Below are 72,089 nucleotides of genomic sequence, written 5' to 3'. Positions count from 1 at the left end.
TGATAAATAAGAGGAGAGGTCAGGGAATCTCATTATCTGCCGTGTGATCATTTTATCGATAAACAGGATAATTAAGAAGTTTCTTATCTCTCTAATTATAGGTCTCTGATTAAACTGTTCCATACAGTGAATCCATTTGAAAAATTCCCTAGGCTTTCCAAATGACAACTTATGAAAAAAAAACTTGGGTTACCTTCAAAACATTATCCGAATGCTTTAAGCAAATATCTGCACACCTTTTGGGAAAATCTAGAGCGTTCGATGGAATCAAATCACGTCGAACATTCTTTTCGTCACAGAAATGGAATGCGAGATATTCATTCACCAACTTCTCAGTTTCATACACATTTTTACTTATTTGACGCCTCCGCTCAGATAGCCACTTATATGTAGAAAAAATCGCAAGCCCTGACGTTATTGACAGCGAACATGCTGCTATCCACCGATGGTCGACTCCCAAAAAGAACGGCATGACAAACCAAACTCGATCAGGAGCAGGGAAGTGAAACGTGCAGTATCGGCACCATACGTAGTCAAATCGTCACCTTTGTAAGGTTAAATTGGCATCCAGTATGGTTAAATCGCCCCCTTGTGTGTTTGTTATTAATCAGGACGTTTATTGTTAAAAAAGTATCATCGGAAGAACAAGCTTTAGGTATTTTTAGGGAAAGATAATAAGCATAAAGCATAAAAGATTTATTTAAAGTCGGTTTTACATATAACAATAACAAGCTCTGTAGAGCTTTTATCCGATATACATATATGACAAGCACAATACATAAAACATATAAAACAGTAAGCACATTATGCAAAGAATAAATTTGGGTTTTAAGCATAGCAGTTTGTAAGCAAAGTTAAAACATATAAAGGAAACTAACATTCATGCAATAGCTATTATATAAAGCACTAAAGAAAATTCAACCATTTAAAACACAAATAAAAAGTTATGCATCTAAATATAAAAGCCAGAGTAAACAAGATAAATAAATAATTTCCAAAGCTAGTATATGAATATAATTGAATCAATCTCATTTATTGCTTACAAATTAATGTATAGAAATATTTTCAGAATCTGTTTTAAATGTATGTATATTAAAAAAAAACTTATAAACTTTTAATGATTTTTTTAAATTTGTTTATCAATTAACTGTATTTAATTTTCAGTCTCTATCTTTTTTTCCCAATATTTCAACATTTTAAGTCTATCTTTTATTTATTTATTACCATGAAAAAAGTCATAAATTTGGCAAAAATAGCCCCACATTTCTCCAAAACACATTATAATTTTGGTAATAAAATGTTTAATCCAATGTTGAATCCCAAATTTACCTGTAAAATTAATTAGCCATAATTACTAAAACAACAAAACCTGCTAAAACAACATCCATTGTTCTCTGCATGTAGGAATATCCAGAATATTATATTTTTATCAATTTAGATCGATGACCAGAATTGATATAGCAGTCGCAAGAGCCTTTAGACTGGCAAAACATGTTAGCATCTGCAATTATTTTACACTACTGCAAGAAAATAGTCCCATTGGCATATCCGGTTCAAATGTAGATAATTAGGTCTACTTTATAGGTATTTCTAATACATCATATTTAATTCTATGCTATTTACGCCAATAAACAAACACAATAAACGACATTTACTGCGAATTTAATTTGGTTTGTATTAACAACGATTCCATTAAAAATAGTTGACCTCGAACCTCTTTTCAGTACCTGAATGTTTCTATGCATTTACCAGAATAAACCAATCGTTCATTATATTATATTGAATATGTCGATATATTCAAGTTGCCTACAAATGGTTTATTCTAATAGACGCATGATAAACCATTCGAAGTTTGGCTAGAAATGAAAACCCTACGAAATTAAAAAAAGTAAATGATCATAGCAATGAAAGCGTTGAATGCTGAGTACCAATTGGAATAGCTGTCTTCAGATATTTCATGCAGGGATTGGTGGATCTATTTATTCACAAAAAAGGGGGGGTGGTGGTTCCGGTCAAGAAACTTATATAAAGAAATAGGTCCCTGTTCCAGCCTATATTTGCCGCTCATTTTTCGCTAAACTTTTAACAAAGGGGTAGCATAACACCCGAAGCCATCCTGAAACCATCCTGAACTATCACCCACTATATCGTGTATTTGTATTACAGTTACTGCCTTGTGACATCAGAAGCCCGGAGATGAAAAATAAAAATGAAACTTTGCTTATAAACGATGACAGAGAAATAATATCGGTAATGCATTTCTCAGGAATTGTGTCCGTCTGTGGTCTGGTGATATTGCTCTTTTTTTTTTGGTAATTTGGCGATTTGTCTATTTGGCATTGTGTCATAATGATAGAGCTGTAGGTGCTTCCTGAACCAGACATAATTGTTGAAATTTTATTCTAAGACTTTGGCGTTTATGTTAATGTGCGTGTCTTGGAACAAGGTGCCCATGTAGAAACTAAGCGTTTTTTACATCACACATAGGTGTCTATGACTTGAGCTATATAGCTTATTAACTGAGAAATGTAGATAGTTGAGAGGGACATGTATCTAAGGACAAGCTTCATTTCAATGACTGTGGTTTAAGTTTGAATGATTTAACAGACAAATTCGAATTGGAGATCCGACTTGAAAATTCAGAAACTGAGAAAGGCCAACTTGTAGTTTGTACTTCAATTATGCAGTATGTTGGATAGTTTTGTGTTAATTCATCTAGGTGTTCCTTTTAAATCAACATCGAACCTGAATATTTCATAAACTCGCGAACTGCATGCTACCAGATATCACGAATTTTGTTGTGTGTTCATTCAATGTCCTTCGTAATAAAAATGGTGAATTAAAAAAAAATAAATCAAAGAGTTCAATACTGACCATTTACAACAATAACCTGTGTTTTGATACATTTGAATTCAATCCCTATGCTTTCTTCTAATGCCTGCTTTTATCCTATTTTTTTTGTAATTTGACGGTCGATTATTTGAGGCGTAAAAAATCAAACAATCGATATAAATTGATTCAGTACATGAGTACTTTGATTAAAATGTTGGAATAGCCAGAAGACACCTTGTTGACATGGTTTTAGTTTCATAGTCAATACATAATGTAATTATTCTAGTTTACTTTAATAGTAATTATTCCTTGATCTAGTGAAGCCATTCAAAAGAAAGTGTTACTAATAACAATGCTAACGACAGAATGGGCAGTGAATAACAGAACTTCGACAGGCTGAGAGAGACTTTAAATGATATTGATGTTACGTCCCATGAACAAGTGGACTTAATCGTCAATAATTTTTCTGATACATTCATTGACATTATACGGGGCGCCGAATGGGACTCTTGTGGTTTTGTACTCAAGTGAATTTTGTTCAACAAAAATGAGTTCAGATTAATAAAATTTATTACATACTACAAATTTTCAATTTTGTGAAACAATTCTTTTTTTTATATATGCTAGAGTAATCAAGGGAACCAAGGTTATAGCGGTACTACAGGGACCAGTCATGGGAAACCGACATACACAACAAAGAACATAAAGTAACTAAAATCATACATACAAAGTAACAAAAGCAAATGAGCAACTCGGACTACACTAAAAACTGGGAGCATGGACCAGGTGCACCGGTAGGGTAAGCGTCCTCTGCTTTTCTAGAAACACCCGTCGAGTTGCTCATAAAAAGTCAAGTCCGGGGTAGACGAAAGAGGAAAGGAAAACTATGACACATTGAACAAATCAGTTTTCATGGCGCAGATTAATTGATTGATTGATTGTTGGGGTTTCACGCCCGAGCATGCAGCAATATTTCAGCTATATTCAGGCGATGAACATGAAGTGGATGATACAGTAAACATGAATTGATGATGGAATGAATAATAGGATGGGACACAAAGATAAAGGGGTCGACAAATTTTGATTGCCATGGAAATAGGAAGATGTGGGTAGGGTCGGGCAATTTAGCCTCCTGTGGCGGAGCCCTATGGTTCCCACTCCGGTAGAATACCACAGTAGGGTTCTTTAACGTGCGTGGAACGTGGCATCTTTCCCAACACGGTGCACTACTATGGTTTGCGGTCAGGTTTTCCGTATTGTATCCTGACAACCCCAGCATGTTACACGCCAGAGATACCCCATTCTACCACCTGGGGCACACAACCCAATTGCTCTGTGGGCAGAGCGCCCTAGCCCCCGGCTAGGGTTCCGAGCACTGTTTAGTCGCCTCTTACGACAAGCTTAGCGCTGCTACGGGACTATTCTTTTGACACCCGGACCCGTACGGGACTCATGGCGCAGATGGATACAATTAGTTTACAGAATTTTTTGGACATAATAACCGCGGGTCTCGCAGACAAGAGAGAATTCATTTGCATATCCAAAGAATTCTGTAAACTACTTTGCATACAAAAATTGACTTTTGTGACACAGAATCGAATTTTGCGACACAAAATTGAAAATTCAATTTTGTCTCAAAAATTGAATTTCGTCATTACAAAATGAAGTGATCATAAAACAACTCTGTGTAACATAATTTCGTACGACAAAATAGATTTTGTTATGACGGAATTCAATTATGTGTACACAAAATCGATTTTGATTACAAAAAGATCAAGTCCCTCTCATTCGGCGCCCCGTACATTATGGCCCCGTTTTTTTAACAAGAAAAAAAACCAAAAACAAAGCATGAAAAAGATGAGTAAACATACCGATAAGCCATGGTTCGACAGCAATTGTAAAGAACTTTATTCTACTTACTATTCGCTATTGTTCAAATTCAACAGGGACAAAACTCGTATTAATCATGAAGCGTTAAACCGAACTAAATCAAAGTGCTGAGGCACTGAGTCAAAAACAAGAAAGACCTCAATGTAATCAAAAATATTCATGTAACCGATTGTAAGCTAAATAAACAGATCAAAACTTAGTCCTTTCAAAGAATAATCATTTGTTTTAACGCTGTTCTTTTATCAACATATATTTTTGGATCTTCTTTTTCATCATTGCTTTTGGTATTCCTGGCTGTACGCCTGAGTTGATGTCCTCAAATTTCCTAACACTTAAATCAGCATTTCTTACAAAGTATAAATTCCACCGAAAATCACTTAATATCAATATTCGATGACTTTTCAAAGTAAGAATGGATCCACACTTTGAAATTTGGTTTGGAGATGCATGAAGTAGAAATGAATCCTGCAGACTGGAGGAAGTTGAACAAAGGTCTAATCTCAAGGGAGAAAATTTAAATGCTCACTTTGATGCTGAATCTTTTTGTAATAAATCAAAACTAAAATTTGTCTTTGCCATTGTTGTCTATGGCTATGGTTTTAACTCGTATTACCTTTCTCTAGGAATTTTCCAGTTCAAACAAGGATAAACACTCTTGTAAAAATTAATATGCAGTTTAAAGACCATTAAACTAGAAATAACTTTGTAGCTCATAGATTTGAGCAATTTAAGATTCCAATTAAGTTGGAAATTCAGTGATGTAGAGATATGGTGAATACAGGGAATATGATGATGTCATCATCACAAATGTATTTTGAGTATAAATCCATCTTTTTTTCTCTCCAAAACAAAAAAAGCAGCTAGTGAACCCATACCTAATGAGTACCAATTTTTTATGATGAATCACTATTGCTGAGTGTTTTATACCTGTCTGCCTTCAATAATGTTTGTGCATTTCTTTCACTTTTTTCTGCATGATTGTTTCGCAAATATGGAAAAGATTACAATATAAGTAACTCTTATGTTTTGCAAATATATAAGTGCTAAGAAATCAGGCTTCATGTTTTTGTATATATTTTGACATACACATTTACAGCCACTTCATACTACACATACATGTACCAGCACTTGAGAATCATGAACTTTATTTTATGCTTAAATGGTGTCCCAGCACAGAAATGATCTGTTTTACATTTGCTTTCTTCTCACTTCATCTAGTGAAACTTCTAAGAAATAACTACTGAAAAGAAATCAAGGAAAAAAATCATAACAGTGTCTGATATATGCAAAATGTTACAATGTAAATTCATGAAAATATACATGTATTTTTAGCATATGATATGGAGAAACCTCCTCTTGTTGAGAAATATTGTTACATGTACATATAATTTCGTGTAAATCAGGCAAAAATAAAGTATGGGTGGTTATAACAATACCAGGTTTTTACTGGTTTTTAAACCACCAGGTCAATATTTCCACATTGATCAATACTGGTTGATCGAAAATTTGCAAACAATATTTCTGTCATTATTCAAGATTTCATAGTTTTTGTCCTACAAAATAAACTTAAAAAATGTTAATATGGTATATATCTACTATACTTCAGTGTTCTTAGGTTTTATTCCTTTAATATATCTATCAGCTGTATTAAGAAAAATAAACATTTCGTTCTCTAAAACAATTCAAATTTATTTGAAATAACAAAACAAACTTTACAAAAATGTACAATGTATTAATATCATGAGCACATCTTTGTTTCAATAACTATTAATAACAGGTAACATACATGTAAGAGAAGAACGGGTTACTATTCACCTGTCATTGTTAAAACAACATCCCCTCATAACCAGATAGATCATAAAAGGTGGTTTGAAGTGTTGAGTTTAAAACAATAAATTAAAGTAATTTCATTTACCAGGCAAAAACCTTCTAAATACATAAAATGAAAAGCTTGTTAAGGATGTTGCTTTAGGGCTTCTTCCATGTATGATTTTAGCAACCTGCTGATTTATAATGATGTTTAGACCCCCATTTCAAAATCTCTGGATCAATCCCTGAATGTTGATTTATCTATGAGCAATTAATGTCACATTGTAAAGTAGAAAACAAATTAGATACAAGTATTACTATCATAATTTCATGTATGAAATCTTTAATTGATACAGTACTGCATATGCCAGTAACCATATTTAGAGTACATACACACGTATTTTGGTAGTTTTTAGCGTAAATTTCTAGTTCAAAGACTTACACAGGGTGTGATATACAGAAGGCAATAAAGGTCTATTGGTGTGATACAAAATGCAATATAGGTCTAGGGCTGTGACATACAGTTTGAGATATGTCTAGGGCTGTGACATACAGTTTGAGATATGTCTAGGGTGTGACATACAGTATGAGATATGTCTAGGGTGTGATATACAGTATGTGATACAGGTCTATGTGTGTGATGTAGGGTATGCGATATAGGTCTATGGACATGATATAGGGTGTGAGATAAAGGTCTATGGTCGATACGGATACCCTTCCTTTTTGATAGTTCAAGATTACCTACTGAATGTGATGAATATGCCACATGACCTCCTTTCATCCTTACCTTTGAAACAGAGACATTTTTTATGTCTCTGCTTTGAAATCATAATAATTTAACAAGTCTGTTTATTTTCTTGCATTTTATGTACAGAAGCTAAATTCCTGGGATCAAATTAATCATACATGAATGTTTCCAATAAAAAGGAGGGGTGTCAACCCCATGCACTCTCCCCTGGATCCGCCACTGTAATCTATACTTACTACTCAAAAAGTGTAAACTGCAGCTCCGAAAATCCGTCATTAGAAGCTTCAGACATCTTCATTAAAAGGGTCATATCGACAGAAATAAATTGGCAAATCTCGATTGTGCTTTCCTCCCTGCGAGTGCGAATGTTCGGGTCAATTTGACAAAATAGTCCAGCTCTCTGCGTCAAAATTTAAATAGTTATTATTATATAATCATTGAAATCTTGCAGTTCTACACATATCCCGGGGCATATTAAATAGCCTTAATATTGTTAAACGCCCATATCGTACGTAAAGTAAACTTCCCATATTTGTCATGTAGTATGATCGGCGGCGGGGCGATATCTCAATTTAAACTTTGCAAGGAGAATAACCCGCGGAGTGTTATTTCAGTAGTTATATGTTGAAATGTCTACCCTGGTTACATAATTTGGTTGCCGACGATCTCTAAGTCAAGTCCAGTCTATAAATAGACTTCCTTGACAAAAAAAAAAGAGAAAACGAAATTTAAATTGAAATTTCAAATCATCAGATTTGTATGGATGTGTTGCTCTATTAGTGATGAAAGCGCTGATCCCATTGTAAATAATTAATCGCTTTTTGGAAATAAAGAAAAAAAAACCCACAAATTACCATTAGCGGATTTTAAAGTTTTTAAAATACCTATTAATGTCTCATGACTTCCGAGGTTCAACGCCATCGGCGCTTTGATTTTTTTGTTTTCATTTAAAAATCATTTTTTCTTGTCATTTCTTGTTTCATCTTTCTATTTTCAGATATAATGCTTTGGTATATAAAAATTATATATTTCATATGTAATACAAATAGGCTTCTGGAACAGGGTTATGTTGCTACAAGATTGAAGTCATCACCTGCACCATGAAAACTGATTTATTCAACGGGTCATAGTTTTCCTTTCCTCGTTTGTCTACCCCGGACTTGACTTTTTTATGAGCAACTCGACGGGTGTTTCTAGAAAAGCAGAGGACGCTTACCCTACCGGTGCACCTGGTCCATGCTCCCAGTTTTTAGTGTAGTCCGAGTTGTTCATTTGCTTTTGTTACTTTGTATGTATGATTTTAGTTACTTTATGTTCTTTGTTGTGTATGCCTGTTTTCCATGTCTGGTCTTTGTCCCTGGATTACATTCTTTTGATTACCGCTATAACCTTGGTTCCCTTGATTGCTCTTGCACCATTGTTATTTGTAATCTTTTTGTTTGTGTCCTGCAAATTTGTTTTGTTTTGGGTTTTTTTTTTGGTAAAGCACCATTTTTTTCAAACATTTATCAAGAACTCTTCAAAATACAATTAGAAAATGAGAAAACACAATCATGAAATATTAAACTGTAGCTATTGAGAGAAAAAAAAAACACTCATAAAAGTGTCTTTACTACGCTGCTGGTATATAAACAGTGGCACTCTCGTGTATATAATTTTTTATCATTCAAACACCATAATACCATGGTACAGACAACAAACACCATAATACTACGGTACAGAGAACAAATTCAATACAATTTACATAGATAATATGTATAAGAAGTTGATTCGTGTTAATGCATTGGAAGAAATGATATTGAGTCACATTCATGACGAATTTCTATATACATAAATTTCAGAACTACCCTTGAGACAACTTCTATGTAATTTGTCTCATAAATTTACATAAATTGTTGAGAACAAAAGGCGATGAGCTATTCACCAAAGCTTTAAATCTAATAATATTTAGGCTCTTAACATTTTTTTCTGCGAGAAGGATATTCTGTCACTATCAAACGATGTGCACTTAAACAACCAAACGATGTGCACTTAAACAACTAATGGAACTCATCCCCAATATCTCCTGAATTACAAAAATGACATTTTCTACTTTCTCTTCTTATATTTTACCAAGGTTCTAAATCTACAAAGAGTAACAATATTTTTGTCATCTAAAATTCTGAAATAGTTTTCAATTCCAAAATCTTTATACAATCTATAATTCAGAGATTTAGGTAAGTTTTTCACTTTTGAGTTCCACGACTGTTGAAATTGGTCTAAAAGGCTTTGCTTAATTGTAAAAAATATCCAAGATGCATTATGTTCGTGTTGTTCGTTCCAAACAGAAGACAAACCACACTCATCCAGTATTGATTTAACCTTTTTTACCCAGAATATTCTAGGACCTGACTGGCACTGACTTCGCGATCAATATACTGTTGCCAAAGATCGAGAACTTTCCGTCTTACCTGGACTTGACTTTTTATGAGCAAGTCGGCGGGTGTTTCTCGAATAGCAGAGGATGCTTACCCTACCGGTGCAACTGGTCCACGCTCCCAGTTTTTAATGGATTCCGAGTTGCTCATTTACTTTTGTTCCTTTGTATGCATTATTTTTGTTATTTTATGTTCTTTGTTGTGTGCATCTGTTTTCCATATCTGGTTTTTGTCCTTGGATTACATTGTTTTGATTTCCGCTGGAATATTGGTCCCCTTGATTAATCTTGTACAAGTTGGATCTTCTTTCGTTAGTACAGCTGGGATTTGCCCTCTGCCACAAGTTTGAGTTGAACAGGGATGTCACTTGCTTCAACTAATTCAAGGAAGCAAACAGACAAAACATATTTACGCATGAAAAGGTTCACACATATATTAAATCCAAAGTAAGGTCATATCATCATAAAATATTCAATACAACTAAGTGAAGTCGAATATACGACAGTATAAGGGGGATTAAAAATCACCATGAAGCTTATACATACAGGCAGCTGTGCGACACATCAACTCATTTAATAAGTTGACAGATAACGGTTTAATACTGTCCGTCGTTCCACCCAAGAGCACAATCAAAAGTTTGTCATCATCTTGCTCGAAATAACTGATGGCGTCTCTGATCGGTAAAATGTCGACAATTCCATAAAATATTTCAGTTCGAGTATTCAGAAAATGTTCACAACTTAGGACTAAGTGTTTAAGTATATCAAGTGAATAAATGTTGCACAAAGAACAGTTCGCTGCCTAAATCGGATAAAGAGCCTAGTTTTACAAGTATCAACAGTTGTTTGTTATTGTTTGGATATAAAACCGCCAGCCGTAATAGTCTATGTTCAGTAAGATTTGTGTGTATGTTCGCATATCGCACCAGGGTTGGTTGTTTCATAAGTGCGGATCGCCATTGATTTTCTTCATAAGTTTCCAAGGCTTGGTTTATAATTTTCTTCCAGAGTAGCTTGTTCGGGAAATAGCAATCAGTCAAAAACCCTTCAAGAAAAAGTATTTAAACCAACAGAATACAGTGTTGGCTATGACTTCAGTTCTAATTGATCAAAATTAAAGCGGGCTGCATATTTGATTGTGGAAGCAAGCCCCTGTGTTTCAAGTCTTTATAGAGATCACAATTAACAAGAAATTTAGTTTTAACGCGATTGGTGTTTTATTATAGTGGCTAGTTTCAACGGTACAATGTAAAGGCAAACTTAGCTACACAACAACATTATGTGTAGAAACATCCTGCAAAAATATTTTAGATATAGTTCAAAAACTACGTACAGAGATAGCCATACAAGCCATATAGCCCTATTTTTGCCATACAAGCCATATAGCCCTATTTTTAATGAAAATAAGTAAGTTTAACTTTCACCAATTTCTGTAATATTTCACGAAATCAAAAATCCTTTGACCCTGCACACCTTCATCATGTGTAGAAATATACTGTAAAATGTTTTAGATGTAGTTCAAAAACTGAATGAGGAGATAGCCGGACAAGCCATGATCATGTGTAATCCGGACGGGTGGTCGGACGGACAGGGGTAAATTAATATGCCCCCACTGACACTTTGTCGCGGGGGCATAAAAATAAGTGTGAAGTTTATATATCTTTTGATTCATAACAACCAAGTAGCATATATACAGTATATTGTTAAGTAGTTGTCTTTGTAAGAATCATGCAAAATCTGAAAAATGTGATACACCCCAAAAAAAAGGCTACATAATTTTATTTTTGTAATTAAGTTGTTTTATGGGTCTATATTGGGAGATGTGTAATTATTCATTCATATCTGCATGTTCTTAGGAGATCATCAACATTGAAAATCCAATGGATTCTATTGTATTTGAGTGTCATTTACAGAGTTATCTCCCTTAATTTTGAAATCTACAGTGCATTCTATATAATTTTTTTCTCTTATGAACATGGGTTATATGAAAACTACATGTTACTTTCTGTTAACTATGTTATTTTAAACAAAATATCAAAAATAAAAATATGTAGGCTTTACAACCACGAATCACATTTAGCATGATTCTTATGTGGAGCCCTACTTAATTACTTGTAATTAGGGCCGGCAAAATAGCCTATGAGACTATTTTACAGGGGCTATTTTGCCGAATCCGGAAAAACCGCCACGTCCAAATTTACCCATCAAATTTTGTAAAACTTAAAATTAGAAGTTGAAATTTGGTAGATATGTTGTTTAAATGTAGTTAAGCATTTATACATAGACTGATGTAATATATGTAATGATAAACAGGTGTAATTTAAGGGAAGAATGGTATCCGGAACGTTTCAGTCCCCTGCCATATTAGGTTCTCTCTACAGCATCAGCATGAATTGAACCTTCACACACCAATGATTTAAAAAAAGATGCACTTTTTATGACAAAACACTTGAAATTTATGCGCAGACTGCCTCAAAACTGCTTTATTTCAACAACATGAGACCCAGTTTTCAAAAACGACCTACCTGTATTATACTACCTAAGCATTGAAACAGACAAAAGGAGTCAAATTGAAATGGAAACACTGAAAGTACTACTTTTTTCAACATTTATATCTATAGAAATCAAATGGGTTATTGTCCAAGTATCCTTGAAGTTTGTGACACAAGTTACATCAGAGGTGAAGATTTGAGGAAAATGTTGATGGTGACAATTTGATGAACAATTAATGACGGAATCAATGAACTAATGATGATAGTACTATAAAAAACTTGTGTGAACTAACTATAATGATAATGGAAAGAATCTGGTAAATATTCTTTATTCACACTACTCTTTAATGTTGCTTCAAATTTTACTCAACTAATAAACAATGCAACGAAAAAGACAAAACAATATACATAATATAACATAAGACAAAGCGTGTTTAACACGATGTAGTCTTCAACAAAGTTGCTGATTCAGTAAGTTGACATAAATCATTTTATAAAAATATCAGACAAAGTATGATGTACAATGATACTCCCTGAGGGAGGACGGTACTGTACCTGAAGAAGAAGAATAAATCTTGACATGACAACATTTCTGCTGATAACGATCCAAACCGATTATTATAAATATTTTATTAATTATCTATCAAGAAAATTGAATAGTAATCTACAGAAGAGTATCATTTTTGTCTGCTGAAGACTAATAGCTTCTCATTCGAGTTCAAAATAGAGATTTTCCAATTTCTATATATAACAGGCCCGTATAACAGGAAAAGACTTAGGCCATCAACACCTAAGACTTCTATTGCAAACAAATGCATAACATACACCTGTAAATTTACTTCAAAAAACCATCTATGGTTATATTGTAATGTTCATTTGATTGGTAAAAATAGACATATGTAAAAATGAAACTAAAGGATCCAGCTTTATACGATCACAGAGGTCAAATGCTAAACAGTTGGTACCAGTATAGACAAACTATTCAACCCTGATAAAGCTCTAAAACTGGACTGCTACTTAACATTTGACACAGGATAACAATTTGAAAAGATGTTACAGTAGTGCATTTCAGGAAACTAATTTCAAAGGGAATAACTCCCACAAAATTTGAGGTATCACAATTCCCTAATAACATGCATAACTACTGATGTGCCCTTACAACATACTGAATTTTGTGCAATTCTGTTAGGTAGCTTGTATGCAGTTGTGATGACAAAAAGAGGATGATCAGATACAACATTGTACGCCAATTGTTGCATGTGGTATAATAAATCAGCTATAAAAGAAGCAGCATTCTATAGGAAGAACATATTACCAAAAAGTATGTGAACATACTGATCATTTTCAGTTAATCCATTTTAAATATCAAGAAATGTGTGCAAACTTCATGAACAAAGTAAGGATCTACAGAAAAGCTTTAAACAAAAAACACTTGAAATCATCCAAATGGTCAGATAGAATCTTCAGTTTTACTGAATAAACAGCAGCATAATTGACAAAAATAATATCATATATATTATAACAGCACTTACTCGTAACAAAGCACTTTTGATTTGAATCACATTATCTCTTTAAGATTTATCTGCACCACAAATACAACTGAGGACATAATAAACAGATTTACATTAAATAGAAATTACATGCACTTTTGGTACTTTGGGAGGTTAAAATAGAGATAATTAAGCTGAGCTGTCACCAACATCAATGTAATAACTGAAATGCGTTACTCCATGGTGACGCTTATCATGTGGTATGAACCCTCGATGCAGCAAGATCATTTAATAAACTAATCATTTGTAGTTAAAATCAACATGCATTAAAACATTGGTACATTTAGTTTGGTGAATATCTTGATGGGCTGTATTAGCAATAGATAGTGATATACTCCCCTACGATGCACACAATACCTGATGATTTAAGATGAGATCCACCATATTGCACTGCCAGTTATCCATCCAACTAATGGTAAATGAAGCAAAGATTTGTTTCCCCTGGATATAACCCATGTAATGCTAAGGTATGACGGTATGATGGGAGTATACAGACCAAAAACAACTTAATCATATATTCTGATTTCTACTTACAAAATCCAAAACATCTGTTTACCAATAGAAAATAAAATATATTCATCAGGACTACAGAAAAAACACATTAACATACACACTATACCAACCAGTATGTTGTGAGGTAGCTTGGTTTAAAAAAAGGTCTGAAAAATATACAAATCTGCCAGTATATACATTCAGAAAACAGCTGAACTGATAACATTTTATAATCATATCTGTTAAAATCAACATGTATGTAAACTTAAATAACAAATATGAAACCTGTAGTCAAGTTAGGGGACCTGAGTCATAACCTGAGGACCTGTCATAACCTGGGGACCTGAGTCATAACCTGAGGTAAGGAGTTCAACAATAGAATTTTCATATAAATCTAATCATATTGATAGGAATAAGTTTTGATAGTAGTTATACTAAGCTCTCAGTAAAGTTTTGATAATAGCCATCAGGAGTGTAAACTATTAAATAAAGATCTCTTCATGAAGATTTGATAACAGCCACAATAAGTGTGTCTGTGGTATGTCCATCTATTGAAGAACAGATAACAACAATAACAGATAACTTCAAGACAAGAGTCCATTTTTCGATTAACCTTTTTGGTCATCACAGTTGACCACCTGACACAATACAACTGACCAGACCATTATAATAGTGCCTGGATTTTCCAAGTCCTTTCAGCATACAGGTGTGCACCACATTAATATCAAAAACATTTAAAACTTCATGTTGCTGTATTTTCTACCTTAACTTCAGAATAGTCTTGTGAATCTAACATTTCTTTCAGTAAATCAGAGAAAGTCACTGATCCTTCAAGTTTCAGTTTTTGGAAGTAGGCTACAGCTCGCTCCCCAGCTTGTCGAATATGTGTTAACAGTAACAATATAGACGGAACATGTCGTAAATTATCTGGGTGATATTTCTGGGCAGTGTCCACCACTGCATCTAAAATTGACTGTCTCATACTATGGATTTTATCACAACTTGACAGTCGTCTCACTTCTGTAAAAAAAAAAAAGTTTCAGTAATTAACAAAAAAAGAGAATTTTCAAACAGAATCTGATGTTAAAGGACATAGGATTAAGTACCTACATAGACTAGGACAAAGAAGATAAAAAGTGTCTTTTCTGATCATTCTGTCCCTGCCTTTTCATTTTTTGCTAATCTTTTGACATATGTTTCGTTCCCATTCTTTTCATGACATATAAAGGTATAGGATTTTCCACAGGATGTTCAAGAATCTGCTATCATTTTAAGGATTTCATTCCTGTAAGTTTCAAGGACAGCAATATCTAAAAGAACATTGTTACACTGTTACAAGCGGATGGCATCAAGACTGCTATTTCTCTTGTCAAGTCATCCTTTGAACTTGTTCAAGAAATTAAAACATTAATCAGTTGGTTAAAATTTCAATGATCATCTTTTTTATATTTGAAATTCATATGTGTGTTCCCCAGTCATTTCCTAGTATGGAAAAGGCATTTATCTAACTTTGCCAGTCTTGTCCTAGTTCGGTTTTATGATGATTACCTATTAATTCACTACACATGTACTCATAGTTAGCCTTGATTTCACTTTATATGATGACAAAATTGTAATGTAACCCATGGTTATTCTTGGATTTCTATAAGATAACATTATGTCACCACGGTCACCATGGATTTACGAATAAATAAAGACAACATTATAATGTAACCAAGGTTACCTTTGACATATGAAAACACATATGCAGACATTATAATAATTACCTGCATTAACCAGAACGGTAGCTTGTAACAACAGACATTCATTCTTGTGTAGCTGGCACTGAACAAAACTCTCAGAGACAGCACTGACTTGTTCAAATATCTCATTCATACCCATAATCTCCCAATGGGAACTGAAAAAAAGTTAACAGTCCTTAGTGACTGACCATTCAAAGAAAACAAGAACTTTAACCATCATGAAAACTAATACATTTTATTCACTGCGGTAATTATACTGCAGTTAAACTTAAGTACCAAGACCTTAGTGTTGACCTACCTTTCTAAAATAAAATCTGGAGCAAACACTAGACGTTTGCCATGATATGGCATAGACCTAAAAGTACAGTTCAGTAACAATAACTCCATCCAGCAACACTCTATCAAATGAACCTGGTCACTCAGTGATAAATCTATGTAACCTGTAAAACAAATCACATAATCTTTATAAACTATTGTAACTATTAATAAATCAGGATAATAATCTCATATTTTGTTTTGTAGAATATTAATATTGCAAACGTTTCAAGGATTCAGAATCAATTAAATATTCTTAATCAATTACTGCAATTTTCTTAACTTTCCTCTTTTTAAAAAAAAAAATGTGTGCACTTGTCTATTTTACAGATACTATTTTATTTTATAGTTACATGTTGTATTAATTAGTTAAATTTTTTAATATGTTGAACTGGCTCTATTAAACCATGGAATGCTGAACAGAAAATAAAGAAATAGTTAAAGATTCCCTTACTCTGTGTACCTTACATCAATAGAAATAAACAATTCACCAAAGTTTCATGGAAACTGTCAGAAGTGGTGTTGAGTAATTGTCTGAGATTATAACCCAAAAAATCATTTGGAACTTACCAGGAACATTTTTTGCCCAGTTTATCAACTGTACAAGTTCCCTCTCTGCTAGTTTGACAAGAGAGTTTAACAGATGCACCCTTGATGGTGGGATATTGTGGTTATGACAGCTTTCTACAATTGGCATATCAGCTTTTGATAGAGCATCCAATATTGCTGCAGTTTCTGACCGCCTAGGACTCTACAAAGCAGGTGCCAAAGATTTTGTAAACTTTTCAATGTTCAAAGCAATAATCTAGTATTTGTTATTATAGTGTGGTCAGAACTCCTTTTTGTGCATGTAAAATGGAAAAAAAAACAATTGCAGGCCAAACGGGTAATATATCAGGGTGATATAACAGAGCAGTTCATCATTCATCAAATCATTGTGTAGGGGGTGAAGCAAGTAAGGCATAGACCAAAATACGTAATGATAGATTTTTGAATTAAGTTAAATATATTACAATAACCTTGTGATACACTATATAGCATTGTTCATTAAAATGATTCACAAGGTGCAGCTTGATAGACAGCAGAGGTTGAACAGTTTGGATAATTATGGACACACAATTCAAGCTTGCTACAGCTCTGAATATGGACAGCTATTTGACATAGACACAGAACCTTAGTGATCGCGCTCACATACCCCACGTGTCCCCATGTTGGATACTCAAGTAAATTTGTTTGTAAGAGAAAAACATGTAGAAGGACCCCAATAAAAAAGGAGTGAGAGTGTTTTTTAGGCTTCAGATCTTTTTCTTTTAACTAAATTCTATTACTCAGAATGGTAGTTTCAAACTCCAGACTGTGATTTCTTTGAGTTTTAGTTAATCCAAAGTAAATATCATCGTAGCAGGACAAAACGTACACTTGACCTGTAACTTATCATAGTGAACTTATATACCAAAAATCATAACATAATTTGCAAGCATTTAGAAAAAAAATTAATAAAAAAAAAACGGTTATTTCGGTGAATTTAGCTAAGATCAAGATCCATAATTTTGGCAAAAATCATTGGAGCGGAACCAACTATGAACTTGCCCTGTAACTTATCATGTTGAATTTCTGTACTAAAAATCATGTCAATATCTGCAAGTGTTTAGGCCTGTATACTTTCTGTAAATATCATCAGAGCGGAATGAAACATAAACTTGACCTGTAACATATGGTGAACTTATATACCAAAAATCATGTCAATATCTGCAAATGTTTAGAAAAAAAGTCAGGAAAACTGTTATTTTTGTGAATTTTGCTAAGTGTAAGGCCCGTAATTTCGGTAAAAATAATAAGAGCAAAACAAAACGTAAACAAGACCTGTAACTTATCATGTTGAATTTCTGTACTAAAAATCATGTCAATACCTGCAAGCGTTTAGAAAAAATGTCCAGAAAACTGATGATGGACTGACGGGTGAAAAACATTATACCCTTCGCAACTTCGTTACACTGGGTATAAAAATGACATGATTCCAGGTGGCCCCTTTTTAGCCCCCATTCCCAAATGTTTTCAGTCACAACCTCAAAAAGAGTCTTCCTTCAGTGATATGGCACCTTGTACAAATATTTCAGAGATAAATTCTAGTTTACAAAAGCCATCATCCAGATACATGTATTGTTTCTTGCCCCTCATTCATTATTGGTTCAACTCACAACTCCCAAATTCAATTCCTACTCACAACCCGCAAAATCAATCCCACTCACAACCCCCAAATTCAATCTGACTCACAACCCGCAAAATCAATCCCACCCACAACCCCTAAATTCAATCCACTCACAACCCACAAATTCAATCCCACTCACAACTCCCAAAATCAATCCCACTCACAACCACGCAAATTCAATCCCACTCACAACCTGCAAATTCAATCCTACTGACAACCCGCAAATTCAATCCCACTCTGACCTTTGTGGAAAAGAACATTTTGGAACAATATCAAAGACATCCATACACTTTTACTGCAGTATGAAGTTCAATTTTATGAAATCATATTTTATGGCTCCTTTTTTACCATTAACTCCAAAATACTTGAAGCCATAACCTTTATATCAATACCAACCTATCTTTTGTGGTTTGTAACCTGACTGTAAAATTTTATAAAGATAAACTGATATTCAAGTTAGGACACAAATGGACCAACACAGAGCCAAACTATCATACAACCATTAATAATGTGTATTTGATTACCCTGATACCACATAACATTATAATGCTAGTTTAAAATAGTATGAACAAAAGGATATATTTGATGAGTAAAGCTACCTTAACATGAATTGGACTACCATCTGTAGAATTGACTATACTATCAATAAATTAAGTAAAGTTACCTTGGCAGGATTTGGACTACCACTTGTAGAGTTGACTATATTATCAGTAGAATCAGCACGACTTCTTTTTGTTGTCACCTTAGAGTTAGCACTTGGTTTCCGCTCTTTTCTCTGTGTTCCTGTAATTATCAATGAAAAGCATAATATAAAATAAAGTTTCAAACTACCCTTAATACAAAAATAACCCTAAGAAATCTGAGAGTGATGGCTCACTAGTGATATCCCTGCTTTCAATCACGATGTAAGGAAAATAAACAATGTCCTGAGTAAACAGGAAATTGTTGTTGAATTTTTCCTATTGCATACCTACAGGAAGAATGTGTTAATTTCAAGCAACTGTGATGAGTAGTTGCTGAGAAAAATGTGACAGAAAATTATGGACGGAAACACGGGCAAGAGTAAAACAGTATACGGATGGAAACACGGGCAAGGGTAAAACAGTATATGTACATTACACCACAGACACTTGTACAGAAACATGACTACAATCATAGTCACTCATAAAATCATGACCATTGTCATGTCGGTCATCTATAAAATCTTTGACGTGTTCCATTAAATGTGCTAGGAACAGTTTGAGTAATTATTGGGAGAGGGTGATTTGAAATAACTTTGGTCCAATCCCTTTGCTCTTTATGCAATAAAATATGTTCAATTCAAATGTACGATATCTAAGGTTTATTAGCCATACAAGTCCCCAACTTAAAAAAATGCTTGGAGGTTTATTTTCATGGAGTAAAGCTTTCATCAATCAGAATCTCTGTCATTTTTTAATTTCAGCAAATGTGTTACATTTTTTTCCTGTCTCAAGTCACCTTTCAAGGGCCATTGATAAAAAGGTCACTATAGGCAGGGGGTCTTTATACAGAGGCAACTTGTTCAGATAATTCAAAAAGTTGTAAATAGACCACAATATGAAACTAGAGCAATGGTTGGTATGATGTAATTAGGAATTGCTACATGTTTAGTATAGCCTTTGTTGACTGCATCAGTAAATGTAAAGTTAGAATCATTAGATAGTAGACCAACTTGTACAATTCCTGAGTTCAACATGGACATAATAGGTGAAAATTTGTTTGGATACCTGAGCATTTGTCAAGCAAACATTACCTTTCAAATTAAAAATATTCATTTTTCTTAAATTTACCTCGATGATATCAAAATAATGACTATGCCTTAACTTTAATTAACATCTTACATTTAAGAACTACATAAGTGTGAAATTATTATTTATTTTAAAAAAATTACCTTAGTAAAACAGAAAACAGTCCAACTAGAATATCAACAAAACAATCCAAACATCTGAAGAGTTTCATTTAAATGTTACAAGACTATGATGTGAAGATATATATAGTGTAATTTATTCAGGACATAACCACTATTGAGGTTGATGTCCTGTGTAGGTATACAACCATACAGACTATTGATCCACCAGGTCAATGAACTTTGGTAACCTTCCAATAAACTGAACATTTTATTTTTTATTTAAAAAATCAAGAAATTCCTCCAATTTTTCCAAATGCATGTTAGACAAACAAAAGAAGGATAAAAAAATCCCTCAGCCAATGCCATACTGCCACAAAGAAATTGTACTTTTAATATCAAATCATTTTTAGTAAAAAGTAACATTGCTGTTATCAAATAAATTCAAACAAAAGAAACTATTTAACTTCTTATTCAAGCAGTAAATTCATAAAATACTTTGTCACCTAAAACCAGGTAAAGCTGACTTAATAGTCATTGATCCCACTGGCCTTAAGGTCATTCAACCATCTTTATTGATTACTATGAAACCCTTTTTATAATAAATTTGACCTAATTCTTAACAACCATGATGTCATGTCTGACACAGATTGGAGATAAGGCAATTTTGGTTTCAGTGTGAAAATCAACCAGTTACAATTTCCATTCCAGAATTTTCAACTGGAAGGTCACTAACCCTTTGACCAAAATTAAATGCCATTTACAAAAAAAATTAACAGTGAGACTAGGTTAGAAGTATGATGGTACTGTGTGTTACCCTTTAACTACAGTTTAGTGTATGAGCATGCTTACTTCTGCAAGGAAAATTCTTACCCTAAGCCATGGTGTGCAGGTTATGCATGGAAGTGACTATCCAGCATTTCCTGTTCACATTCCAGTATACTGGTATACAACATGTAAAACACTTATTACAAATTGGATATACTCCATTTACATGTATTAATAATTTTGTAATCCTACATGTAACTCTAAAATTCATTTGCAAGATACATCATCTGAACAGAATAAACAGGTGGGTGAACAAGATGATCAAGCAAAAGCTACAATCAACAAAGTTTACATTTGGCTCCTTGGAAAAAAATATCACCATAATAACAACTGAATACATCATTGAAGACTGTAGAAGTTTAATTGTTCATTACTTGGTTTTTAGTGGATGACTGTCTTATTGACATTTGTACCACATCTCCTGTTTTCATATATACACAATGTAGAGAATAACCGAATAAAATACAATCACATACTTGAATAAAAAGCTCCACTGAGCACAACATATTGAACTCTGTTCACTTTGGGCAAGTGTGGACACAATATATGTTTTAGATACACTTAAGCATAAGGACATGCAGCTCCTTCTGGACATAACAACTAAATACAGGGCCAGATCCAGGCACTTTGAAAAGGAGGGGTGCCAGCCAAGGCTCCTCAGAAAAGCGGGAGGCTAGGACATTATTTGCCATTTTTTGTCAATTTTACACATGAAAATGACAAATTTTCCAATAAAGAAGGGGCAATTCCCTGCACTTTGCACCATCCCTCTGGAGATGCCACTGGGTTATGACACAATATAACACATAATTTGAAATTCAATTAAAGGTGAAAAAAACGTCTGCTTTAAGGGTACTAATCAAAAACCTTTTTTTTTTTTATCCCTGTAACAAACAAAAAATCTGGCGTAAAAACACAGGCAAGGATTCACTAGGAATCTAATAAAACGATAATTTTCAAAATCCAACCAAAAATTTCAAAGGTTGATTATGGCCCCTAATAACTTGAAAACCATAAGAGATATCTGAAATCTGATTGAAAAAAAAAAAAACAGGGATATTCATGAGCAATTAAATAAAATGTATTCAATATTGAACCCTAATTCAAAAAGCAGATTTTAATGGGCATGGCCTCCTTTAATGTTGCTGATGAGAGGTAACTCCTTGAAACACAGGTACAGCAAATGATTAATTCAAATTTGCAATACATGTATATATGACTGGTATTTTTAAGTCGCTAATATTGTTAGCGACTTCTTGCACTCGTAATTTCAGTACTTAATATTAACATATGATTTATATAAATATGTAGTTATGTGCCACATAATGCTGCAGACCCTCGCCATGTTTACCGCCATGCCATCAGAGTTCTGCCTTCATACAAGATAAAAACATGTGTGTTCTACTCGTGTTTCTTGAATGTACAAGAACAGATCGTTTACATGAAATAATCGGTTAGCACTGAACATCACCCTGTTTCAGATTCAGGCACAGGAGCTGGTTACAAGACTATATAGGTCATTATACATTAGCACGCTCCCGATATTTCTGAATATTCATTACAAGTTGCTTAATCTGGTTCTCTGGTCAATATCATAAGTTACCCAAAGATCGCTACAACGTACCTATTTTAAGACATATCATACACATGTCTATGCGTGTTATCTATTTATTTTTTTTGCTAATATGAGAACAGAAAGTTTACGTTAAAAGATAAAATGATCGGTTAGTATTGAATTGATGTGATTTTACCCAGTTTCCGATTCAAACACAGGCGTTCATTACAAATGACTATATATTACCCCAATATCTATATATAGCCATTGCAAGTTGTTTAATCTTGTTCCAGGTGATTGAAAACATTTGGGTCAACACAGTTACGAAGGAGTACACAGTCATATCGTGGGAACCAAGGTTTTAGCGGAAGTCACCAGATTTTAGTGCATATTGCATTTGTGCCATTTGCACCAAATTACACCAAAAATTAATAAAAATGCTTCACTGGTCTCAGGTTGATATGATTGCAGAGGTCAAACCCTGAAATGTTGGGGTAAGTATGGATACACCTTTCAAGCTTGATACAGCTCTGAATTTGGATTGCAATTAAATATTTGACACAGGAAAAGAATTTAACAAGAATCACAGTGGTCCCTTATTCCTCAAAAGTACAACCCTAAAAATCAATCCCAGTATGACCATAGTGAAAAAGAATAATGTAGAACATACTGGAGTTAAATAGTTAAATTACTAGAAAAACTTGTTTTTGACTCATTTTGGCCCCCAATTCCAAAACAGAAAGGGCCATTACCTCAAAAATCAATACCAACCTTCTGGAACCTCATGGTATTTACTAAAGATAAACCAAATAATATCAAAGTTATCAACGAGAACCAAGTGTCTATGGACAAAATGACAACAAGGGTGCCAACAGCATCATACCATTATACAACTGCAATCTTTTTTTTGTATAAAAGGAAAACAAGACAAAACACAAATAAAACACTTAAATTTTACTTCGTAAAATGTTGTATAGTTCAGTAATGAGTATGGACACACCATTCAAACCTAATATAGCTTTGAATTTTGATATTAGACATTTGTTACAGTATTTGACAAGAATTGAAGTTTTTATTTTGGTTTTGTTGAGAATGTTCAGATTTAATTTCTTCAAATTTTAACTAACTTATTATGTATTATTTGCAATAAATTATATGACATCAGAGTCACAGAAATAATTAATATTTTACTAACATTAAGTCATCAGAAACAAGCCACGACTTTACAAAGCCACAAAAAGGTGGAAATTGAGAGGTAAATGTACAGTAAGAACGAAACCAAAACAAGAGGCTCCCAGGAGCGTGTATCGCTCACCTGGTTAAAGTTTGTCTTTCATAGGAAATAAATTTGACAAGTTGCTGTCCAACAATTTTGACTCAAGAAAACTTTGGTAGGACTATCAAAGGATCATTTCAATGATTGAAAGGTTCTTCCCATCTATTTTAGTTTTCAAGATATTGGCTGAAAACTGTAAAAAAGGAAGTCATTTTTCATCTTCAAAGGGCAATAACTCTTACACGCGGTCGCGGACAAGTTTGATTTCCCGAAGACTTTTGAAGGCCTTATAATAAGGGTCATTTCAGCAATTTAAATAATTTTGCTAAACCTAACAGTTTAGGAGATATATGCCAAAAACTCTGTCTTACTCCTTTATTCTATTTTTAGTAATAGTGGCCATGTTTTTCAACAGATCAAAAATCCCCACATCAGTTCTATGCAGGATATCCCAAGGAACATTCAAACCAAGTTTGGTTCCAACTTATTAGAAAGTCATAAGTCATTTATATGAAAAATAAATATTTATATATATATATATATATTATTGTCAAGTATTGTCAGAGGAGAAGAGTTATGAAAAATTGTTCACAACGGCGACAGATGGCAAAGCGGACGCCAAGTGATGGCAATAGCTCACATGGCCTTTGGTCAGGTGAGCTCAAAAACAAAATTTTGTTTTTAAGCTTCAGATCAAAATCATGTCTGAGTAATGTCATTTTCTTTTTCTGCAAGAACTCCAAGAAACGCTGATAAAATGAGCTGTTGACAAAGCAAATACTGTAAAAATACTATTGTCTGTGGGGAACCAATTTTTGTGGTTTTTGTTGGTGAGTCAGACCAAGAAATTTGGTTTCCAACGAAAAGGAGATCTCATTGATGTATTTACTGAAAACCTAAAAACCATGAATTAAAGATTCTGCGAAGTTGTCAATCATCCTTAATCCATGAAAATTGGTGTCCAAGAATTAAAGTACTTTCGTAGTAACTCAAATGCCTTTATACGTTATAGAGGTGCTTAATAAATTAACTCCAAGAAAACCTAATTTCCATTTGGTTTTAAGTACCAGTAACCCAATTTTAGGTTATCAGCAGTAGAAAAACACATTTTCGAAACAAATTTAAGTACTTTAAATGGTTAAGGTATAAAGAATCTTACCCTTATTCATTCCAACTTCGTAACACTTCCTCAGTCGACAAGCCTGACAGCTCTTCCTTCTATGTTTATCTATGGTACAACTGTTGGTAGCTGGACAGACATAGTCAACTGGTCCTAAAAGTAGAAGGACATGTACAATGTCTACTGGTGTAGTGGTACACAGAATAGCACAACAGAAATCTGATAATCAATGAAGATCTGCAGAGACATATCTAATTTTAGTAACTGGACATTCAGAAAATATTTTACAAAATCAATCAGGCCTCAGTTTTTAGTACGTAGTCAGTGTTGGATCATGGCAATGCCCCTCAAAAGTATATGTTCAAAAAAGGGTATCTAATGCATACATGCCAACTTCTGAAAATCACCATAAGGTTTTTTTTGTGTGACAGTGTTTGAACGGGCTTATTTTGCAAATATCATGAGTTTTACTGTTTACTGCCATTCTGCAAAAAGTGCATATGAAGCCCAACCTTCCTTTAAAAGTTCATAACAATTTGCTAAATAGTTAAGATTTGTGGACAGATGAATGGACAGACAGATAATGATTTATATACCTCTTCTTTCTTTGCATACTGCCATAGGGTATAATAAAATACTACTGGGTATGAGAACTAGAGGCTAAAGAGAGCATGAATTGCTCATCTGGTCAACCATTTGCTTATTTGAAAAACTTGAGGAATGAGACAGGCTAATTTAAAATTACTGAATTGTCAAATGCAGGAAATGCTTTTAATAGCGTTTTTATGACCTGAACCAGAATTCAGCCAAAGGCAACAGTATTTTAATTATTTTCAAAAACTATCTTCTAACCCCTATGTTCTGTTCTGATCAAGGCAGCTATGTCTATTCAGGGATTAAAAATTACAAGTCATTTCGAGCACAATACAAAGAACCAATATTCTTATTTTCATTAAATGACCTACGCAGACTTTTTGTACCACGCTCGACTTCTTACAGTTAGGCTTCTGGAACAGGCCTATGTTGCTACAAGTTTGAAGTCATCACTACAGAAGCTTACTGGTTGCCATCATGAACTCGTGGATCGTTACGATGTATCCATCTGCACAATGAAAACTGATTTGATCATCGTATCCTAGTTTTCCTTTCCTCTTTCGTTTAACCAGGACTTGACTTTTTATGAGCAACTTGGCGGGTGTTTCTAGAAAAGCAGAGGATGCTTACCCTACCAGATCACCTGGTCCATGCTCCCCAATTTTAATGGAGTCCGTGTTGCTCATTTGCTTTTGTTACTTTGTATGTATTATTTTAGTTACTTAATGTTCTTTGTTGTGTATGTCTGCTTTCCATGTTTGGTCTTTGTCCCTGGATTGCTTTCTTTTGATTTCCGCTAGAACTTTGATTCCCTTGATTATTCTGAAATGGTTTTAGAGACAAGATTTTCAAAGTTGTACATGTGAAAAAAAATTTTTTTTATGAAATATTTCAGGAGCCGAAACTCCTACATCAATAGACAAATCATTTTGAAAATTTCTGCATTGGTCAGTCTCATAATGCTTAACAATATTACCGCCACAAAAATTTTGCTTAAGCAACAGTTTTTAAGTTAATTGCAAAAACTGCTTTCTGACCCCTATGTTCCATTTTCAGTAACAGTGGCCATTTTTTTTTCATGAATTAAAAATCCCAATGGTCATTTTGTGTTGAATACCCTAAGAAACAAATATGCGAATTTTCATTGAATTCTGAACAATGGTTTTAGAGAAGAAAATTTTCAAAGTTGCAGATGAGAAAAATGCACAAAAAAACTGTTTCAGGGGCTCTAACTCCAACATCAAAAGATTAAATGTTTTGAAAATTTTGGCATAGGTTCGTCTCATGATGCAGAATAATATTACCCAGCCAGAATTTTGCTTAAGGCAACAACTTTTGAGTTATTTGCAAAAAACTGCCTTCTAACCCCTATGTTCTATTTTCAGTAACAGGAGCCATGTATTTTCATGGATCAAAATCACAAAGGTCATTTTGTGTGGGATACCCTAAGGAATAAATATGCCAACATTCAATAAATTTTGTAAAATGGTTTTGAGAAGCTTTTGCAAAGTAGTACATGCGAAAAATACCAAAAAGCTATTTCAGGGGCTGTAACTCCTACATCAGTTGACAAATTGTTTTGAAAATTTTGACATAGCTCTGTCTAATGATTCTGAACAATATTACCCTCTGCCAGAATTTTGCTAAAGGCAATGGTATCTGAGTTATTTGCAAACAAGAAGCTCCCAGGAGCCTGAATCACTCACCTGGTTAAATTTTGTCTTTCAAGGACAATAAATTTAACAAGGAGTTGTCCAAAGAAGACTTTGGTAGGACTTATCATAAGGAACATTTCAGCAAAAGAAAGTTTCTTTCTATTTATTTTAATTTTTAAGATATTGGCTGAAATCTGTAAAAAAAAAAGAAGTCATTTTTCATCTTTCAAGAGCAATAACTCTTACAAGAAATCACCTGACAATTTGATCCCTGAAGACTTTTAAAGGCCTTATAATACGGACCATTTCAGCAATTGAAAGAGTTTGGCTGAACCTAACAGTTTTGAAGATATATATACAATAAACTACTATCTGACCCCTATGTTCTATTTTTTGTAACAGTTGCCATGTTTTTCAACGGATCAAAAATCCCCACGCCAGTTCTATATAGGAACACTCACAACCAAGTTTGGTTTCAATTGATCCAGTAGTGTCAGAGGAAAAGATTTTTGAAAGAAATAACATTAAAAATAGCAAAAATATGTTGAAAAAGGGCAATAACTCCAACATGGCTAAACAGATTAACACGAAAATTTGACAAGTTGATAGGTCTCATCATGCTGAACACTTTAAACCCATGTCAGAATAACAGTTTTTGAAGATATATGCAAAACTACTGTCTGACCCCTATGTTCAATTTTTAGTAATGGTGGCCATGTTTATTTAATGAATAAAAAATCCCCACATCAGTTCTATGCAAGATACCCCAAGGAGCATTGATTCCAAGTTTGTTCAAGCTGGTCAAGTAGTGTCAGAGGAGAAGATTTTTCAAAGAAATAACATTGAAAAAGGACAATAACTCCAACATCTTATCAGATTAACAGGAAAATTCGACCACTGGTAGATCTCATTATGCTGAACACTTTAACCCACGTCAGAATTGGGCTCAACCTAACAGTTTTGGAGATATATGCGCAAAACTACTGTCTGACCCCTGTATTATATTTTCAGTTATGGCAGCCATATGATTTTGACGAATCAAAAATCCCCACTTCAGTTCTATGCAGGATACCCCAAGGAACATTCATATCAAGTTAAGCTCCAGTTGGTCAAGTGGTGTCAGGGGAGAAGAGTTTTGAAAAACTGTTCACGACAGACGCCAAGTGATGGCAATAGCTCACCTGGCCTTTGGCCAGGTGAGCTAAAAACTTAATTGTTGTTAAACAATACCCAACTTCACACACATTTACAAATTTTGTCCCGTTTTACCTTTTTTCAAATTTTTAAAATCGATCCAAAAGTTTATTTGCAATCACATACTAAACTATTTCAAATGAGTATTATCATTCACTGTAATCATAATGAAATGGAACCAATTTCAGCTTAAGATAAAAGATCTTGATCAAATAAGACTTTCAAAACTTTTTATCAATTTGAATTTTCCCTCCAATTTTACTTGATTAAAATCACTGCTCTTCACTTCATATTTATTAATAATGAAATACTGATGATAGGATGGGGATTTTGACTGAAAATTGTATTAAAGGAACATGCTTAGCACAATTATTACTAAACATCCAAAAAGGAGTCCCTCAAATGTTCAGTTCATTTGAAGACAAGATCTTACCATTAATTCTATTTGCAGAATTAATAGAATATTATAGAGCTGAATAATTGCCAGAAACATATTTACAGGTTATAAAAGATTTATTGAATGATATAAAAGGAATTACATTTGGACTCTATTTTTGTGAAATGTTCAGAAACAAGTAGGGAAGTTTCAGGCATGAACCAGCAACATAAGGTATTTTGATCCTTAAGGACCAAAGCCCCCCTAAAAAAAACAGAACAGTATGCCAATATCCTCAACCCCACTTCTATGAAAAAATAAGTTATGAAGGCATTATAACACTAACAATATTGTACAAGATTTTCTAAGTTCAAATGGTAACAACTCTTCATACAAGGCTTCACAGGGCACAGCTTGTTACCTCAGTGGTTGAACCTTGACCAGTTTTGGCAAGTATAACACAACATTCAAGCTTAGTACAGCTGAGATTTTGTACTGTGATTAAAGTTTGTGTGTGAGCTAAGTGAGCGAAAATTCCTTCTTGCACAGGGGAAAAGATTAACGGTCGCCCACTCGCCAATGGCGACCAGAAATGTGCCAGGGCGACCATTTTTTCTATTTTAATAGCCCAGCTGGCGATTCCAAAAAAAATTATTGGAAACAAAAGTTGTGGTCGGAGTTTTAACTGGTTACCATTCGATCGGAAATGTAGCGTCATTAGTTAAATTTTTATAGGTAACCAGTTCTAATAATACGGAAATCATTCATAACTGATGTCAGTATCTTATTTAGAATTGTTTCTTAATTTCCGCATCCGGTATTTCGTAAAATGTGGAATTTTATTTCTGGGGTTAAAAAACCCCAAGAAACCAACACCACAGCCAAGAGAAAGACATACCAAAAAGAATATTAATAAAAATAAATCAGTTGAAAACCTGTCTTTAGCACCTGCTAAGTCTATGGTCATTAATGATGATAAGGAAGGCAAGAGGTGAAGTCTGAAGAGTTGGCTACTGAGAGTGAGGAATGGGGACAGGGAGGAGAGAATTAGGCAGCAGACGAAGTCAGGTAAAAAAAGAGAAAGTCAGACAGAAGAAGAGATAGAGGTAGGAGAGAATCAGGAATAAAGGGTAGAAGTGAGTGAGAAGCTAGGATAAGAGCAATTATGAGTCAACAACAATCTTTATTCTTATAAACCAAATATTTGGTACAGAGACACATAACATATATAAAATACATGCTATACAAAACTATTTCCAGACAAGTTAGAAACATTACAGTATTGATAAGTCAGACATGTCAAATTGTGATAGTGATTTAGAAAAGAATTCTGTTTTTGCAAGACTGTTTGAATATTCTGGAGATTAATTTGTTCAGAATCTGAAAAAAAATTAATCCCTATGATATTCAAACAGTCTACTGTTTTATGTATTAAAGTTTTGAAATTATATGAATTGGCAGAGGATGCTTATCCTACCAGTGCATCTGGTCCATGCTCCCAGTTTTTAGTGGAGTCCGAGTTGCTCATTTGCTTTTGTTACTTTGTATGTATGATTTTAGTTACTTCATGTTCTTTGTTGTGTATGTCTGTTTTCCATGTCTGGTTTTTGTCCCTGGATTCCATTCTTTTGATTACCGCTATAACCTTGGTTCCCTTGATTACTCTTTAATTCATTGAAAGAGATATATCATCCAAAGCACATTTTTAACTTCCAACTGCACATTTTAGGGTTTCCATAATGCATACAAATAGGGAGGCTATGTAGTGAATGAGTGAATGTGTGTGTGACAATAAATCACACCATAGAGTAAAAAAATATCAAGGAACTGGGCTTTTATTCCTGTTCTGCATCTTGATGTTGCATGAGGGTCTTCAACCATGAACAAATGGTTCATACCCTCAAACAAGTATTTTTATGTACCAAAATTTTGTCCGAAAAAGTCTGGGCTACCAACTTTTTATCTGGGCTAATTGATTTTATATGTTAGTAGCCCAGGTGGCTACTGGCCTCAAAAAGTTAATCTTTACCCCTGTTGCAGCATTTAAAACATCAACATTGTAAGCAGAATTACATTAATTTACAAGTATACAGCAATAATATTCTGGTTTCTTATACAATGGCATTGATTTCAGTAAATTCTTTTTCCCAACAAGCACTCTTGCTTTCAACAAATTTTATATCATAATATGGATTACCTTGCTTTTACCACAGATATATTTGATATTGAACAACTATACCGAATGAGATCTAGTAAATTCTGTGTGTTGTGTTATTTCAACCAAATATTTTACTTTATCTTATTGACTAATTTTATAATATCATTAATCTATACTATTGTTACAGATTTGAACATTTTGTATAAAATCCAAAAATTAAATACAGGGTTAGATTTGGCTTCGAAGGACTCCCACTTGTTTTTCCTTTTACTAAGGAAATTATTTGTTTCTGGTCCATTTTTGTCCCTTAAATCCTGAACATATTGAGTTACAACCAAATCAATCAAATGTTTGTGGTTGTATGAAAATGCTTTCCAGGAATTTGATCAAAACTTGGCCCCTTTTTGGTTGTCCATTTATATGGTTCCATTCATAACCTCTAAAATCAATCCAAACTTCCTTTAAGGTATTGCACCTTGTGGTACAATTTAAATGAAATCCATTAACTAATAGTCAGGTTATTGCTGAGAAATCAGGAAAACGATTGTTTCTAGCCACTTTTTGATCCCTCATTCCTAATAGGTTCAAGTCCAAAACCTAAAAATCAATCCCAGTCTGGCATTTGTTATACAAAATATTGTGGAACATATCAAAGACAGCATATGCTTTTACTGGATTTACAATGTATAGTCAAATTCTACGAAATGCTTGTTTAAGGTCCCTTTTTGGCCCCTCATTACAGGACGATTGGGGCCATATCCCTCCCTCCAAACTTTCCTGTTGTGGTCTAGAACCCTGCTAAAAAAATTGTATAAAGATCAACCCTCAACAGTTGGGGCAGGTGTGTAAACACCATTTAACTTGACACAGTTTTAATAACAATTAAACATTTGACCACAACTGAAGTGGTCACTTTTTGGTCCTCATTCTTAATTGGTTCCAGTTAAAACCTGCAAAATCATTCCCAAACTTTCAGTGGGGATATGGCACCTTGTGGTTCAAGTTCAAAGTGATCCATTCCTTTTTACTCAATTTATTGTCCAGATATCTGAAAAAAACCTGTCTCTGACCCCTTATTCCTATTTGCCTCAAGTCATAATCCCATAAAATCAATTTCAGTCTTCCTTTTGTGGCACATTGAAGTAAAATTTTATGAGATCCATTCAATTCAACTCAAGTTATGATACAGACATAAGGAAAATGCTTGTTTCAGGCCCCTTTTGGGGCCCAAATTCCTACAATGATCAATTCTTAACCACAAAAATCAATCTCACTCTTAATTTGGTGGTGTGGCACCGTGTAATACAATTTCAAAGAGATGCATTCCCTAATAGTCCAGTTATTGTCTGGACAACATGAAAATGCATGAAATTTCCCTAATTTCCCAAGAGTTCAAGTCTTTACCCCAAAATCAATCTAAGTTTGATCATTGTGGTGTAGAATATTGTGGAACAATATCATAGACATTCCTAAATTTTTACTGGAGTTGTATAGCTACATTCTATATATCAGGGCCTTTCTGGCCCCTAATTCTCAAATACATGTAGTTGAGGGCATAACCACCAAAATCAATTCCAACCTTTTTTTGTGGTTTAGAACCTTGCTATAAAAATTTATAAAGATCAAGCAACTAATATTCAAATTAACCCTTGAAAACCAAGTATCTAACAGTAACGACAATGCCGTACCTATTTTGACCGAAACTTTGTGTGGTTGCATGAAAATAAATAATACATCAGATAATATACCTTGAATGCTTCTTTTGAAAAAGGCTTTGCATCCCTCACATGACCACACCCCATAATGAAATCCTGATGCATTATCACTACACACCTGGCATAACTTGTTGTGTCCAGAGCCTAAAAAAGGAAAAAAAAATCAGAACATCTTTATCAGACACATAATAACTACATATTATCTCTCTTTCAAATTACAGATGCAAATTTTAAAATCTCTTACAAACATTGTAAATTTTTACCTTCATGTGATTAAAGAGACTGAAATTGAACTTCATCATTTGACTAGTATAATTCATGGACATGAATTTGGAAAATTGAAAGGGCAATAACTCTAGGCATATCATGTTATTCTGATTTTATTAGCTTTTATATATGGTTGTAGACTTGATGCTTTAATTTGTGTACTCACCAGAAGACATAATTTCATGTTTGAGTTTATGAGTATTTGTGAATGGCAAGGGACCATCAAGCATTGATAGCATTCGGCCATCATGAGGAGATGTAGTAGAGGACGGAATTTGACTAGGCATCATATGAGGCATTAAATATCCGCCAGGATATCCTCCTGTGAGGTTGTCATCCTTCAAACTCAATTTATCAATAGAATCCCTGCAAAAAACATAAACATTTTCATTCTTCCATCAACATACAAGACTTTACAATTTAAAGGATACAGCTACTGCAGTTAACTGCAATAAGCAGGTGGCTGCCTTAATCCAGCAATAAGCAGGTGGCTGCCTTAATCCAGCAATAAGCAGGTGGCTGCCTTAATCCAGCAATAAGCAGGTGGCTGCCTTAATCCAGCAATCCCATCTTTTGGGTAAAGAAAACATTATACATGTAAGTGATTGGGAATGGTAGCTGTAGGGACCATAGGGCATAGGCCCATTGAAGCTGAAATTTTTATTTTATTTCAAACATCTATTCCGACTCCTTTTTGGCTCCTAATTCCTAAAGGTTTCAAGTCACAGTGTAGAACCCCCAAAACCATTCTTAACTTTATGTGGAATAGAACCTTAAGGTACAATATCATAGAGATCAGTATACCAATGTTTATTTACCCAATATTAGAGAGATAAGCATACCAATGTTTATTTACCCAATATCATAGAGATCAGTATACCAATGTTTATTTACAATATCATAGAGATCAGTATACCAATGTTTATTTACAATATCATAGAGATCAGTATACCAATGTTTATTTACAACAACAATTTGATACTCATATATGACTGCAATTTTTTCCGTTTATGTAAAATGTCTGTTCATTTCAAATCCAAATCATTGTCCAGAAACCATTACATGTATCATCAGTATACAGACAACATCATAATAAACCAATTATACAGTACATTTAATGGCAGGGGTTTGAAACAGAGTGGGTCCTAGCTCCTGGACTGGCAGGGGTTTGAAACAGAGTGGGTCCTAGCTCCTGGACTGGCAGGGGTTTAAAACAGAGTGGGTCCTAGCTCCTGGACTGGCAGGGGTTTAAAACAGAGTGGGTCCTAGCTCCTGGACTGGCAGGGGTTTGAAACAGAGTGGGTCCTAGCTCCTGGACTGGCAGGAGTTTAAAACAGAGTGGGTGCTAGCTCCTGGACTATCAAAATCTGACAGTTCCATTTACATACCAGTACATGTACAATGTAGTTCATGGACTTTCAACCCTTTTTAATTACTTTTATGAAGACATTTAGTTTTCCTCAAATGAACCATGAATTTAAAACTTAAAATCCTTAACTTTCCACTAGTGATAGTAAATCTGAACCTCTGTACAGTATTAGGTCAGAACTAAAATATATTACTAAACATCTTTCAAGGACAATCAAAGTGCCAATGGCACTGAACCTTGGAAGCAATGAGTTATTTGTCAGTTTTTTAAAAACCATTTAAAGACACCAATCATAATCCACCGATGGCAATTTGCTCTTTCTATATAATTTCCAAAAAGATTAATTATTTATAAGATCAGCACTTTCACCACTACTAAAACCCACATCCATATAATACTGATGATTCAAAATATCATTTAATTTCATTTCCATTGTTTTGCTTCGTTTCGTTTCATTTCATTTTTATTTTGTTTCTTAAAGTGCAATCTCTTTATCTCAGGTTTAAAGTTAGCCAATCACGTGGAATCCATATATGGATATCAAAGGCATTGATAAAATATAGTTCAAACTTCTATATATGTGTTTGAATTTTTCTTTGACAATCTATTATGGAAAATGTAATTTCAATTGTATACATGTACTGTAAAAACAGGCAATGTATTTATACAAAATAATCAATTTGATACATTTAATATTCATACACCAGATCTCTTTCGCAGTGAAAGTAATTTTTAGTCAATTTTCAAACAGATGTCCTTTTAATCGATATCAGAGGGTTATAAAACTCAGAAGTCACATGAGTCCCTCAATTTTCAGTTGATTTAAAGACTATCGTAGAAATGAATTTACTTGCAAGAATACCGGTATTAGAATTTTATTGAGCTGAATAATCGCCAAAAACATATTTACTAATATAAAAGCTATTCAAAAATAGTAGGAAAGTTCCTGGCATGAACCAGAGACATAAGGTAATTTGATCCTGAAGGATAAAAAAACCCAAGTAGTACCATCTACATAAAGTCATATACCGAATTGAAAAATCAATCTATCAATTGGGAGCCAATACACTTTTGACAATATTGATGGACAAACATGGTGATTCCAGAACATATAGTACCACCACTTGCAGAATGGGGGTATAAAAATCAGTACTCGACTGAAGATTCAAATCTATTGTGAAACTAGTATACTGTACATAAACCTTATATTTTTCAACTTCATTTAGTGGAATAGAACCTTATAATACAATTTCATAGAGATGTTTTTGTTTGGAAACAAATGCTTGTTTATAGCCTTATTTTCCCCCAGTTTGACCTTTTAGTCAGACCTTTTGTGGTTTTGCACCTTGTGGTATAATCTTATAGAGATCCATATGTTAATTAAGTGCAAGTATTTGTAAGACACAGGCAAAATGGGAAAAATAAAAAAACGAATGTCAACAACCCATTGACCTGACGATGCAATATCACTCAAGGATACTTTCTCTATTTGAAAATAACAATAATCTCTGCATCACTGGCTTTGCTCAGAATTTTTTTTTCAATAGAATGTTACAAAAATGGGGTTTTTGTTAAAGTTATCTGCTCTTGAAATGTTTGATTTCAGTGCATTTCAATGAAATTGTAACTCAACTAACACAACTTCAGAGGAAGTAAGCAATATCTTACGATAAAGTCGAACTCGGACCGCCAACGAAAGAAATCTGGAAATATACGAACTTCAATTTCTCGAACTCCCGATAACTCGAACTCATTTCAATGGTCCCTTGGAGTTCGAGCTACCAAGGTTTGACTGTAGTCAAATTACATTATCAAAATGATGGGTTTTTTTCATACCATGTTTGATTCTTACAGGGACTGACACTTAAGGAAAGACCTTATTGTTTTTAATCTTTTTTTGTTTGCTTCCAACATTTACTTTGACATGGCCCTGTTTCGTCATCTTCCAAGATATGACCAAATTTGAACAATCTATAGACCTCACTTGGGACTTTTACAGGACTTTTTCTACATGGTCCTCCCTTATTCATCTACTCATTTTTAATGGTATCATGATCATACTTTTTAATTAACATGTACACATCATCATGTTCTCTTAGCAGATGACCCTGCTAAGGATTCATCATCTTCTTTTAGAGTTATGTCTCTTGAAAACATTATCTTTCAATCGCTCATATCTTGATGATCTTTATAGATTGAATCAATCTGAAAACAGTTTCATCTACACAAATTGATGACCTAATGAATAATTCTGTTATCAAACCTTACATGAGTTATATCCCTTGAAATATCATACCAATATCAAAATTTAAATTTTCATATTTTAAAATGGTTTTGTATATAACATCAATACCTATTTAAAGATTTGATATTGCATATTTTTTCAACTTTGTTGAAGGGGATCATGTGGTATATCATTTTGAAGGTCTAAATGAGCACATTACAAAAATCAAAAGTTTCAACCCCGATATTTCATACATGTTTGAAGGGTTGGGTCATTAAGTGCAAATATTAAAAGTTCTTTGAAGGCAAGGTTGTTGCATATCAAATGAAAGGTCTTAAAGCATACTGATGTATTATATCAGCAATATTGATGTTTTTTCCCCCGAAAATGGGTTGGGTGGGGTCAATGAGTGCAAAAAATAAAATGTTTTATATGTTCAGATTGTCGCATATCAAATGAAAGGTCGTAACCTCAAGCAGTCCTTGCCTTCAACATTCTCAACAACTATCCCGAAAAATAGAGGACTGTATAGGATTCAACTAACCCGAAACAAGAAAAGTACACATTATTTCACTAGCCCAAATCAATTTTTACAAGCCCTGGGCTTCAGACTAGTGGCTAAAGGCGAGGACTGTACATCACAAATATGAATTCCATTTTAAGGAACGAAAATATGATTAATAAGTGCGAAATGCTAAAGTTCTTAGAGAATAGGGTTGTTGCATAAAAAGTTAAAGGTTATCAAGTATACATTACAAATAACATGATGAAAACATTGACAATTGCATTGGAAAAGGTCACCACCTGCAAAAAGAAAGTTGATGTAGAAGGTAAGCTTGTTATACAAAGTATGTCAAACAAAGGGTCTTAATGTGTATATTACAGGAAGATAACTTTCAATGGGGAAGACCTTTCAATCGTTTTACACAAGTATTTCATTTTTATTTTTTAATTTTATGAGATGCATCTAAAGAGATGTACTTTCTAATGATACATGTAGCATACATGTATACATCCTACTCTTGAAAAGAAGTTCAAAATGCTAATATTGCAGGAAAAAATAAATCAAATTTCTTAATTATATAAGGTGCACATCTTATGTAATAACATTGAAAACTGTGCAAAGTTTGAAAAATATTAATTCAATTTTTAGAGTTACATTTCACACTAAGTACATGTAGTGCCCCAAAGCCTGACAGATTAGAGGGATGAAGTTGAGTGGCTACATGTACTAGCCCTGCTTTCACAGTTGGTGACTCAGAAAATAAACAGCTGTGCCAGAAAGGCATGATATGCCTGTGGTCTTGTGAAAAAACATAGTGTTTTTGGAATAACATGGGGTTGTACAGGATGTCATGCTAAGAATATCCTGACACATTCCTTATTCCTACTCAAACAGAAGTTTATGTAAGAGACCAACAAAAATTGCTAACATGTTTCCTATGAAACCAAATTGAAGCAATAATTTTGATTAAGGGAGCAAAGATTTTTGTAATGAAAATTTTGCATGTCAATACATAACTTCAAAATTTCAAAGTTCCTGAAAACAGAAAGTTGATAAAATAGAGAAACAAAAATTAGTTACATGTTTCAGTGTTCATGGTATAATGTTTCTCCTGAAATAAATCCCCCATATTGGTTCTTTCTAAGGGCAAATCCATCAATGAATGTATGGGAAGGTGTTTAACCCAACGACCCATACATATTTTTAAGGATTAATGCACCTCCTGAATTCCCCTCACACAGCACGAAATGTGAAAAAAAACACCCCTTTTTATTAAAAAAAAAAAAAAACTCAATAAAAAATTCATTAACTCAAAAATAAAATAAAGAATCTTCATAAAAAGTATGCAGATCTCAAGATTTATATAACAAGTATGTCTTTAAGCAAGAATCATAAATAGTTTCTGAGATTCAATGTGTCTTGTGAAAAAAAAAACTTTTTTACAAAAGAAACTAAATAACTTGAATATAAAATATTGAATCATCATTAAAAAGTATACAGATCTTAAGATTTATATAACTAAAAATTGTGTAAAGTTTTAAGCAATAATCATAAATTGTCTTTGAGATGCAGCCTGACATGTGAAAAAAATACCCGAATAAACGAAGGGTTATCAGGATGGCAAAGTTGTAAATGTTAACTTCAGAAAATGAAGTTTAGCCCATGGAAAGAGTTGCATGCACTTGAAAGTTCAGCACATGGATTTTTGTTTCCAAGGAATTAGCTTTTAATTTATTCCAAACTTTCCCATGGAAAGCACATAAAATTCTGAAATTGAAAAGCACTGCTAAGAATGTGTCACTGTTGATCCTATCTGGACTATAAAAAAAGCATCACTGAAAGCAGATCCTTATTTCATAACAAATCTGTTCATTTCATCATTACTAACTTTAATGACCTATATTTTATGTATTGTTACCAGTATGTGTATTTATTTTTTGTATGAATCATGATTGTACTGTGAACCATGCCTCATGATTTAATTTGGAAATAAAATCATCATCTTCATCTATATCCCTTGGGCAAAAAAGATAATTAAAGCTGCATTAGCTGCCAAATTTCTTCAGTTCTGATTCCACTGAATTTTGCTCATTCAATGAAATAAGTTTGAAGTAATGCAATTGACCCAATAAATGTTGATAATACAGTGTACCTACAAATGTAGAGAATAATGTGAAAACAACGTTTTTTTAATCAAAGAAGACCGATAGCTCTGATTTAATTATTTTTCGCCATTACTTCTGAATATTGCCAAAAGGACATTCACCTGGGTTAAAAATACTTAAATCTTGTTAAAAGAAAAAAAAAAAACCATAACGGATACACATTTCATTTGATCTATTTCTTGATTAGTTTCCAAATAAATGATGACAATTACTGACCATATTTGAGCAACATTATATCAAAATACGTAAATTTCAAGAGGATCCTTGCATTATATTCGAACTTTTTTCTATTACGGCTTGAGTCTATTGGTCTTCCTAGCCATCGATTAACCACTTTCACTTTGCAATTTAAAAAAATTTTTTTTTAAGAAGCCACACTTACAGGACATGTGTGGATTAAGGTCACCAGAAGTTACATGCATACAAATTTAACTAGGTCAATTTTTTGTCTTGCAAGACAATAAATATAAAGACACCTATTTCTTGTATTTAATGCCTTTTATTTGTGATTATCAAATGAAATTATACAGGAAAAGAAGAAGTAATTCGAAGTTAAGGCATATTCCAACAGAAACAAAAAAATATGAAAATGACAGCAGTGTTGATCAAAAACTAAAACAATAACCCAGGTATGATTTTAAAGAAGATTATGATACAAGTACAAGTAGCTGCTATGGTTTACATTGAGTACACTATACTGTATGACACTATTTAAATGTATCTAATCAGTCATGGACTGAGGAGGGGGTCTAAGGGTTGGAAGCAACAAATTTTGTTAATTTTCTCAAAATTTAGGCATAATCTCTTCATCTGCCTGTGATAATATTCCAATACAATGGTTGCATATATCTATGATTATGACTTCAAATATTCTTTTAACTCAATCTGTATAACAAATTCTGTTTCATATACACAAATTTAATGATATCAATTTGAATGCAGACATGACAGTAGGAGATCAAATGTTAAATAGCATGTGTTGAATGGGTCAGCAATAAAAAGGTCAGGGTGACCTTGGGATTGATTACAGCTGCCTACTGAATGACCTTACATTTTCTAAAGCTTTATCAATATTACTATGGAAACTGTATTCCTATTTCATATCATTGTGAACTTCTATTGGTATTTTTCATATCTTAAATTAAACACCAAAAAAAACACTAAAATAATCTAATATAGTCTACAATGATCAAATAAATACACTGAACACTAAATGTATTAACTTGTACAATTTCATACATGTACATGTAAATGTTGACAGCCTATTGAAGATAATATTCTTAAGTATTTGTATTGAGCAGAAAATATCTTTGAAGATGTACTTGTATGTGCAAAACATATAGGTACATGTACATTCTCTTATTCAAATAAAATGTTCTTATAACTTAAAATTATAACCACAGATAATACATGTATTTCAAGAAATCTGGAAAGGGATGAGCAGACTTCTTGGAACTTGCTGACATGTTACAATGTTACCTTCTGCCAGACTGAAGCATACACAATTTGTTAGTCATGTCAGAGACATATCTTTTGGAAATCACTAAGAATTGGGGCAAGAAATAACATTTGTATTACAAATGTAATGTCAAATCAATGGGCTTCAATGTTCAATGACAACCTTGGAGATCTAGTACAGTGTGCTCCCTTTGATGTTCAATAACTGCCTTGGAGTTCTAGTACAGTGTGCTCCCTTTGATGTTCAATAACTGCCTTGGAGTTCTAGTACAGTGTTCTCCCTTTGATGTTCAATAACTGCCTTGGAGATCTAGTACAGTGTGCTCCCTTTGATGTTCAATAACTGCCTTGGAGTTCTAGTACAGTGTGCTCCCTTTGATGTTCAATAACTGCCTTGGAGTTCTAGTACAGTGTGCTCCCTTTGATGTTCAATGACCACCTTGGAGATCTAGTACAGTGTGCTCCCTTTGATGTTCAATAACTGCCTTGGAGTTCTAGTACAGTGTTCTCCCTTTGATGTTCAATTACTGCCTTGGAGTTCTAGTACAGTGTTCTCCTTCAATTGCAAGAGGTTGTGGGTTCAATCCTCAAAGACTCAATAAATTGGCCACTGCTCTGGAATAGGCTAATACGTCCGTTATTTTTGCAAACTAGCACTCAATGTTTCTGAATACTAATTGTAAAAAGTGGGGTCTACATAATTAATCAAACATTGTCTTAAAACACAACATACATGTACAACATACATATACATGTATATGTCAAAGAACATAAAAATATTATCAATCAACCAACCAAATTCAATGTGTTAAAGAACTTCTACAAAAAGTTTTACCTGAAAAAAAAGGACTACAATGTATATACATGAATATGTAAATTGGCACCTAAATGTTGCATGTCTTAATAGCTCTAAAATATGACATCATAAGAAGTGGGCCAGCTGCAGTCTACCCTGTGGTGTGAGGGTTTCCTTTTTGTTCACTGAAGAAGATTGGGTGGCCTTGAGTTGACATGTTTCATCCTGTTGGTGTTGTTGTCTCTTTGACATATTTATTCTCATTATATTTACTACCTAACACTAAAATATTCAATTCAAAGAAGTCAATGAGCTTAAAACTGAATGGGGATTCTCCTACATTTCGCAAATATAATGCTTCTCAGGGCATAGCTTGATAAGGCTGCTGAGGTCAAACCCTGAAGAGTTGGGACAGACACAACATTCTCTGAATAAGGATTGTGATTATTATTTATTGTCGATACAAAAATACATGTACATTTACATGCATTTTCTGTACTGTTTTCACTACTGATTTTGACTAATGGCAATTTTATGCTACATACAGTGTATACACGTGTATGTAAAAATTAGAGATGTGGTATGATTTCCAATGAGACAGTCATCCACCTAACAACAAACAACTTCTACAGGTCACCCTACAGTCTTCAACGATGGACAAAACCCATGCCATAAAGCAAGATATAAAAAGCTCCATATCAAATGAAGTGAAACTATTAATAAAATATTCATACTGTCATACATTTGTATACTAGAAATAACCAACCGTAATCATGATAGTGAAAGGTTTAGCAAGCTATAAAACCTTGTCTAACCCAAGGACAGGACCATTGCAATAGTTTCAGATAATCCAGTTTTGAACTTGTTATTGTCATTTGTTACAGACTTTCCCTTTGAATGTTGTCTAAAGTTTATCAGTTCGGTAATTTTGTTAATACCCTTTATGTTTGACACAAAATAAGATTCTCACCAGAATGAAAGTAGACGAAGAATTTCAGGTTTTAGTAGCCAATATGTATAGTTCTTTACAACAACAGTAGAAATTTTAGTAGCCACACAAAATTTTAGGGGCCATTGGCAAATGGGCCCCTGCTAATTCAAATCCTGGAATTTTATAATTTGCAATTAGACAAAAGAAACCACTTAAAGATAATGAGCAAATAATACTATTTGTACATGTAGCCTGGAATCCTACCCCCTCCCTTTCCCAAAATCTCTGGTACCCCACCTGATTATATTGTTAAATTTTTTGGAAAGCTTGTTTTTGGCCCAATTCTTTTGTAAATGGTTTGGACAATAAACCCCAAAATCAAATTACTTCAATTTTTCAGTATGAAATCTTGTAATAAAATTTTATCAAGATCAACAAACTGTTATCCAAAATCATGGCATGAAAGGTGAGAACAGTCAAAAATGGCCCCTAAACATTACAGGACCACAAATTTATTGCAGTTGTATAAATAAGAATTATAAGATTCTCTTAGAAACAGGAACACTTTGGCAGAATTGACACTGTACATCTCGTATGCCAATTTTTCGAAATTGTAAGTTGATACAGGTGCACTAAAATTTGTGTAGGACGATCTCTGCAAGTGCAGTGGCGGATCCCGAGTTTTAGGTAAGGAGCCCCCAAAAAAATTACTTGACCGGACTACTGCTGATGATCATGAAGCAAGTGTTTTTTCCATGATTTAACACACAATTTTTCAACAATTTTTTTTTTTGCTAAAGTTAAGACCCAAGTTAGAGCTAACTATACATTTGAAAATGCAACCATACAATGTACAAATGTACCTGTACATCTTTTGAAGATATCCAGGTGCTGCAAATTAACTGCAGAGTAAAGCAGTATTGGTCCCAAATTTAACAAAGACTAAGTGTTGCTACAATGTTAATGTACAAATTTCAGCAAGTCCCTCCAATATCAAGTCTGGGACTCAGTGAAAGAAATTAGCAGTAGATCTACGAACCGAGTCTATGTAAAATCAAGCAGGTCTATGATGAAATTGGCTCAGGCCGCTTTAAAATGTACAGTGATGTCTATGTAAAATTATGATGGGTCTATGTTGACAAAAAATTAGTTTCTAGCACTGTGGACATGCAGTCAGGCTACTATTTCCAACTCAGTATGAACACCTTGTAAATCATTTAAATGTATATTGTATAAATGTACATGTACATTTTCAATTTAATTCTATTGCACATGTTCATGTACAGATGCAAGTCATAAAACACTGGCAAGTTATCATCAAGTACATATATCTTCAGAACTTATCTAGCAGTAATATACATTAGTTAATAGTCTCTACATCAAAACCTAAATAAAGAATACAATGTACATCAAATCAGGGGGTCTTCTGGCAGATTATTGATTAATTTTAGTGAGTACAGCCAGGGACTTTACATTACATACATTGTACACACCCTCGTGTAGCTAGTATAAATGTACATGTTTTAAGTAAAACATGTTCATGTATCCTTACATGCATGTGTACCAAATCAGATATATGAACTCCTGAAGGCAAATACAGAGACAAGATTTAAACACTATTACATAACATACCCAGACATAGCACTTCCTCCGTCTGTTAAAAGTCTAATAATTGTCCCAAAATTATTGTCTGAAAGTCCTTTTAAAACTGTGAATGCATCATCATAATCCTCTTCAGGATAATTAAATTTTTCTGCCATAGCATGTCTTAATAACTAGAAAAGACTTCTTCCATGTGAGAAAACTCTAAAAAAAGTTTTAAAGAGTACTTTGTTTCGCTTGAAACCTGACTTTTTCAATCCACGCCATTATTTGATGTTAAACTAGAATATTTTGTAAATTATAGCAGTACAATAGATTGGTCATTCACCTGTGTACTACTTCTCCGGCCATTTCTACACAAATCGTTGGTCAGTGTGTAGTGACCCATATCGCTCTAATCAAATGACCTGGTCATTTGTACACGTCATCGAACTGGACCCTTTGCAGACGATACAACAACATACATTCATATCATTTTGGGGAATAAAAGAAGCATGACAGTCTTTCATATGCAGTCGGTGTGAACAGGGTCAGGAAAAAAACACTGAATAAAGAATTCGAGCGAAAACTGAGAACTTGCTTGAATATTCTGTACAAAGAGCCGCATGCATTTTGGACATTTGACGAAAGTTTTGACCAAAGTTAACCAAAACTTCCTCCAAGCGGAAGATCAAGAAACTAATCTAATGAGTACACTTCGAACTCATGCCTTTGTGTCCCAATGAACGTGATGACTGTATTTCTTTTTATTTCATTTTCTCAGTGCTTGGGCTTGGTTATACATGACTGTAAGTCGCATTACACTTATCTTACTTGTTTACTACTTTAAGAACGCAAAAAATGCGTCGTCGTCGTCGTTGGCATTCATTAAAACTTATCGGATCTTTTTTTTTTTTTTTAAATAGTTACACATTGTTCCTAGGGACACAACGAAGGACCCTTACGTCTTTGGCCACAGCCCTTTGAAAATGAGGGGCTAATTCAATTGGGAAAAAAGGTGTTGTAAATGGAATAAATAGAAATAGTGGTTAAGCTTCCTCCTTTTGAAATTATGTTAAAAGAGTTTTTTTTTTCAGAACTTCGACTTATAGACATATCTTTAACCGTTTCAAAGTATTGGACCACTCCCCTCCCAAAAAAACAAACTTTTATTTTGGTACAATTTCGATTTTTTAATAGATTCTTAATGAAAAATTTAAATCCCTGTCTGGTATGAGATCTAGTAAAAAAAACATCAAAATCGGACCAAAAATTAAAGAGTTTTGGGGCGTGGCCCACTTTGACACCGATTACTCATAACAATAAGAAATATATCTGAAATGTGATTGAAAAAGGGTGAAAAACACAAAATCTTTGTCCTATTAGGATTCAGGCTTCTAGAAAGAATGTGGTATATGGAGAAACGTAACAAATTCACGTACTAAATTTTGTAACGGTAAAAAAACTTAGTAATTCAGGATATGAACGGTTTTTTGTGATGTTTTGGTCAGAACGGTCATGTGATCGGTGTTAGTACACAACAAAGCAGCTGACTAACGATGTTCTTCAGTTACTTCACTCTCTATAGAATTTATGAATTTGAAGGTACTCGATGTAGTTTTTTCCTTGCGAAGTATTTCTACGGCATATAATAACTACATTATAAGCCGCTTTAAGTGCCGGCGCAAAAACAAATTTCTTTCCTAGTTCTTTTAATTTTTTTTCTTTTTCTTATTCTAGAAATTAGTAAATATATAGTTCAAGAGTAATGTATTATTTTCCGACGTGTTTATCCTTGCTGGTACTCCGTACAATTGTGGATAAGTGAACTCCGCCATCTGTATAAATTAAATAAGCGAGTTTATTTCCATTAAATACTTTTTGATATTACATGTACAATTCAAAATAACATTAGAGACATAGCGTTTATTTCTTTTTATATGTATAAAGAGAAATAACTCCAAGTTAATTTCTTACCTCGTAGTATCAAACCCATTTAAGTAGAAAGAGAATGCATCTCTATCATGAATTGCCGAGGGGATCCTAAGACCAACTGAATTCTGTCCATATCGTGACTCTGTTAATATCCCAACCAAATTTTTTCGGGAATCTAAAAATTCTTTCCTTTCCGGAGAAACTTGTCCGTATTGCCCAATCCCATAAGTCGACGGATCACGCCCGTATAGACTTTCACTTGTATTCGTATGTAACTTCGTGCTAAGATCTCTGGGTTCATTTGGCGATAAGTAAGGACTGACAGACATTGAACGAGAGTAAAGATACGGCGACAAGTAGCTAGAATGCAGACCCTGTGGCCTAGCTACTGTTGGCATTAACGTCGAAACTACGATACTGTTTAATATTTTCTCATTTTTACTAATACTCTCCTGGATCGATTGGGATAGAGACATTTTCTCCTCCCCTGATAGAAGAACTGGGCTCCCAGTCGACGAGTTACGGTTCACGTCTTTCTGATCTTCATTATTTAAGGATGTTTCACCTTGATCCTCAACAATACTGTCTCTTACTTCTGGGTCATTCTCTCTCGAGGCTTCTTGTTTCTTTAATATAAGATCTCGGAGAAGTTTTAGTCCTGGTGTTCGGTCATCCGAATGACTATTTTCCGCATCCTCACTACTAGCCACGGAAACTCTCCTAGACGGAACTGACAAGCTGATATCAGATTCACCGGAACAGGATTCCTTCCTATTTCGGGGACTATCCTCATCACTCAAGTCATCTCTCCCTAAAAATTGTTCCATCGTTATTGGGCCATTTTTAGGTTTTTTTGGAGGTGGCATTTTTATCACAGTTATTTAAGGCCTATTGATGACAATACACCATCACATCTGAAAATTAAAGAATAATCAAATAAGTACGACCAATGTAAGAATCAAGCTAAGTACCGTGGTGTACGTACCTTTCAGGAACAATCCCTATACCATGTTCAGTGGTGTACGTACCTTTCAGGAACAATTCCTATTTCATGTTCAGTGCAAGTGAAACAAAAGCTGCAGTTTTCAACTGGTTACAAATAACTGTACACATTGCTGCCTTTTTAAACTTGTTTTAAACTTGATGTTTTTTTCTACGAAGTGTAAGGAATCTCTACCAAGCACTACATATCTGTATCTAGGTGTACTGTCTTTTCTGGAGTAACTACGATATATAATATTTTGAGTCGGAACTATAGGGGAAAGTAGTATAAAGGGTTGAAAAATCATTGGTCTTGATGCTATTGTTCTCATAATAATATAGCATTTAGGGTTTCCAGAAGACTTTTCGAAATTTTCAGGATCCACATTACCACTACGGTCGTAACAAGTGCCGTGGTAAGACTGAAGACCCTCTTCGACTTAAATTTGTAAAATTAGAATCGGATTTCAATAAAAATAAACTATTTCCTAAAGTATATGCAATTTGACATGCATTTATGAGTTGTAGCCTTAACCCCCTTTTTATTATGAATAAAGTACTATACTCCAAATAAGAATTTCATAATAAATGAAATGAAGCTCACATCAATAGATTGAAACAATTGGCCAATTAACCACAGTTTCAAGGAAATTGAAGGAAGGATTTTAGGTTGTATAAATGAACGGCGTATGTGCGTACGTAAGGGTAACGGGATACCATGATATGCCTCAAGAAGAACCTTGTATATATCTAATCAATATATGTTGTATACTCTTTAATAAAAGGTATTGTGTTATATGGAGACCAAAGGTAAATGTAGAGGTAAATAACGTTGTTACCATTTTTCATTTAATTTGAAATGAATGAGTTTATAGATATCTGGAAGTATTATCATTTGACAAGGCGGTTTTTTTAAAGACAAAAAAGTACAATGCAAAACAAGTTAACGTTTCCTTGTAAGGTATACAAAAGAAAACCAGGTCCCACAACTTATCCGACAGATCACAGCTTGGTTTATTGGATAAGGTTATTCAGTCAATACTCTTATAAGGATGTGAAGGTAGGGGGCTTGAAATTGTGCATGCAGGGAATAGTACTGCAAAATTTTATAACACGCGAATAGAACTTCATGGTCTATGGTGAAGTGGAAAGATACTTGTTAGATTTTGTGTACTGAGCTTTGGGTTATACAGTACTGCGCTAAACTGATTTTAAGGTAACCGGTATGCTTCCTAAAGTTTTGTGTAATCTGTCTCTGAAGAAATGTCCTAACAATATTATTTGGTTCTGAAATCCGTTTTGGTCGAGTGTGGTTTGTCAAATGTATACGGGTTACTCAAAATGAAAATGTTCCTTGATTATACAGTTACGTGAAGCAAACGCTTATCTATCAAAATTGGAACTCCTGTCAAGTTTTTTTAACTACATAATTTACAAAGAAAAAAACGAATTTGAACAGTATTACATTTTTCGAAAAAAAAAAATTCCATTTATTTCGACTCATGCTAGTATCTGGACATCAGGAAAATGCTAGCTTCCGGTCCCTTTTTGTCCCTTTTTCCTAATCGGTCCAATATAAAACCCCTTAAATTATTCCAAGCTTTCCTTATATGGCATGGCACTTCGTGGTACAGTTTCATACATATGATTTATACTCATTTTATCGCCCGGGCATGGAATGTCTACTGACGACGACGGAAACAGCTTGATACCGTAACACAACCGCCAAATTTTATGAGGTCCTAAGAAATTAGAGGAATGTGTATCTGAGCAAGATCCACTACTTCTAAATTCAATGAATTGATGAATAGTTAAACATCATCCCGATCTCTATAATCTTTGTAAATTTATTCGCATTATAAAGTTGAACCCTCTACCCTCTTTGTCATAACTATATAGTAGATATACCTAATATGTATGTAACTATTTGATGTACCTCCATGAGATACATAAGACTGTTTAATGTTATGGCTTGTGACTAATGTAATCACTTTTTTATTGTAATACATTTTCTTGGTACTTTTATTGTGGGACATGGATTGCGATGACGTCTGGGTCAGGATATCAACTAGAACTGTGGCTATCCCGACTGTTGAGTGACATCACCAGGCACACGAAGTTAATACACGAGAAGAGTGCGTCATTATTCTGTCACTTCATAAATAGACCCTTAGTTGGTATTGACTAATATCGAAATTAACGTTGTCACAAAATGAGCACGTATTATTCCGAACTAAATACAAGAACTTATATTAGTATTTTTGCAAAAGTAATTTTTGCTCGTCATATTTAGTGATGTTGTTTGATGGAGCGTCAGTGATGGATCCAAAGGGGTGCAAGGGGTTGGCAACCCCCTTTTATTGGAAAATTTGTCATTGTCATGTGTAAAATTGACAAAAAAATGGCAAATAATGTCCTAGCACCCCTTTTTCTGGGAACATCGGCTTGCACCCCTCCTTTTCAAAGTGTCTGGATCCGACCCTGAGCGTCCTTTAGCTTTACTAAACAGTGTTTCATTACTAGCTAGTAAGATAATGCACTCCTTACAAATATCATACGTCTTCAGATCATCTGTTGGCCAAACTTATGAACTAGTTTACAGTATTATTGTTCCACTAGTCATCTATGTATCGGATGTTAATGTCGGGAATTGAGTGCATATATTTGTGCATTTTATAATAAGCACTGATCTGCGGATTAACTACCTTTTTCACGTGGATTAATTAACCGACAGTTATCCATCAGTTAATACATATAAATGATGTTTATACGTCCTTGATTTGATTTTAGATATTTTTTTACCTTTTTTACCTGCCACCGATATCAAGAACACGGAATTAAGCATTTAGAAAGGACTAAAATCTTCTTCGGGAGGGGAGGGTTCTTACTTTTCTTGACTCGAGTAATGAACTATGGATGTGCTTTAAGAAGATCCACCATTTATATACACAATTTTATTTATTTTTTCTTGTGCAATTCGAGATTTATCGCCGAGGTTATCATTTTGTCGAAGTTTAATACTTTAATAATTAGATAATTCGAGATCATATTAGGAGGTGTGTTATTCTCATTCATTGTGTCAAAATGTCTTATTCAAAGAAGTCCTTCAAAAACATGGACTTCATTACTGTCAATTAATGCCTACAACTTTACAGTTCCTCCAACAGTATTCACTTTCATGGACGTTTCATAGAAAAATCTTAGCCTCATGGTAAATCATTTCCGAAAAATGACTGATTTTACTATATGAATACTTTAATTATGTTCTAACATTCAGGGGCCAGAGTGTTCCCTTTAGTCCCTGATTTGGAGATAAAAGATGTGTTTTACTTAAAAATACTTTTAAGATATTTTTACCATATTTGCAAACACAATGCCAGACCTTTAATTTTCAAGACAGTACAAAACATACTAGAATGTCCGTTAAAATGAAACACATAAATATTACTTATATGATATAGGTACTCGACACATGTGTTCGCTCATTAACATTTTTTTCATTACACTGACCTCCTTACAAACTGAAGAACGAGAAAAAAAACCAACCTCTCTTAAATATATATTTCTTGTAGTTTATGTTTTAATGTTTCATTTTACATTTAATATGACTGGTTATATTGTTACATGTCAACCTAGTATGGTCTTAAAAGTTACGTCCATCCAAGTGTCTACGTCAGATGGGCGATATTATTCTATTTTATACTAGTGAAGATTTAAATATGTTAAAGGTTTATCAATATAAACATGAATCATTTTGGAAAACGTGACCAAATAAATTCAAACCAACACAATGACATCAAAATGTCAAAAATTATATTAAAAATAATAAGAAAATATATAAATATATAATTAGCTTAATAACTGAGAAAACAAATAGAGAATGTTTTTACTACAAAGTGATATTTGATGGATAATATTTAAATATATTGTAATAAAAATATAAGAAAGTGAATAGTTGCATTTATAAACATGAGACAGTTCTAATCTCAGTTGTAAAAGAAAAAAATAGGCAAAATAAAAATATCATGAACATAATAATAATATATGCCTTTATTGGTCAAATGGGGATGTTTTAACCCCTTTTAACTTCATTATTTTAAATCATTGCAAATAAGAATAGGAGCAAGAAATATTTTACCATCCTAATTTTAAAAGTAACAAAAAAAAAATACTTAAAAAAGTGGGAAAATACACATTCTGCTTTATACTCCTAATTGTGTTAAAGAATAAGAAAGTATGTGCTTACCTTACCAGTCTATATGATAATGCCACTAGAAATATTTACCTAACCCAGAGCACTGACCCTGTACAAGTCTGGTTCGCTCTGACCAAGCTTTCGACCTTTACGTAAAGTTGCATGCGATCCCATTTTCTTTACAATTATTAATTTATTGAATGTTTTGTATAAAGGTTAAGGGATTAATGTATTATTTTGCCCGGTTGAAGCCTTTGGAACAGTGTAAAGCATTGAATCCTGCAGGTCAACGCCAGGTCATAACTGTACAATGTACCTCCCATGCTTATATCGTTATAAAAATAGCAACTTGGCCGCTAGATGAACCCGACTGTTTACCTCAGATGAACTTATCCTCGTATGACCCTGCCATGCGCGTTAGGGTCATATTAGACGTTAAAATATCAATAATCAATATACTGAGTCTCGCCTTCAAATTAGAAAGAAGGCAATGAAATAGTACTTGCTTCTAAAACATAGTAAATGGCTTGGTTAATTTGAGAGAATATTGTTGAGAACTTCGACATTTAATTTATTTGATCTGTCTGGTTAAAAAGATGAAAGAAATGAAGGGGACCTCGGTGTATAATCGCACATTCTGACGTTAATGTTTATCCTCAATCCTGGTGAAGATGTGAGAAAATCACAAATACACTGACTTCCCTACTGACATCTAAAATTTATTGATGTTTCCTTTCACTATAAATCTATTTGTAATCAAATGAACGACTATGTTTTATATACCAAGGATGGGGGGGGGGGGGGGAACAATATACTGTTCAAACCCTGAACAGTAGGAACAAATATAAACACACAACCATTTGATTTGTATGGGACGAAAGGGGGGGCTAGAATCAAATTTTTAAATAAAAAGGCAGGATATGTATTTTTCTTTTAAAAATCTGCGCTTTACACTGAAGGAAATAAGACAAGACCTAAATTTCCTGAAAATAAAAAGGCTGGATAGAAAATTTGCTCCTAGCCCCCCCCCAATAAAAAAAGGAAATCAAATGGTTGCTACCCAAGATATTTTGCTCAAAGCTGGAGAAAATGGCTATATAATTATTTCTGAATCCCTTTAGGCTCTTTTCTCCTAAAAGGTAAGGCCTGTATATATTTAGCCCCTTTCATCAATCAAGACATTCGTTTTATGGTACGAAATCCACACACTTCTAGTCAGATTTGTGTTCGTAACTCAGATTTTTTTTGGCCCTGGCAGAACCTGATTACTTCAATGATATACAATAATCATCCCAAAACCAAACTCAGTCCGACTTTCTTTGATTGTATGGAACCTCGTTATTTTATAGAGATTCCTGCACATGTACTTAATTCATACAGTTAAGTTTTTAAATGCTTGCATTTGGCTCTCTTGATCTCTATTCGTTGACAAAAGGGGTTATCTCCCCTCAAAAAATTAATCAAAGCACTCACTTAAAGACAGTCATTTATACACCTTTACTTGAATGATATTGTTTGATAACTAGAAAAAAACGCTTGTTGGTCCAAAGCTCCATGTGAGTTTATGCCATCACTGGTCGTCCGTCGTCTGTTATTTTTTTTCTGAAATCTTAATTAGCTACAAACACAAGGGTGAATTGCTTTATGTTCACTATATCTTAAAAAAAACATGGAGAGATAGTGTGAATTTGAAAGCGCGCTCCAGATACTGAATCACAAAATCTACAGTTTTCTCAATTAAGTCAATTTTCATTGTGGACTCGTTGGTAGAATTAATTATTGCCCATAGTCAGGCTTCCCATCTATTATGAAATGATCCTTTAGAATTCCATTGCGCAATTCACAATGCGCAAAGATAACGAAATTTTTATTTGCAAGAATGTACACTTAAAAACAAATAAATCATAATAATTAAATGCTTTACTGAGCACTGCTTGATACGACCGTAGAGGGCGACCTCACAACAGTTGGGGCAAGTATTGAAACACCATTCTAGCGCGATGCAGCCCCAAAAAAGATCCCGATTTAACATTTGACGCAATATAAGAATTTTACCAGATTCAAAGATTCCTTTTTGGCTTTTTATTTACAAATAGTTCAAGTTACAACCCCCAAAATCAATCCCAGTTCTCCTCCCTCTGGAGGTATGACACTTTGTGGTAAAATTTACTTTTAGTCAAGTTAGAGTACGGATATCATGTAAATACTTGTGCTTAGCCCATTTATGGCGCGTAATAATATAATATAATATAATATAATATAATATAATATAATATAATATAATATAATATAATAAAGATCTATTCATTATAATCAATTTATTCTCCAAATATCATGATCTGGTCCCTTTTTGGCCCTAATATCTATACGGTTGAAGTCATAACTACCAAAAGCAACTCACGTCTTCTTTGGCACCAATCGGGTAAATAATTTCGACTCCAGTGCGACGTTTTACTTTAGGTTAGGGGTTAGTTGCAATGCGTTTAGATATATTATATTATAGTATAATAACACCTGCCTCTTGTGGTATGGAACCTATCCACACAATTTCATAGATTTTCCAAAAAAAACAGGAAACCTTTTTTTTTTGGCTCCTTTACATGTCTTTATTTTGCTATGATTAAGGTCACAAGAACCCAAGAAAAGTCTCACTTTTGTAGTATATGGAACCTTCTCGTACAATCATATATATATATCAATACATTAATAATAAAGTTATATACATTAATAATAAAGTTATATATTTTTTTTATTAACGGCTTGTTTTTCCTCCTATACTTTCAGGACCAAAACCCACCGAATCAAGCAAAATCTTCCTTTTGTGGTAAGAAATCTTGTAGCACAATTGTATAGAGATTCATTCACTTTATTCCGTGAATTGTCCACAAACCAGTAAAAAAATGTCGCATGTTTAAGCCCTTTTTGCCTTCAATTCCTAAACGATTAAATTAATTCACATTCACTATTCCCTAAAATAAATACCGCCTTTATTCAATATCCTTTTGAATGTACCCTGTCTTGGCAGTTCAGGGAAGCAATAAATTACTCAACGAGGAAAAGTCAGTGGACAGACGGGAAACAAATTTAAGACAGAAGTCAAATATTCTCGGTCACTGATTTTGGCTTACTTTCAACATCCGAAATGGCATGAATGCAGTATGCTCAAAAACCGGGTGACTTCCGATAAAAACTTGGTTGCGCACTCTTTCGTAACCGTGATGACCCGAATGTTTTCAATTACTCGGAACCAAATTAAACAACAGGCAATGGCTATATATAGATATCGGGGTACTGATTATATATATGACCTATATAAAGTCAACTGTTACGAGCCCCAGTGATAAAATCGGAAACTGGGTAACATAACATAAATTCAATGCTAACCGACCATTTCATCTTTTAATGTAAACTTCCCGTTCTCATACATGCAAAACAACATACAGAGACATGTGTATGATATTTTTTAATAGAGGTGCGTTGTAGCGATATCTTTGGGTAGCTTATAATTATATATTTATGATATTAACCAGGGAACGAGAGTAGGAACCAGATTAAACAACTGGCAATGAATATTCATAGATATCGGGGCCGCGCTATTGTGTATTGCCTGCATCGGAAACTGGGTAATATTGAATGCTAACCGATCATTTCATATAAACTTCCCGTTCGCATACGAGCAAGAAACACACGTAGAACACACGTTTGTGATATTTAAGAGGTACGTTTTTATCTCGTATGAAGCTAGAACTATGAAACTATGGCGGTAAACAAGGCGAAGATCTGCAGCATTACGTGGCGTATACCTATATATTTATGCAAATCATATGCGAATATTAAGTACTGAAATTATGAGTGCAGGAAGTCGCTAACAGTATTAGCGACTTAAAAAGACAGAAGACTAAAGGCAAGTCACATAACGCAACACCACAGAACTATGAAGCACACATTGAAACTAACAGCACGAACTGCCAGTAGTTCCTGCTTCTGGCAAGACACCGTCTAGTAAAAGAGGAAGGACATCTTATGTAGGTCACTTCATATCGATCAATCAGCTAATAAATATTGTAACAACCTAAGTACACCAACGTCTCAATACACCAACGTCTCAATACCTTTTATGTATGCGAGCATTATGCATATTATTATTTTCGCTGAAAATGTTAAGTATCATGGATATTTAATGATAATTAAATATTGTGCATAGCTGTAAACTAGTTTCAATAAACAAAATGTCCATGGTTAGCTAATGGTTAAGTATAAGTTTTTGTAAGAATCGAGCAAAATGGGAAAAATCAGAAACAAGCATGTCAAAACCCCTCCGATCTGACAATATAATCCACCCAAGAATGATTTCTCTACTTGAAAAGACAATTATTTGATCTCTGCATCACTGGATTTGCTCAGAAAGTTTTCAACAGAATGTAGAAAAATCAGGTTTTCAACGTATTTTTATACAAAATATCAAACTTCCTTTACTAATTTTAAGCCAGCATATAAGTCATTTAAAACTACATAATGATTAAAGTAATATTGGTGTTTTGACACTTTATAACATGCTTAATTTTATATGCGTCTTGATCTTACTGCCTAAAAACTGTCCAATATACAAAAAACAACAGCAAATAGAGTTATACTATATCCCGAGTAAAATAAGGAATATATTTATATCCCGAGTAAAACAAGGAATATATTTATATCCCGAGTACAACAAGGGATACATTTATATCCTGAGTACAACAAGGGATATATTAATATTCTGAGTACAACAAGGGATATATTTGAGTACAACAGGGATACATTTATATCCTGAGTACAAGGGATACATTTATATTCTGAGTACAACAGGGGATACATTTATATTCTGAGTACAACAGGAGATACATTTATGTTCTGAGTACAACAGGGAACACATTTAGCTGTTTCATAAAAACGTATCGTCAAAAGCAAATCAAAGCACTGAAAATTATTCAATAGTTGTGGAATGTTATGATCCAGAGAGAACCTAATGTAATGTAACTATCCACGGTACAATCGAGCCCCCATTTAAGACCTAGTTAATATTGGTTGGATTAGGTACAGAAACTGAAATGGTAAAGTTGTGTATTTATTTCATTATCGTGCATAAGCAAGAGGTGCTTGCTTAATTTCGGAGTCTCCCAGTAACCCCCCCTTTTTTTCACCCTAAAAAGCACGCAAAGCCTTGATATGAGCGGACGTGAATCATTGATAACAGACATACATGAACACTACCGGGCTGTTCAACACGAACAAATTGACCGTACCATCACTGAATTGTATGGCTTGGTACGAATTACAACATTTTGGATACATGACACCGGTATTCCACGCACAAACTTCGTCGTTTATATTTTTCCCGTAATTTAATAAATTCATAAACAAAATACATATAAATTATTCAAATTTCAAAATTAAGACCACAATTCTATGTTACAACCAGACAAGGATATAAATATAAGATTAAAATTAAATAGGATAAAATAAAGTTAGTATAAACAAGGATGGGATAAAATAAAGTTAGTATAAACAATGATAGATGGGTCATATGTAACAGTCACGGCAATAGAAATAAAAAAAAATATGCATGTAAGCAAAAAATAAAACCCAAGTTCTTACCTTGTTAAAGCCAAGACAAGATTTTCAAGTGTATTGAACTGGATTGAGCTAGCCATTAACATTGAAGGTGAGGTCGATGGCAGGTCACCGCGCTGTCCACTGACTTAACCTTATACAACTGCATGCAATGTCACTAATATTTGGACCAATCGTTGTCCAAGTTTAACTACACATCTGTGAAATTATCAATGGCAACTTATTTTTTTTAAAGGTTAATGGTTAAAACGACGAATAAATGAAGCAGAATGACCTGTTGTGACCTCTCACTTCACAGTGAACTGAAGAACATTCCATTGAAGCGTATGTTCAATGTAGATAATATTTTCTGGTAGTTGCATGTAATGCTGTAAAATAAGAGAAACTGGTAAACATTGAAACTTGTTAAAACGTGGTAATATCTGGATAACGGGTGGAAATATTTGGGTACCGTGCACGGATGGATAGTTGTACATGGTCTGTCAAGATGGTTGCTATCACTGACGACCACCAGTTAACCAGTCTGTGAGATGAATGAAATTATCGTGCCATTTGTAATGGAGGCCAGTTCGGTCTGTGGCATGCAAGACTACAAGGCTATTATTGACTGTTGGTTATATAAGTGGTGCACGGGCTGTGACATGTAAGACTATAAGTACATTATCGACGGTTGGTTATATAATTGATGCACGGTCTGTAATATGTAAGACTATAGATCATGGCTGGGAGTGTCTACCGTGCACCCCCCACTCATCAACTTCATGGTGATTTTTAGTAAACTTTATACCTCCCATTACCGAATCAATTTGTCGCCAAAGAATATTCTCGGTTCTTTTTCAGTATAAGCCTATATGTGTACACCACTGGATCAAAAAGTCAAGATTTTTTGACTCAATTGTCTGAGAGTCTAAGCCTTCCTGGTACAGCATGTGTGAACAAAGTAAACACATTTAGGTATGATGAAAAATGGCTTTGGTATTTTCTGTTTAGTTTTATCATAATTAATACTTATTGGGTTCTTTTGACGAATTTTGGCGATTTTCGTAGTCAGAATTTATCAAAAATGCAAAAAATGGGATTATCGACTTTTCCGTGAAAATTCACATAAATTCGACTCTTCAAATTGTTGCTCAACTGAAACATCTCAAATTTGGTATCATTCGATAGATAATTCAATATTTTACATAAATAAACCACGAAAAAACAAATTTTCAAGTAAGAAATTTAAAAAAATGTTAAAAATACTACCTCTACCCCTTGAAAACTGGTCTCAGTATCAAACAGAATTCTTATTCCCAGCATACTGACACCACAGCACTCACATTTTAGGCATTCATAATTTTTGGATAAATTTGGACTACGAAAATCGCCAAAATTCATCAAAAGAACTCCAGGAGTATTAATTGTGATAATACTAGTAAACAGAAAATACCAAGTAAGCTATTTTTACTGAAGCATAAAAGCTCTAGGGGGTTTTGACATGGAAAAATATGTCAATTTAAGCGATTTTTCGGTGGCGTAGGGGTACATTATTTTCATTTTACGCAAATCCTAGGTTTTACCGCAACTGTCTTGGTACCATTGTTAAGCTAAGACATTGGGCTACATGTTGATACCTACATATGTCAGTTTATTTCGTTTTGTAGAAAGAAGTTCGAATAATCAAAAAACGTAAAAAATAGAATTTTGCCACAACGAGGTATAAAAAGTAGTCAAAAAATTTTAAAAATGCTTCAGTTTATTTGCTGGCGACAAAAAAATTCGTAAATGGGGGGTATGAAGGTACATATTTCGGTTGATGAGTTGGGGTGCACGGAGGGTATTCTCAGCCCACGACATGTAAGACTATAAGGCCATTATCAACGGTTGGTTATAAAAGTGGTGCACGGTCTGTGACCACTACCCCAACGAAAAATTATTTAATGCCGAAACCCCTAGAGAATTGATACTTCAGTAAAAATGGTATTTTCCGTTTAGTACTATCACAGTTCATACTAGTGGGATTTTTTTAATGATCTGTGGCAATTTCCACAGTCAAAATTGATCAAAAATGGCTAAAAATTGAATTTTCGAATTCTCCATAAAAATCGACTCTTCAAGTTATATAAATTCGTATCATTCGGTAGATAATTTATTTTTATTTACATCATGAAGTCAAAAGTTTCCAAGAATATTAAAAATTTACCTCTAGCCCTAGAAAACAGGTTTCAGTATGAAATAAAATGCTGAACCATAACATACCGGCAGTGTAGAAATCACACTTTTTGGCATTTATATTTAAGATAACGATGCATCCAACATACCTACTCAGTTTAAGAAGCAATTTTTTTTCGTTTTTGGCGTTGCATTTATGATATACACCGTAATCTAACCATGTCTCGGGTATGACACTAGACACTGACCATGCCTCTGATCACGACACTGGTATCTAACATATCTCCGACTACGACACTAGTATGTTTGTTTTTGACCTTTTTAAGTCCATACTTTCTTAACGGTTCAAATCCCAGTTTGATCCTTGTGAAATAAATCATCGTGGTACAAGATCATTGAAATCCACTCTTATACTTGAGCTATAGCTAATTTTATAAAATTCTAGGTCCTAGTCCTTCTTTGTCCCTGATTCCTAAACAGTTGGACTATCACCCCGTAAATCAATACCAACCTTTCAAGCCCGGAAAATGGGGTTGGAAATAAACATGCCTCTAACTATTGACCAAGATAGTATGATGATAACAAACAATGTCCCTCGCTATGACACCGGACACTAACCATGTCTCTGACGATGACACCGGTATTTAACCATGTCTCTGACTATGACACTGGTATCTAACCGTCTCTGACAATGACACTGGTATCTAACCATGTCTCTGACAATGACACTGGACACTAACCATGTCCCTGACTATGACACTGGTATCTAACCATGTCTCTGACAATGACACTGGACACTAACCATGTCTCTGACTATGACACCGGTATCTAACCATGTCTCTGACGATGACACCGGTATCTAACCATGTCTCTGACCATGAAACTGTAGCTAACCATGTCTCTGACAATGGCACTGGACACTAACCATACCTCTGACAATGACACCGGACACTAACCATGTCTCTGACGATGACACTGGATACTAAACATGTCTCTGACGATGACTCTGGGCACCTACCATGTCTCTGACGATTACACTGGTATCTAGCCTTGTCTCTGACGATGACACCGGTATCTAACCATCTCTCTGACTATGACACCGGTATCTAACCATTTCTCTGACGATTACACCGGTATCTAACCATCTCTCTGACTTGACTATGACACCGGTATCTAACCATGTCTCTGACGATTACACCGGTATCTAACCATCTTTCTGACTATGACACCGGTATCTAACCATGTCTCTGACGATTACATTGGTATCTAACCATGTACTTGACTATGACACTGGAAACTGACCATGTCACTGATCTACCCATCTCTCTGATTATGACATTGGTATCTAACCATGTTTCTGACTATGACATTGGTATCTAACCATGTTTCTGATTATGACACTGGACAGTAACCATGTTTCTGATTATGACACTGGACAGTAACCACGTCTCTGACTATGACACTGGTATTTAACCAAAGTAAAAATGAATTGATGTTGTTTTTTTTAAATTTGACACTACATGTGCAACTAAAATACCGGTTCACACTAAAGGAACTTTCATGACGTCGCATTTTACATGATAAAAAAATAGCATATTTGGTTGCTAAGGACTTCCTCACACTGATTAAAGCAGCATATTTGGTTGCTAAGGACCTCCTCACACTGATTGAAGCAGCATATTTGGTTGCTAAGGACCTCCTCACTCTGATTAAAGCACCATATTTGAATGCTAAGGACCTCCTCACTCTGATTAAAGCACCATATTTGAATGCTAAGGACCTCCTCACACTGATTGAAGCAGCATATTTGGTTGCTAAGGACCTCCTCACTCTGATTAAAGCACCATATTTGAATGCTAAAGACTTCCTTACACTGATTAAAGCAGCATATTACAACAAATTATAATTTTTGACATTTTACTGTAACAAACTGGTTTCTATGGTAAAAATGATATTATGTTCTAAATAATAGGGTGCATGCAACCTGTCATAAGGTTCCACTATATAAATAGGTCACTGCAGATAACTTTATGACAATTTGTGGAAATTAAGCTAAATTGAGACACTTAGACAAGGAAATCCAAATTTTTTTCCTGTAAAAAGTATATATTTTTCAAAACCTTACATTATGAAGATCCATGAAAAAAAGATCAGTTTTCATAACAAATTTTGGGTGCTTTCCCAAAATTAACTGTCTAAAATATCAGGCACTTTACAACAGCCAGCGGGCATGGTATTATTGTAAAAAAACAATAAAAAGTGTATCTTTTTCTGCTCATTTCTTCATGATTTTAATTCTTAAAGTTCGTGCGAAATTTTGCTTTATAAAAAACAGCCAGTTGGTGCAGGAGAGAGAACCCAATCCGGTGAGGACCTGAATCCTTGGAATCCTTGAACAGCTTAAAGCATGCAATTAGCGCCTCTTTACCTTCACAAGTATTGCATCTATTTATGTACGAATGCTCTACTACCCACAATCAATATTTCCACCAAGTTTCACCTTTTATCTTTAAGTTTTACAAAATTAGACCGGGTCAGATTTGTGTACGAAACAGTGCACCTCTATTCCATTTGTATAAAGTGCAACCTAACAATGTCTTTAACTATGGCACTGGTAACTAACCATGTCTTTGACTATGGCCCGGAAACTAATCATGACTTTGACTATGGCACTGGATACTGACCATGCCTCTGCTTATAGCACTGTACACTGACCATGTCTCTAACTAAGTCCCCGGAAACTAACCATGTCTCTGACTAAGGCCCCGGAAACTAACCTTGTTTTGGTTATGGCCCCGGAAACTACCCATGTCTTTGCTTTTGAAACTGGTAACTTACCTTGTCTCTCGCTTTGGCTATAAATACTTTCCATCTAAATACGGCCCTTGAAACTAACCACAAATTTGTCTTGACTTATGCATGAACTTGAGACGGAAGACAATACCTGGTCTAGACACCTATGAGTTTCAAGTGTTGAAATTAATTGTCCGTCCACAGCAACAAAAAAATAACTTTGTCCAATATTTTCGCATGTCTTCTATAATAATTAAGTAATATCGAAGTTCGGACGCTGTACAGATATGATGGCCGACATCCGAGTTGGCAGTCGTTTCCCCACTTATGAAAGATTGCAGATAGCCATTAGAGAGTTTGGAAAAAAATACGAAATCCGAATTTTATGTGAGAGATTCGGGGGAAGATTAACTCTACTCGGAGGAAGAGGGGTCAAACGTTTTTGTTTTTGTTGAAAGATGATCTCAACTACTACTCTTTTCAATATGCTAGTCCGAATTTTCTCTGACCCAGCAATCCTCCTCATTTTTATTTGGATAATGATATGTCGGGTTTGAGTCAGAACGATATGCCATAAATAAAGTTGAATTTCAGTGGTACGTCGGAGTACCGCCCTTCAACCTTCAAGGTGTACATGCAACCCTTTACGCAGACGATATTGTTCTCTGGTGCACAGAGGAATATATGACTACTTCAAAATACAGAATACAAACTGCTTTAGACACGGTAGTGAATATGGGCTGGGCAATGGTGTGTTACAATCAACAGAGAAATAACAACTGGGAATTCATTCACACTCTCACAGAAAAAACAAGCCTGCACAGCTTAAAATGGGCAGCACACCATTTGAAATTGAAGACCAACAAAAATATTATGGTGTAACATTTGACAAAAGAATGACATGGAAACAGCATATATAACATCAGCGGAAGCAAATGCAAGAAGGAATCTAAGCATCATGAGGAGATTGGCAGGAACAAATTTGGGTGCAAATGAAAAAAAAATATTGAAATTAGTTTACCAGGAGAATGTTCGCCCATATCTCGAATATGGATCTAGCTCATGAATGACGGCAGCAAAAACTCACCTACAGATCTTGAACAATGTTCAGAACCAGGCATTACGAATCGTCACAGGTGCCATGAAGTCAACTCCAATACAGAGTAGTTTAGTTTAAACATATTTATATGCAAATAAACAAATTTGGATTGGACACGAGTTATTTCAACCTACATGGTCTTATCCATACATGGAATATACATGTAACACGCAATAAATTGTTGAACAAATAACAGGTGTAGTGTACAGACATTTATAATTTAACCTTTTACAACAGTAGGTCCAAATCACAAAAGGGTAAAATAGTCACAATTTGGTGTAAAACGCTAATGAATAAGAAATAGAAGAAAAAATTCCAAAGGTATTTAGATCAGTCTAAACAGAATCGACCCGAGTGCTGAATAAAATGTTGTATTGTTTTGAAGTTGTCAGCACTGCTGGAGTTATCAAGTATTGCGCTACCAACTAAAATCATAGTTATTCGATCTTCACCAGTATCCGAAAGATTGTCTATGTATAATCTACGTTGTTCTATACACAAATGACATTCTAGAAAGAAATGGATACTATTCTCAATAGGCTAGCCACTGGTGCATGTAACGTAGTCTTGTATACAACATATTTAGATTTCGTGTTCCATCATAATATGAGGGTGGTTTGAACACGGGATTCTGATTTCTCAGTAGTTGTTTGAAATTATCTAAGGTTGGTACCTGTCTTAATCGTAGATCTAAACTATTCCACAATCGTATAGCAGATGGAAAGAATGACTTCGAAAAAGTTTCAATACGGGTTTGAGGATAAACATAACTAGCCTCATTTCTCAAATTATATCCATTGGTTGTGCCTACAATAGGTGTTAACAGGTGTCTTTTAGATATGCTGGTACCTTAGTATTGAGTACTCTATGGAATAGGCAGAGTTTACGTCTTCGTCGACGATCTGCTAATGTCTCCCAACCAGTTTCAAAGTATAAAGATTCAATACTAGCATATCTTGGAAGATCGTTTACAATTCTGGCAGTTTCATTTTGTATTTTATCTAATTTATTTGCACATTCTGCAGAACATCTATCCCATAGTTCACAAGAATATTCCTACGACTTTTTGTGAAAGAGTAATCAAGGGAACCAAGGTTATAGCGGTAATCAAAAGAATGTAACCGACGCCTGGAATGTACAGATGCAATGTTTAAAATGAAACTTAACCGCGCATCAGACTAGACGGACTTATGGTTGAATTCTAAAGAAAATACTGGAATAGATTGAAGCATATTGTTGTCGAAATATTTAATAATGGATTCGAAAATGATCACCTTTCATTCTCACAACGAACAGGTGTATTAACATTGTTAAATAAAAGGTGAACCTTTATCAATCAATAATTATCGACCGATTTCACTTTTAAATGTGGACTTGAAGCTCTTGTCATATATTCTAGCACAAAGACTAAAGCAAATTCTTCCAAAATTGATTACTGAAGTTCAAACAGGATATATTAAAATAGATTTATAGGTTTCAACCTGCAACAAATACAGGATATTATAATTATTGCCAATCATACAAAGTCGAAGGAGCTATGGTGCTCGTAGACTTCACCAAAGCACTTGACTCCATCGAATGGAATTTTATGTTTATTGTACTAAACATTATGGTGTTTAACGAATCATATATAAAATGGGTCAATGAGTAATCAAGAGAACCAAAATTCTAGCGGAAATCAAAAGATTGTAATCCAGGGACAAAGACCAGACATGGAAAACAAACATACACAACAAAGAACATGAAGTAACTAAAATCATACATAAAAAGAAACAAAAGCAAATGAGCAACTCGGGTTCCACTAAAAACTAGTGTTCTTTATACAGATATTCAGACGTGTATAATAAATAATGGCTGAATTTCCGAAATTTTAAAAAATACGAAAGACATAAGGCAAGGGTGTCCTTTATCCGCTTTACTCTTTGTTTTATTCGTGGAAGTCATGGCACAACACCCAAAAAACAATAACGATATTAAGGGTATAAATATCAAAATTGATGGTAAAGATCATAAAATCAAAATTTCACAACTAGCAACATAATATAACTTTGTTTTGTAGTTCGAAAAATGAGTTTATCTCAGCGATGAATGAAATTGAAATATTTGGGACATTTTCAGGGTTGTAATTAAATAGAGGGCATATGGGTTGGAAAAATTAAATCTTGTAAAGATAAGATCGCAAATAATAAATGAACCGACGAATCGGTAAGAGTATTAGGTATATATTTTGGACACAATAAATCCAAATGTGAAAGACTTAATTGGGAGATATAACTTGAAAAAGTAGAAAAATTAACACAGTCTTGGAAAAAGAGAAAACTTACAATATTAGGTAAAATATTAATTGTCAAAACGTCCTACCAATCTTTACATTTGTTGTGTAGTCCCAGAAAAAGCACTTGAATAAAAAATGTTTTAATTTCAAATGGGATGGTAAATCAGACATTTAAATGAAATCTTATTATCGGAAACTATGAACAAGGAGGATTAAAAATAATCGACGTCAAAAGTTACTTTGATGCTGTTATAGCTGGTTGGGTGACGCTGGAAACTGACTCCTAGAAAATATTTTAATGCATTAGGTAAAAACTGGTTGATATTTGAAAGAAACAGCGAAGAACACAATATTAACAATCAGTTAAGTCATATTCCGGAATTTTATAAAGAAATCGTAAAATGTTGGAATTTTATCGGCGGGAAACAATGTAAAAAACCTTCAACTTTTAGAGAAGTGCGAATACAAATAATTTGGCACAATAAATTTATTCAATATAAAGCGAAAACTTTAATATTCAACAATTGGATTGAAAGTGGACTTATTTACATTAATGACATTATCAATGAGAATGGTAATATTTATAAAATTATAGATAAAAACCAAAAGAAATTGGATGTCTGAAAATATGATTTTGAAAAAGGAGCGATACCCAAACAAAAGGCTTTAAAATAAAATAATAGCAAAAAAGTTTAAAAATCCATTGGAATTATGAAATGAATGAAATTGTTGGAAACATGTCATCATTAGACAAAAATATCTTGTTTAAATTTATATTTTACTTTTTGGAAGAGTATAAGTTAATTTTTTTAGGTGGAAGTTACTGCAATATTTTATTCCAACAAAGAAACTTCTCAGTCAATGGAGAATGGTCGAAAATATCAGCTATAACTTTTGCGGACAGGAAGAGGACTACTTGCATTATTTCACTTCTTGTCAATATTTATGCTGCTTTTGGGAAAAGACATCTAAAATACTGAAACTTGTCAAATGTGATATTCAAATTAGCCTTATGCATGTAGTTTTTGGGTATAAAATTTCCGATAATAACTATTTTCCTTTTTTACTATTTTACTACTTCGGTTGGATACTCAATTTGTAAAGTATATCATTTACTCAACAACAAAAAAACAAAAGAAGTAATGTGTTGAATATCTTCAGATTTTAAGTAAAATAATTATAGTTAAGGATAAAATATTAGAGAGAATTGATAACTTATTAGCCTATGATACTATATAACTTGAATATGTCATTCATATATCAGATCGTAAAACTAACATTAAAATATATGTTTTATGCTTATAAGTTTCCCTATAAATTAGAAGCACCAATAACTATAGGGCTCATAGAGAGAATGCTGTACCTCTATGATGATTGTTAGCAGTACCAATAACTATAGGTCTCGTAGGGAGAATGCTGTACCTCTATGATAATTGTTAACAGTACCAATAACTATAGGGCTCATAGGGAGAATGCTGTACCTCTATGTTAACAACAAAATGCAACAAAGTGTTATGTTGCCTTGCCAAAAATATGTATATATCTTGTTTAGAGATTCACATATATTTTGATAAATCTCAGTTAGTTGATGGACTGTACTTTGCCAAACCATGAACCACGACTGAAATTTATATAACAAGAAGTATGTCATAAGATAGTTGTTTAGGTACTTAGATACTATTCTCTCAAAAACCTTTCCAACGCAACTTAATAACGCCATCGGTCGATAATTAGAAGGCAGAGACTTCTCCCCCTTTTTACAAGGCATAACTAAAGCAAGCTTCCAAAACTCCAGAAACACTCGCGTCGATAATGATTAATTAAAAAGTACATGTAACACACCGATATACTATCAGCGGTGTACTTGGGTATATGGTGGCTAATACTATCATGTCCTGACGCCTTACCCAATATCAAGACTTTTAGAACATCCAAAAGTCATTTCTAGTAACTATAATGTAGTTTAGTGATTTGTCAAAAATATCGGTTAAGGGGTCCGACTTGGATTCGTCATCAACGAAATGTTCGTTTCTAGTTGAATCATGAAGTGCTGGTATATGCATAAATGATCCCGAGCCTTTCATGATTTTCTTGACTAAATCCCAGAATACCTTGGAGCTTGAACTGGCATTAAGCTCGTCATCTACGCTTAAGAAGAATTGTTCATTAGCATATTTTATCATTTTAATGACCTTGTTACATTGCCGTTTGTAATTTTGAATAGCAATATCCGTTTTGCTGTTTATCGCCTTGTCGCGTAATCAGTCACGTTTTCTGATTTCTCTACGCAGTTCAGAGGTAAACCATGGTTTATCGTTTGGGCGAATAGTTACTTCCTTTGACGGTATATTAATAGGATAATTAATTAGAAATTTTGAATAACTAAACTATTATTATTTCTTTATAATTTATCGATATTTTCAACATGAATTTTAACTTCTGTAATTGGCGGATGGATATCAAAGTTATGACTTTTTGGCGGGAGAAAGTCCGAGAGTGAAATTACCGAATTTATTTCATAGTGTGAATTATCGAAAATTATTACACTGGGTACATTCGATAAAACACTGTAAGCTATATAATAAATCGTTCATAAACCTCAATAATTTTGTTGGAGAATTCAGTGCACATCAGATCGATGTTGTTACCCATATTATTGAAATATTCCACCCAATCGATCATTAATCGCATTAAAATGTCCGTGTTTGTATAGCCACACCGTCCGCTTGGTGCAGGAATCAATAAGTCTCTGAGGTATCTTCAGATGCACTTGTGTAGCCTGGTGGTCACTGAGAGATCTGTCAAAATCAATGACTTCAGCAAGCTGCACATCACAGTTAGGAGATACCAGAACTGGGTCTAGAAGAGTTCCTTGCCCATTAACATCATAGCACGTTGCCTCATTTATATAATTAAGAATGTTATAGATCTCAATAATGTCCATCAATACCTTCTTATTCTCCGACAATACATTCGCGTTAAGATCACCAGTGATAATTAACGACATTCGGCGTGTAATTCAAGGCCTGTTCAAAAGATAATTGGAAATGTTCCCAAAAGGGATTCGTCGCTACTTTTGTTCGATCGAGAGCACGTAGTATAACAACTTAAAACGAGGAAAGCAAACTTATTAGCCATTTTAAAGCCAAATTAGCTTTCCGTTCGGAAATTCTACATCATCACGATAAATTACTGTAAGCTCCCATCCAGTAAATACTAAGACGGTGCCGCCACGGCAGTTTCGATCTTTGCGGATGGGGTTGTTAGAAAAACCGGTTATGTGAATATCGCCAGAATGGGATGGTTTCATCTAATGGGGTTTCAGTAATACATAAGATCGATGATCCATGAGCTAGGCTTTCAACGTAAAATAGCTTGCGCCTTAAGCTCCTAATATTAATATGCATGATCGCGACAAGGTTATCAACATGGGGACCAGGCGTCATTGCTGAGCAGTTAAAGAAACACAAGTACAAGTATGGAATAAGTGAATTTTTTAGTGAATGACTCAAGAATGTATCTGTGATGGGCAAAGACAAGTCACTTTAAAACAGACATTATGATTCCTAAAAACAAAAATAGTATAGTGTATGTCCTGTATCTGTATACACAGACCTCCTCTAGACACGAGAATAGACTTTGCCATAAAACAAGCCTATCGCGGAGCGACTTAAGTTTATATTACCACCCGTAGTCAAGCATGTAGTCGCTCCATATCATAGACTGTCACGTGGCAAAGAGCAACACAATCAGTTAAAAAAAACCAACACAATTCGGCACTCTAGGTCTTAATAGTCAAATTAAAAAAAAATAACAAAGAAAATAGGAAATAAGCTAAAATACAGTTTACAAAACGTTCTCCCATTATGGGAATAAAACAAGTCAGGAACAGTTCGGATATTTCTATGCAAAATTGGTTTGTGTCATATTTCCTGTATTTTTTTTAATTATTTTACTCGGAAGTCATGTGACTTCTGAGTCTTAAAACCACTGATGTCAATCCAAATAATAACCACCTTAAAAATACTTCCACCGCGAAAGAGATCTGGCGGATGAATATTAAAATGTATCAATGCCTTTTTTACAGTAAACGATTGGAATTATATTTTACGTGATTGATTGTCAAAGAAAAATTAAATAATATATAGAAGTTTGAACTATATTTTATAAATGCCTTTGATATCCATGTATGGATTCCACGTGATTGGCTACGTTTAAAACTAAAAATAGGTTGTCAAGATTACATATTTTAGAAACAAAATAAAAAACGAAATGAAACCAAACGAAACCAAACAAAAACAAAAAACAAAAAACAAAAAGAAAAGAAAACGAAATTTAAATTGAAAATTTGAATCATCAGTATTGTGTTGATGTGCAATTCTAGTAGTGGTGACAGCGCTGATACCGTTGTAAATAATTAATCTTTTTGGAAATACAGAAAGAAAAAAAAATTACCATCAGCAGATTATAATTTTTTTTAAATATCTATAAATACCTCATTACTTCCGAGGTTCAACGCCATCGGCGCTTTGATTTATATTATGACCAAATTATTTTATACATTTGTAGTTATAATAGTAGAAAATCTTTTCTATTGTCAGCTGATGAATATGTATGGCTAAATTTAATTCCAAAATAATGAGAATAATAAAGTAACATTATAAAAAAACAACCAAATATGCTTTCAAGCAGATGATTTCCTTAATATTTATAAGGATATATGTTTGAAGATTGAAATTAAAAGATGTCAATATATTAACCCGACAAAAAAAAAAACACTTTACCGTAGTAAATATCATGCTTATGTCAAATATAATATAAATAATCAAAATGTATATTTTGAAAAGGGAAGATCAATTATCAAAATGTAATGATTGCTAAATAATTCTATATAAGACATAGTAACATACAAGTCAATGCCAAAAAGACATATATCTTTATATGATGTAAAAAATACAGAGTATGGATCCCGAGGAGATAACGAACATACCCCCGACCAGAGAAGGGAGTGGCAATGATACAAGCCACAAAGTATCGGTGTATCGAATACAATAAATACTAGACTAAAGCAACTTTCTTCAGGCAAATTGAAAAGATCAAGTTATACATTAGAGACAAAGGCTTTACAGAGAGAACACGGAGAAACTTTATCAACACAAGTTAAACCCATTGATTTCTCAATACATGACTACTCTTCTGCAGATAAACTGAGAAATGTCAGCATCAAGACATCAGTACCAAATATCATGTCGAAAGATGAACAGTCTGACATTGTAAAGAAAACTCCTTAAAACTGAATAAGATGCTTAAGAAGTAATATTTTTTTTAAGTTTCTATCAAGTAACATCAAAAGGATCCCAAAATGCTAATCCATTATTTGCCATGTCGTTTGCATTTTGTAAATCAATATGTTTTTCGCAGTGGTGCGGGTCCAGAAGGGGTTTGCACCCCTTTTTTATTAGAAAACTTATTATTTTCGTGTGTAAAATTTTAACCAATTTCCACTTACAAATGTTTTTTTTACCATTCGTCCGTGAGGAAGGGCAAATAACTATTATAGAATGAAAAATGACATCTATGTGTCTGCCAGCACGGATCTCGTGATTTGGACGAACAATTCTAGCTATTCGTCCATTTAGACGGACGAATAGCAACGGCTTTATAAAAAAATGTAGACAATTACACTTCATTTTATTAACTATAGAATGATTAACTAATACTATCGCCTATTACTGCTAAATAATCTACAAATTCATTGTTTTAAAAGTGGTTCTCCGGCTTAAAATGCGTTAAATGCAACGAACTCAATGCAAAATGGATATTCTTGGTTTTCTCCTGTCGAAAAAAAAAAACATGCGAAGAAAGAGTAAAGATGTTCCTCTATACTGACAAGACAAGAGCCATCTGTTCCCCAATTAACGTAAGAATTGCAGTAGCGGTGGACAATTAATTTGTATCTAATGCACCGTGACTGATGTGACCTGTTGACCGAGGTCAGGTAAGGGGAATTGACCAGATTATGACCCGATCAACGTTCTAATAAATACGTCAATATAAGTCTAAACATATACGTGACTAGCTTACAAGACTGAAGTCAGTGACCATCGGTTAGTTAACATATACTTTAGAGGCTAACAAATGCAAGTTTTGTTAACATTGTAAACGACGTATGCATGGAGCCTCAATTGATTAAGGTAGATGTGATTGGTGGCATCACTGTTTTTACAATGTTAGTACAAAGCAATGAAAAAAAACCAAACAAAAAACAAACAAACAGAAAAAAATGGTCGAAAATTTAACGGACGATTATTTTAATAGCGGAGTCGAATTTTAGTTCACCCTCCCCCCATGCTCCCCCTTTTACACCTTTAACTCATTCTATTTAGCAGACTGAGGCAATTTCTACCAGACACTGCTGGTAGGTCTAGTGTTAATATATTACATGTGTGGGCCCTTACTTGAAAGTTACGAGTTAGCATTGGATGTAGATCAAATTGGATGTACAAAATGTACACCGCACCGCATATTCTGTTTATAAAGTGGTCAGTAGGTATCAGTTAATACGCTATGTTATTAAGTTTTCGTGGTAATTACACAATTTCATCAGAATATGAAATAACAATCTGAAATGAGTTTTATTGTAAAATCTTACTTCTTTTCTCGTGGTAATGTAAACTTCGTTGAAAAGCAATTAATTCATTAATAGAAACAAACTGACTTACCTTGGAATCGTACAACGGAATGAACAATTTATACCTGTGGTCACTCTGGGCTTGACCCAACTTGACCTCATCCATCTATCTCTAGAATAAACATTACACTGTTTTATTATCAGCCTGTTGTCTTACAAAAAACACGTTAAATGCCTTTTTGTTTGTAAACCTGTAAATAACATCACATACATGTACTGGTAAGAAC

The 72,089-nt window shown here is 33.9% G+C and overlaps 2 protein-coding genes across 3 annotated transcripts in view; both read right to left on the bottom strand.

Annotated features, from left to right (window-relative positions):
- Nucleotides 1-517, bottom strand: part of LOC148623314 (uncharacterized) — a 14,953-nt gene extending 14,436 nt beyond the window's left edge. Inside the window, exon 1 of the mRNA XM_088565108.1 lies at nucleotides 194-517. Within this exon, the coding sequence (XP_088421234.1) occupies nucleotides 194-472 (279 nt within the window). The 5' untranslated portion in view covers nucleotides 473-517. The remainder of the gene's footprint in view (nucleotides 1-193) is intronic.
- An 11,983-nt stretch (nucleotides 518-12,500) lies between these two features.
- LOC148623313 (estrogen receptor-like) lies at nucleotides 12,501-46,952 on the bottom strand. Of its 2 annotated transcripts, none has more exons than XM_088565089.1 (9): nucleotides 46,107-46,952; nucleotides 33,267-33,466; nucleotides 32,867-32,977; nucleotides 25,181-25,294; nucleotides 19,160-19,278; nucleotides 16,857-17,037; nucleotides 16,270-16,411; nucleotides 15,996-16,126; nucleotides 12,501-15,249 (listed from the first exon to the last, which is right to left on the bottom strand). In XM_088565089.1, the coding sequence occupies exons 1-9, from the start codon at nucleotides 46,928-46,930 to the stop codon at nucleotides 14,972-14,974; spliced, it is 2,100 nt and encodes a 699-aa protein (XP_088421215.1). In that variant the 5' UTR covers nucleotides 46,931-46,952; the 3' UTR covers nucleotides 12,501-14,971. The 2 variants fall into 2 exon arrangements, with proteins under 2 accessions (XP_088421215.1, XP_088421216.1); XM_088565090.1 differs by lacking the exon at nucleotides 46,107-46,952 and adding an exon at nucleotides 44,181-44,816.
- Nucleotides 46,953-72,089: the final 25,137 nt, after the last annotated feature.

This window comes from Perna viridis, chromosome 2 (genome assembly GCF_037379345.1).
Source record: "Perna viridis isolate PV_CMFRI_1.1 ecotype Kerala chromosome 2, ASM3737934v1, whole genome shotgun sequence".
Classification (NCBI taxonomy): domain Eukaryota; kingdom Metazoa; phylum Mollusca; class Bivalvia; order Mytilida; family Mytilidae; genus Perna; species Perna viridis.
Note: the sequence above shows the minus strand (reverse complement) of the source record. Positions and strands in the feature narration are given on the sequence as shown.

What these genes read in the sequence shown, in the direction of transcription:
- LOC148623313 (XM_088565089.1), bottom strand. Translation starts at nt 46,930, where the DNA reads ATGCCACCTCCAAAAAAACCTAAAAATGGCCCAATAACGATGGAACAA. An exon ending in AATGGGTTTGATACTACGAG is followed by an intron (nt 33,467 to 46,106) that starts GTAAGAAATTAA and finishes TGTTTTTTGCAG; the next exon opens with GGATTCTATTGATAAATTGA. An exon ending in TACCGTTCTGGTTAATGCAG is followed by an intron (nt 15,250 to 15,995) that starts GTAATTATTATA and finishes TTTTTTTTACAG; the next exon opens with AAGTGAGACGACTGTCAAGT.